General features: G+C 34.9%; 3 protein-coding genes and 3 long non-coding RNA genes across 8 annotated transcripts; 1 reads left to right on the top strand and 5 right to left on the bottom strand.

Annotated features, from left to right (window-relative positions):
• Positions 1-10,768: 10,768 nt before the first annotated feature.
• LOC106369985 lies at positions 10,769-11,806 on the bottom strand. Its single transcript, XM_022708611.1, has 3 exons — positions 11,644-11,806; positions 11,257-11,454; positions 10,769-11,139 (listed from the first exon to the last, which is right to left on the bottom strand). The coding sequence occupies exons 1-3, from the start codon at positions 11,804-11,806 to the stop codon at positions 10,769-10,771; spliced, it is 732 nt and encodes a 243-aa protein (XP_022564332.1).
• Positions 11,807-22,660: 10,854 nt separating this feature from the next.
• LOC125591780 lies at positions 22,661-29,872 on the bottom strand. The gene is made up of 2 exons (XR_007327888.1): positions 23,357-29,872; positions 22,661-22,934 (listed from the first exon to the last, which is right to left on the bottom strand). It is a non-coding gene; the product is annotated as an uncharacterized LOC125591780 (long non-coding RNA).
• Positions 29,873-30,490: 618 nt separating this feature from the next.
• On the top strand, positions 30,491-36,287 carry LOC106372489 (beta-amylase 5-like). 2 transcript variants are annotated; one of them, XM_048765820.1, is made up of 7 exons: positions 30,491-30,640; positions 31,015-31,416; positions 31,499-31,663; positions 31,741-32,004; positions 35,160-35,369; positions 35,456-35,695; positions 35,792-36,287. In XM_048765820.1, the coding sequence occupies exons 1-7, from the start codon at positions 30,578-30,580 to the stop codon at positions 35,942-35,944; spliced, it is 1,497 nt and encodes a 498-aa protein (XP_048621777.1). In that variant the 5' UTR covers positions 30,491-30,577; the 3' UTR covers positions 35,945-36,287. The 2 variants fall into 2 exon arrangements, with proteins under 2 accessions (XP_048621777.1, XP_048621778.1); XM_048765821.1 differs by lacking the exon at positions 30,491-30,640 and adding an exon at positions 30,678-30,696.
• Positions 36,288-43,196: 6,909 nt separating this feature from the next.
• On the bottom strand, positions 43,197-44,305 carry LOC106370685 (36.4 kDa proline-rich protein-like). Its single transcript, XM_013810680.3, has one exon. The coding sequence runs from the start codon at positions 44,165-44,167 to the stop codon at positions 43,397-43,399; it is 771 nt and encodes a 256-aa protein (XP_013666134.2). The 5' UTR covers positions 44,168-44,305; the 3' UTR covers positions 43,197-43,396.
• Positions 44,306-50,179: 5,874 nt separating this feature from the next.
• On the bottom strand, positions 50,180-53,904 carry LOC125591776. Its single transcript, XR_007327885.1, has 2 exons — positions 52,966-53,904; positions 50,180-50,872 (listed from the first exon to the last, which is right to left on the bottom strand). It is a non-coding gene; the product is annotated as an uncharacterized LOC125591776 (long non-coding RNA).
• A 5,238-nt stretch (positions 53,905-59,142) lies between these two features.
• Positions 59,143-61,476, bottom strand: LOC106372488. Of its 2 annotated transcripts, XR_001274749.3 has the most exons (5): positions 61,213-61,472; positions 60,955-61,089; positions 60,143-60,255; positions 59,934-60,044; positions 59,143-59,828 (listed from the first exon to the last, which is right to left on the bottom strand). It is a non-coding gene; the product is annotated as an uncharacterized LOC106372488 (long non-coding RNA). The 2 variants fall into 2 exon arrangements; XR_001274748.3 differs by having other exon boundaries at positions 60,955-61,476.
• Positions 61,477-72,089: the final 10,613 nt, after the last annotated feature.

Genomic DNA, 72,089 nt, shown 5'->3' with positions numbered 1-72,089 from the left:
AGCAAGCTCCACATGTATCTGCAAGACATATACGGATCTGTAAAAGATGTTGGGTGGACAGGGGTAGGAAGAACTTTGTTGATGTTTAATAATCTGAACAAATTTAAAAATGTCGTGTACCTAAGGACACTGACGGCGGGTTGGTATCAACACAAATGATATGAGATTCACCGGTGTTGTTATCTGGAAAAAGGCGGTTAAATCACCGAGCCGTATTGACAGAGGAGAGTCGGAAAGCTTGAAACTGAGATTGCTCCGAGTAACGTCGAAACCACTTACGGCGTACACTGAACTGGTCTTGAAAAGGTGTTGCAATGTGTTCAAACGGTGGAGGTTAATTAATGGTTCCTTGCATAAGGGTTTGCAAGAAACATGGCTAGAAATTCGAAGATGATAACGTGTTTGCTCCCGCCAGCTTTCTTCACATTAGCCTCCCAGAATATGAGGAAACACAGTTCAACGGTGGACCTACAACGACATGCCTTCAAATCGCCCAGTAGTTGAGAGGAGTTAGATATTGTAATCGCAGAAAGATATTGATAGAAAGTAATAAATAGGAATGGAATGATGATTATTTGGGAAGAAAACATACATATTTATAGCAAAGACCCAAAGGAATGAATTTGGGGATTCATTGAATCTGAGATCATGTGAGAAGTGTAGGAATTGGTATTAATGTGAGCACTAAAAAAGATGCATGAATCCAGTCGATTTCCGTAATAGTTACGATATACATACCCAGGTTGAAGAAGTCCAATCGCCAAAGATGTTACTCGGAAGAGGTAATGAAGAATCCAGTCGCCAAAGATGTTGAAAAGGTTCATCACTATTACGCTAGCGACTCGAATGGACTTCCATACGATCTTGATAGTGAAGAGGCATGAACACAGTCGCCAAAGATGTTAGCTTCCAAACCATCTTGATCGTAATTAATGGTTACCAATGAAACAATCGGATCTTCATAAGCCAAAAAACAGTTGGATCTTCCTCGCCGGTAGACTGATCAGGAAGCGTTGTACGACGGCCATTCTTTCTAGGGTTCGTAGACAGAGTTTTGGAGAAGAAACCCACAAGTGGGCTTCAGTTAATATGCCCAATAAATTTATAAAACACAAACGAAAGGAACGATATAGACAAACTTAAATGAAGCGATGCGTTTTGTGAAACAGGACACATGTCACGACCAGAAGATTTGACTTATCTAGGTGGAATCTGATGTGGCTTCATTAGAGTTAAGCAAACACTACTTTATATAAATATATATATATATATATATATATATATTAGGGTCGGCCCGCCCTACGGGCGGAATATTAGTTAATTTGATATTCACTAAATGTTCGAGTTGAAATTTGTTTTAAGATTCAAAAATTTGGTTATCTGTTATGTGTTACTTATTAGTATGCGGTGGTATAGTTGTTTTTCGATTATTCTTGCTTTGGTATTGTATCAAATTAACTAATTGTCCAACTCATAATTATAGATGTACAAATGTGGATTTGTGATAAAGTTTGATGACAATACTGTTTTTTCTTTTTAATTCTTATTCATAGTGGAGTGTGCATGTGTCAGAAAGAGGCATATAACAATTTTTATGTTTTTGCGTATGGATTTTAAATATATATTATTTTGTATAATGCATACTTGCTCTACAACATTTGCTTGTAAACTAAAAAAACTGTTTTCTATATTTTTAAAAGAGAAAATATTTAGTCTATAATATAACATGGACATATGTATTGACTATATATAGAAGTTGGGTGTTATTTTAAAATGACATATGTATAGAGGTTTTTCAACCATTACTTCACTGGCACAAAACATTTATAACTGTAAATATCTTCTTTTAAAAGCAAAACTAATAAAAACGTGTACAACAAATGTATTTTGATATATATTATATGCATCAAGTTATAAAGGTTGAAAACATTGCAAAGCTGTTTAGAGCAAAGTTTTTAACTTCACGATCTTCATCTTGACGTCAGTTCAGTGTCGGCCCTGGCCACAAGCAGAAGAAGCATGTGCTTCCAGCCGACACGATAATAAGTATTTTCGCGGCCACATATTTATAAAAAGTGACTTCAGTCTAGTGGTTCTAAGAGAAATTACCAGTGCTAGAGGTACTGGGTTCTATACCCCTGACTGCATTCATTTATTTTGGCTCCAAATATAAAATGGGACACGTGTCACTCCCATAACGCACGACTTGATAACGTGGCTTCACGGGAGAGAGGCGAACATTTCTTTATATATATAGATAGATATAGATCATGGTTTTTTCAAATCTTCTCGTCACTCCTCTTCTTTGTATTTTTTGAGTGACTTTAGGATTTCCAAGGAAGATAATGGAAATGAAGCCGGAGGTTGTGGGGAGAGAACTGATCAAACCAGCTTCATCCTCACCTCAAGATCTCCTTCAACTCTCCTTGGCTTATGTCTCTGCTGGTCCAGCAGCTTACGTTTCAACCATCTTTTTCTACAAAACCGTCTCCGGAGAGTCCCTGGACATCACCTCTGGGAGGCTTAAAACCTCTCTTTCGGACACTCTCTCACGTTTCTACCCTCTGGCTGGGAGAATGGAAGGCGACAAAATCATCTGCAACGACGAAGGAGCCGTCTTCACCGAAGCTTCGCACAGATTTTCTCCTCTCGGATTTCCTCAAAAACAACCTCGTTAATACCAATTCTCTTCCAGAATTCCTCCCCACAATTGCACCAGGTGAATCTGTCGGGGCATGGCCATACTATACAAAATTATAATATAGTAAAGATTTGAAAACTCGATTTTCATAGTCAAACATGATATAAAAAAAAAAAAAAATATATATATATATATATATATATGCAGTAGAACCTCTGTAAATTAATACTCGATAAATGAATAATCTCTATAAATTAATAAATTTTGCCAGTCTCAATTTGGGCCGGTCAAAATTTGACACAAATCGATAAAATAATAAGATAATAATTTTTTTAAAAAAAACTGTGTAAATATATGGTCCCATTAAAATTATAAATTAATAATTTTTATGTATAGATATTTTATATAAATAAGAACCTATCATTATATTGTTTGTTTTATATTCACAATGAAATTTTCATTATATTTTCTTAACACTTAATATAGTTCTGATGAGATTTAGTGATATTATATCTAAAACTACATTTAAGTTCTATGCAATATATGTTATATACACCAAATAATATAATAAATTAATATAAATGTCAAATTTCAAAAGATAACAGTTAATGTCTATACACTAAAATAAATATTTTTCTTATTTTAAAATAAATATATCTTAAAACAAAAAATCTAAATAAGCAAACTTTTGTAAACTAATATCTCTATAAATTAATAAAATTTCAAAGTCCCAGCATTAGTAATTTATAGATGGTCTACTGTATAGTGTGTGTTTTTTTAAATATTCAAAACATATCATAAAAAATAAAAATATATGTTTTTAATAAGTAATCTGTAAATTTTGAATAATGTTTTTCTAAGAAATTATAAGTAATTAAACTAAAAGAGGGAAACATGTAATAAGAAAATTAAACTGTCTTTTTATATTCCTTTACTAAATTTTAATATTCTTATGGTTATGTGATCAAATTTCTCTATCTTGTAACTCTCTGCAGTTTTATTAAAATTACAAATCTGTGCTTGACCTAATCATTTCTTCTTCTTTTTTGGCTTTTTCTTGTACGCTGTGATTTGATAAAAAAACAATATCAGTTTCCAATATCTTGTAAGGCTATACATTCATTTAATATTTGCATTATCAATTTTTTGCCTTCCCTGATCTAAAGAAATCTAGCGTTTCAATTTTTCACACAAATCAAAAAGATAATTAATATATCAATAAGTAGTGTTTAAAGATAAATAAAATTATTTATAAAATCGATAGATATTTTTGATTAATATCATGAGAAAAGTAAATATAAATTACATTGAATTGTAAAGTGACATTTTTGTATAACAATAAAAAATATAAAAATGATATTTTTTGCAAAATAGAAAGGAAGTATAAACAAATAATATGTATAGAAGTTAAATTTCCTTTGATGATAAGTTAAGGTTATTGCTTAATTATACCGAATCTCTCTCTGTATAAATATATATGTATATTGCTTCAAATTTAATAAGAGAAGAAGTGTTCAATCTTATATATTATAGTTTTTCATTCCTAAAATCTAAAACACTAATTTTGTTTTGCCTTTTATAGAATCTTAAACAGTATCAATAGATGGATTCCTCATTACATGCTCCTGCTGCTGAAGTCGTCAGTTCCGATGAATGGCAACAGCAATTGGTTCATATTACCAACACGGTCATCCACTTGTCCTTCACAGAAGACCATATAAATACCATTGGGATCTCATCGGTGACATGTAGTATTACAGTTGAATTACAGAATAATTTAGTTCGATGTGACTTGCAGTAGAAACTATGTTGTATAAACTGTAAATTTATGTAGTAAGGTTGCAGTAAAAATAAAAATTACTATTTTATTAAAACTTATGATTTGTAACATTTTTGATGTATAAGTTGCAGTATGGATTTTAAATAGATAAAATTAAATATATATAAATGTATAAAAAAATAAATATGTATTAAAGATAAATAAACCATTAAGCTATTTTTGAAAATAAATAAATAAAATAAAAAATATATTTTAAATAAGTATAAAATTTGAAAATTAATTTTCAATATATACTATTTTCTAAATATTATAATCATTAAGAATACTATTTGTTATAATATCAATAAAAATAACTTAAATGAATAATGATAATAGCATGAACTTTAAATTTAAAAATCAAATAATAGCAAAAAAATTGTTAGACATCTTCATCCAAAATCAAATTATATTCCACCGCTGACATCAGCACCACCAGCACCAGCATCATCAACATTTTCATTATTTGACATCTTCATCCAAAAATAAATAAACATAAGACGTTGAGCTTATTTGTTTTTGCAAGTACAAATGAAAATACTTTTTGCAAGCAAAAGAGAAGACTACCGAAGAAACATACCTTAAGGTTTTGTGACGTGATACCACACTCATAATTTTCATTTTTATTTTCTTTTTTAAAAAAATCAATCATATTTGTAACTCAACTTCTAAAACATGAAATTTTGGTTGATGTAGGTTTATGTTTTGAGTTACCAATTTTATAAAGGGTCTAACTCAAATTTGTAACTCAACTATAACACATCTTAAATCAAACCTAAAATAAAAAAAAATTAAATTTAATGCATGATTGGTAACATTTTGAGTTACAAGTCTAACTCAAACTTAATCAAGGGTAACTCATGTCACTAATCAAACTCTTGGAATTAACACTATTAAAACAGAATCATGCTATGTATTAATAAAAAAACACAATTTCTTTTTTTTACAAAAGAATGACTTTTAAATTTTTTTGGTCTTTGCGCTTAAAACTATAACCATTAGTTTAATTCATTGCATCCACGACTCGTTAAGAAAATTTATCGCAACAATTATAAATTAGATTCTGATCCGCGCGGTTGTGCGAGATTATTTGTATTTATAATTTGTGCTTTTAATTAAAATATTATAATTTAACGATATTTTATAAAATTTTGCTTTGCGTCCAGATTTTTTTTTTGTCTTTAAGTTTGGACCTGGTTCAGTTGTAAATTTTGGTTTTCGGTTCAAGAAATATAATTTTTGCTCAGTTATTTATGAATTTGAGTTTAATTTTGATTTAGTTACACAACTTTTTGGTTTGATTCAAATAAAAATGTTAGGAACATGATAAAATTTTGAATTCAATTCAAGTGTGTGAGTTTGATTATTAAAACTTGTAAAATCTACGCTTCTACCTTATTTACCTACATCCCATGTTCGGGACCTCGCTAGGCGCTGTACGTTCGCTCGGGTAGCTCTTAGCGATTTATGAAATAATCGGAGATTAATCGGGAATTAATCAGGGATTAATTTTATGTGGTTTTATTATAGATATAATTAATGTGTAAAGTTTTCAAGAATTTACCATAGTCTAGTGGTTCGGGAGAGTATATTTCACCTAGATCACGCGGGTTCGAGTTGGTTAGGGGGAGTTTTGTTATGTTTTTACATTTTTCTTTAGTAAACGTCAATTTACGAAACTACCCCCGTCTTCTTCCTTTTACCTGTCGAGAACAAACCCTAGTTTTGATGTTCTCTGCTTTTTTTTCACGATTCTTACGCGTTTTCACTGTTATTTCTTATGTTTATGCCTAGTTATGATAGATTTGCAGAGAAAACTATGATTTTGAGCTTCCAATTTAGAAAAAAATCGAACTTTTGCGAAGGATCCGAGTTTTTGGGCGAATTGGGGCAAAACGCCACGGTGGCTCCCCGATTTACGTTTATTCGCCGAGTAATAGGTCCCAGACGGCGAGTTTTAGAACAAGGCCTACATCACACACAACTATAAAAAAAAAAGATTTTTGTAATTTTGATTGAGGATATGAATTTTCGATCTTGATTATGATCTAGATAGTTATATTTTTTGTTACATTTTCTAGTTTTTATTTTGTGTTATTGAATGTCTTTATATTGAGACAATTGGCTGTATATACCTAATGAAAGCAAATATTAAGTAACTACCCTTATACGCTTAAAACCCCCATTTCATGTAGCAATTTGAATGTGATCTTCCCATATTACCCTTTTCTTAGTGACAGTTGTCGAGAAAAAATCTGTGACAATATCCTATGTGTTGTAAAAAAATGGGGAATTCTTCTGTGTATTATTAATGAACCATAAGGTTCCTTTATATAAGAATTACAAAGTTTAAGAAAAAGGAAAGTATCCAAAACCTAATACAACTGGAAATAGGAAAACTACTAAAACAGAGAAAAAGAAACTTGTGCTGGCCGACTCTGAACCTCCTTGGCCGACTGGGCTTTCTTCTGGTCATGGTTATGGGCCATCCACTTAATGATTTATAACACTCCCCCTTGGATGCCATAACCATATGGGTTTGTATCATGCTTAATGTTGCCTCGTTAAAACCTTTCTAGGAAAACCAAAAACCCAATGTGGGAAAAATGGAAACCATAGATAGGAAAAAGAGTACAACGCATGAAACTCCCCCTGATGAATGCATCACTGAAGATCCTTCAGCTGGCGCATTCCTATCTGATATATAAGCTTCTTGAACGTTGAGGTTGGCAAAGACTTGGTGAAAAGATCGGCTGAATTGTCACTGGACCGAACTTGAACCACTTGAACTTCTTTGGCCTTCTGCAGATCGTGGGTGAAGAAGAATTTGGGCAAGATATGCTTTGTCCTATCTCCTTTGATGTATCCATCTTTGAGTTGAGCTATGCAAGCTGCATTGTCCTCATAGATGATTGTTGGCTCTTCCTTTCCCACGGCCAAACCACTCTCTACACAGACGTGGCCGGTCATATTCCTCAACCATACAAGCTCACGGCTTGCTTCATACATTGCTATGATCTCGGCATGATTAGAAGATGTGGCCACTAAGGATTGTTTTGTAGAACGCCTGCATATTGCTGCTCCACCATGTATAAAAACATATCCAGTCTGAGATCTAGCATTATGTGGATCAGATAAGTATCATGCATCAGCATATCCAACCAAACTCTCTCTTGGCCGGTTGGTATAGAACAAACCGAGATCTTTTGTTCCTTGCAGGTATCTGAAAAAATGTTTTATTCCATTCCAATGCCTCTGAGTTGGACAAGAGCTAAATCTAGATAATAGATTCACGGCAAAACAAATGTCTGGTCTAGTGTGGCTAGCCAAGTACATTAAAGCTCCACTGGCACTTAAGTAAGGCATTTCCGGACCGAGCACTTTCTCGTCCGGTTTCTTTGATCCGAACGGATCCTTCTCTAGGTCTAAGGACCTCACGACCATAGGACTCGACAAGGGATGAGCCTGGTCCATATTAAACTTCTTGAGTATCTTTTCTGTATATGCCAACTGATGCACAAGGATTCCATTGTTTACATACTCAAGTTGTAGTCCCAAACAGAACTTAGTTTTTCCTATGTCTTTTATTTCGAATTCTTTCTTTAGACATTCAATTGTTTGGGAAATCTCTCCAGGGGTTCCTATTATATTTAGGTCGTCCACATATACCGACATGATTACAAAGCCCTTGTTGTCGAATTTCTTGATAAAAATACATGGACTTATTGGATCGTTCTTATAACCCTCTTTCACTAGGTACTCTGATAATCTATTGTACCACATTTGACCTGATTGTTTCAAACCGTACAAGGCTTTATTCAGCTTAATACAATGCTGTTCTCGAGAACCTTTCTTATCTTTGAGCTCAATACCCTCTGGAACTTTCATATAGATTTCATTATCCAGTGGACCGTACAGGTATGCAGTCACTACATCCATTAGGCGTAAATCCAAGTTTTCTTTTATGGCCAGACTGATTAGAAATTGTAATGTAGTTGCATCCACCACAGGGGAGTACGTCTCCTCATAATCTATTCCTGGTCTCTGTGAGAATCCTTATGCAACAAGCCGTGCTTTATATCTCACTACTTCTCCTTTCTCATTTCTTTTCCTCACAAAGACCCATTTGTATCCCACTGGTTTGACATCTCTTGGTGACACAATTATAGGGCCAAAAGCGCCTCTTTTCTTTAATGATTCTAACTCCACGTTTATAGCTTCTTTCCATTTGATCCAATCTGATCTTTGCATGCATTCATATATGGACGTGGGTTCTAGATCCTCATCTATATCCATGATCTCAAGTGCTACCTTGTATGCAAATATATCATCGACATCGATATCTTTTCTGTTCCATTGTGTTCCAGACATTATATAATTGATCGAGATCTCTTGATTATCCAGACCTGGTGTACCCTGAAGTTCAGTGTCCCGAACCTCATTAAATGGTACCATTGGTCGGACCGGTTCATTCGGTATGGCCGGCCCACTCGTCTCGACCAGTTTGGTCGGCACGGCCGGTCCATCAATGTCATGGACGGTTTCCTTAATGCTCTCGGATCCAACACCTCTCTTGGACTTCCGAGGCTGTTTATCTTTGGAACCAATAGGTCTACCACGTTTTAAACGTTGGTTAGACTCTGTAGAAACTTGTTCTTGTCCCTTCTGGACTTCTATTCTTATAGGTGCATTACAAGCCGGTATGTATGACTTAGTCACTCTATTCGGGTCAGCAAATGAATCTGGCAACTGATTAGCTAGCTTTTGTAGATGTATAATCTTTTGGACTTCCATATTACATTCTTTAGTCCGAGGATCTTGCCAAGATATTGATGGTCGAGACCATTTTATTTCTTTTATCAACCGGCTGTTCTCTCCCCCTAAGGTCGGATATGTGGACTCATCAAAGTGTGAGTCTGCGTATCTGGCCTTACACAAATCACCCGTGGTTGGCTCAAGATACTTTATAATGGTTGGGGAGTCATATCCAACATATATTCTCATCCTTCTCTGTGGTCCTATTTTAGTTCTCTGTGGTGAATCAATTGGAACGTAAACGGCACATCCAAATGTTTTGATGTGGGACACGTCTGGCTCATGACCCGTGAGTAATTGGGATGGTGAATATCTATGCTCACTAGATGGCCTGATACGAATCAGTTCTGCTACATGTAATATTGCATGTCCCCATGCTGATACCGGGAGTTTAGACCTCATGAGTATTGGTCGGGCAATCAGCTGTATGCGTTTAATAAAAGACTCAGCCAAGCCGTTCTGTGTATGTACATGTGCCACAGAGTGTTCCACACTTACCCCCATGGACATACAGTACTCATTAAACGCCTGGGATGTGAACTCACCAGCATTGTCTAGACGTATAGTCTTTAAAGGAAAATCTGGAAAATGTGCTCTCAGTCTTATGATCTGAGCAAGCAGCCTTGCAAATGCCAAATTTCGTGTTGATAGTAGGAAAACATGCGACCATCTGGTCGATGCATCAATCAGGACCATGAAATATCTAAATGTCCCACAAGGTGGGTGTATTGGTCCACATATATCTCTCTGAATCCTTTCCAGAAAATTTATGATTTCATTATTCACTTTGACTGGTGATGGCCTAGTAATGAGTTTTCCTTGTGTACATGCTACACATGTGAGATTGTTTGGGATAACTCCTTTGAATGTGTGCCCTTGAGAATTCATTATCAATTTTCGCATCATACTAGTACCGGGATGGCCAAGCCGGTCATGCCATAGAGTGAAATTGTCGCAGGCATTTGCCTCGATCATACTGATCTTTGCATAGTATAGACCAGTAGACATTGCAGGTATGGTTTCTAGGATCTTTCTATTGCCTTGGGTGATTGAAAGGATATTAAGGAACTCTTTACTTCCTTCTTCCCATGTTTCAAGGTGGAAACCGTTTATCCTTATGCCCTTGAAACTCAATAAGCTCCTTTTAGAGCTGGGAGAATATAAGGCATTTTTGATCTCTAGATGAGTGCCCTTAGGCATCAATATATATGACTGGTCGTGACCTTCAATCAGGCTGGCTACACCCGCAATGGTATGTATATTGGCATTTTGCATTTTGAGATTTATGAAATATCTTTTGTCTCTAAGAATTGTGTGACTTGATCCACTATCCACCACAAGTATACTCATCTCATCATTCATTTCTATATATAAAAGATTTATAATTTCAGAGACTTTTATAAAACTTGAAAATAAAACTTCATATTATAAATTCAAAACATCAAATAGTAAAGAAACACAAAGCATTCATAAAACAAATCAAACAACATTCGAATTTAGTCTTTAAGACAATCTGATGTCTCATGATCCATAAGATCATCCTTTTCATGGTCGAAATCATCATCAGCATCATACCCATTGTCATAAACCATATGGGCTTCTGGGTTCTTGTTCTTAAGGCTCTCTTGATAGAGTTCACATAAATGCTTAGGAGTTCTACAATTCTTGGCCCAATGGTTACTCATCCCGCACCTGTGACAAACGGATTTGGTCGAGTAAGACGGCTTGGATATGCCGCCTCGACCGCGGCCAAAATTGGCTCTTCCACGGCCATAGCTGGAACCATGACCACGGTTATTGTGGTTTCCATACCCTCGGCCATATGAGTAGTTGTCACGACCACCACGTCCCTTGTACCCACCACGGCCTATGCCGTGTTATCTCCTTTCATTATAGACGTGGTTGCTTTCTTTGGGATCTTTCTTTTCTTGTTCAGCCTTGTGGGCTTCTGGTAATGGTGCTGATCCTGGAAGTCTCATCTCACTGTTCTTCATCAGCAGTTCATTATTAGCCTCGGCCAAAAGTAAGCACGAGATCAGATCAGTGTATGTGGTGAAGCCTCTCTCTCTATACTGCTGTTGCAGCAACACATTTGTGGACGTAGAGAAGGTCTTATCCAGTAACTCTTTCTCGGTTACTTCTTCACCACAGAGTCTCATCATTGAAACTATTTTGAACAATACTGAATTGTATTCAACCACAGACTTATAGTCCATGAATCTGAGATTCTTCCACTCATATCTAGCCTTTGGTAGTAGCACCGTTTTCTGGTGATCTTATCTACGCTGTAAAGCGGTCCAAAGGTCTAGTGGATTTTCCATTGTAAGGTACTGATCTTTTAAACCTTCAATGAGATGGTGGCGTATAATACTTATAGCCCTATACCAATTCTTATCATTCTCATTATTGCCCTCGATGATAGTATCACCGAGTCCCTTTGACCTCAGGTTGATCTTTGTATCTAACGCCCACTGCAAATAGTTATCTCCAGAGAGATTAAGGGCTGCATAGTCTAGGTTTGAGATTTTTGACATCTGATCACATTATCATTTGAAATTAGGGTTTTATGATGTGATCGTGCAAACAAGGATCTCGGCCATAATCAAGCCTTATACGAACACATAATCAAACAATAGTATCGTCCATATGAAAAACTACTTGACCATGGTGCGAACAATCCTAGTTTATGTTTCTATATGTGACAGAGAGATTAGGCCACACGGCCATATGCTTTTGTTAATGAAACCAATTCGAGTTTGTATAATCTATATGCTGGTTGATAAACAAGACGAATGCAATCCATATTCAGATTTAGATGTCATGCAAACAACCTTAGCAAATTCGATTTCTATTGGATTCAATTTATAAATTTAGGGTTTCAATTTGATCAATACAAGCTGCCGGTTTAATCAATATGAAATCAAGGTTTCAAGGCCTTTAGAATTTAAATTCAAGATTAGATTATTCAATCAATCTATCAATCCTAAAACCTCAGATCATTAATCATTCAATCAAGACAAGAATAATTAAAATCGGATTCAATCTTTAGGTTTAGGGTTTCGATTCCTGAATTAGGGTTTCTTAAATTCAGATCAGGAATAATCAATAAAACAATCAACAAGTTCTAAGGAATCGATTTCTATGTCTAGTTATGAGATTATCGATTTAGGTTATATTGATTTTAGGGTTTTGATCAAGAACATGAGATTCCATAATAATGGATTAGGGGTTTTAGGTTCTGATCATTATGTTCTCAGATTTAGTCTTTATACCTTTGTTTTGTAGGTCTGAACCGGACCTCCTAAGATCTGAGACGAGCTGAGACGGATGGACGCAAGACGGCTCCTATCGGGTCGCAGGCCGTGAGCGATCGCGAGCTGTTGCTTGTTGCGGATGGTTGCGTCTGGTCGGGGACTTGAACTGAGCTGGATGCAAGATGTGCTGAGGCTGAGGACGTTGGACACGAACAGGGAACGTCTAGGAGCTGAGCTTGATCGGAGTTGAGACGAGACAGAGCTCGTCTAGGATCGTCGCCACCGGCTTAGGTTTTTAGGGTTTGGGAGTTTCAATTTTGTCTCAGGGTTTTTGGAGTCTATCGTGCTGATAACGTGTTGTAAAAGAATGGGGAATTCTTCTATGTATTATTAATGAATCATAAGGTTCCTTTATATAGGAATTACAAAGTATAAGAAAAAAGAAAGTATCCAAAACCTAATACAATTGGAAATAGGAAAACTAGTAAAACAAATAAAAGGAAACTTGTGCTGGCCGACTCTGAACCTCCTCTTGGCCGACTGGGCTTTCTTCTGGTCTTGGTTATGGGTCATCCACTTAATGATTTATAACACTACGAGATCCTCTATATTGTAGCTCCTTGTTCACCTTTCTCTCTCTTCCTCGATTCTTTACCAGCAGATTTATCTCAGAGACTATTATCTTTATCATCATGTTCAGAATCATGAATTATTGTCATCGTGTGTTTCTCCTACTGTTACTATTATTTTTTCTTTCTTGTTACTCAGATAAGCCATGGACATCCTCTATCACTTTAGAGAGAAAAAGAAATTGATCAACTAGTTCGTTCTTTCATGTAAGTTTTACGATTTATGCATTAATGGCATATAACTTTTGAAGATCTGTACAATTAATTTTCTTTATTAATAAATTCATTTGTGTTCTCGTGATTTTTTGGAGAGAGTGGAATTCGATATTCAAAAGAAGAGGAAAAAAAAGACAAGAAAGGACAATCATGGAGGATATAGAGCACATACTAGTTAAAAATGCGGAAGCACCGTACCCTACTGGTTAAGGTTTAAAGGCTTCTACACCCAAGTCTGAGGTTCGAATCCCAGACTATGCAATTTATTGCAGATTGCAACAAATCCAGGTTTCAAGTCCCGGAGAGAGAGATTTATTAAACAATTATGCAGAATACAGAAGAAAGGCTTACAAGGGATCTTCAATATGGTGCAAGTAAATCTTGCCAGACGTGGATCTTCATGGAACGGCTCAGGTGATGCACTTACGCGTAGGTCTTCATAAGGCAGGTAGTAGTGTCGGTTATCGAATCATCTATGTAATTTTTTTCATATCATAATTGTAAGATCATAATAAATCAGAATTAAAAAAAAAACTAGTTAAAAGTCTTCGCGTAGAAGAAGAAGATAAAATTGGCGATAAGATAAGTTATAAAGTAGCGGTTAATATGTTTTGTTACATATCCAGTATATTTTAACCGTTAATTTTGTAGTTGACTTATGCTGAACATCTTAGATAATATATAACATTATAACTCAGTGGGAACACATTATGTTAGCTGCAACTAGTTTTTGTTCGCTGCGTATACCAGGCTTACTTGGTGGTTAAGTGATATGTTATCCCATAAACTAATAGATGAGAGTAAGTACACAAATTCCTAAGTTTATTAGCCGCTAAATATATGTTATCTGTGTTTTATAATATAGGTGGCCACTCACATCTAAACATAGCCGAATAACATTTTCTCTATAAGAACATATCATATCTCATATATATACATGCTACCATTTTGTTCAGGGATAACATTTATGTTATATGCTAATTTTGAGTATCTTAGACAGTATATAACAGTAGAATATAGTAATAGCACATCATGTTAGCTGAAATTATTTTGTGGTGTTTACATATATGTATGTGAAACTTAGGCATTAAGCATTATGTTAGGGTCACATAACATATTTAATCCCACTTAATGAACATAAAATTGTAAATGGCAGACTGAAGAATATATATATAGGTGAGTAAGCGTTAGGTTAGGTGCTATGCAATATATTAGGGTCTACAAAACAAAATGGCCTCTAAACTATGAATATAAGGTGCGGTCGTAGTTTGGTTGGCACATGGTCTCTGCTGAGATCAGGTTGGCCTTGCATTCTTATTGTTTTGGGTTTTCCAATATTTCCCTTTGTTCTATCGTAAGGTCCTTCACTACAAGAAAACAGCGGTATTCTGACGGACATTCCGACGGAAAATGAAATCCTCGGAATATCCCGAGGAATTTCCGAGGAAACACAAAATTTGGTTTATTCGGAATTTCTTCGGAATATACCGACGGAATTCCGAGGAAATATCAATCCGTCGGAATATTCTTATGGAATACCGAGGAAAAATGTATTCCTCGGAAAAAACCGATGAATTCCGTGGATATATTATAGCCGTTAGAGAGCCGTTAAAGAGCCGTTGGGGAATTTTTAAAATTCCGAGGAAATTCCGACGAACTAGCCGTTGGCGTCGGAATTCCGTAGGAATTTCCTCGGTCTGTCGGCATGATTACAACTATAAATACAAGCACCTCTCTTCCTCTTCATTCACTCCATATCTTCATCCTCCCTCTTACTCTCTTTACACACGAATTTGATTCATAAAAAACATGTCTTCTTCAAATTATTTTCGTTCTTGGATCGATCGACCTCATTTGGATCCGAACACGAGATTGCTTACGGAAGAATACCAACGAGGTATAACCGAATTCATGGGGTTAGTTCACCGAGAACCGGAAGCAAAAACAGGTATGTTAAGATGTTCTTGCTCTAATTGTAAAAATAGAAAGGTTATTAAAGAGTGGGATGTTTGGACTCATCTATATTTGAGTGGGTTTACACGAAGTTACAAAATTTGGTATCATCATGGGGAAACTGATTATGAACATGGTAGTACTATCGAACCTCAGCCAGCAGTTTGATTAGAAGAACCAATTAGAACGGATGTAGATTATGGTGTAGGTACTGAGCAGATGGTAAATGATCATTTTAGAGGGGAAGATTTACCCAATGCACAAGCTAGGAGATTTTATGATATGTTGGATGCTGGAAAGCAACCATTGTACGAAGGTTGCAGAGATGGTCATTCAGCTTTATCATCTGCTACAAGATTGATGGGCATTAAAACAGATTATAATTTGGCTGAAGACTGTGTGGATGCGATTGCTGATTTTGTAAAAGGTATTCTACCCGAGGATAATGTAGCTCCTGGTTCATACTACGAGGTTCAGAAACTCGTAGCTGGTCTTGGTTTATCGTATTAGGTAATAGATGTATGCAGCGACAACTGCATGATTTATTGGAGGGCGGATGAACAGCGGGTTACATGCAAATTTTGTGGAAAGCCTCGTTATAAAGATACGAGTGGAAGAGTTCCAGTGCCATATAAAAGGATGTGGTATTTACCTTTGACGGAAAGGTTGCAGAGGTTGTATCTGTCTGAACGCACAGCGCAACCAATGAGATGGCATGCGGAGCACTCAACAGATGGTGAGATCAGACATCCTTCATATGCAAAAGCGTGGAAGCATTTCCAATCAAAGTATCCCGAATTTGCGTATGAGAGAAGAAATGTCTACCTTGGATTATGTACTGATGGTTTCAGCCCGTTTGGCAAGAGTGGAAGACAGTATTCTCTATGGCCAGTCAATCTTACACCATACAACCTACCCCCAAACTTGTGCTTGCGACGAGAGTTTTTGTTTCTCTCGTTTCTCGTTCCCGGACCAGAGCATCCTAAGAGATCACTTGATGTGTTTCTTCAGCCACTAATATATGAGTTGCAACAACTATGGGCTCAAGGTGCTGAAACATACGATGTTTCGTGTAAAGAAAACTTTCAAATGTGGGCAGTACTAATGTGGACAATAAGTGATTTTCCAGCATATGGTATGTTATCTGGTTGGACAACGCATGGAAGGCTATCATGTCCATATTGTCAAGATAACATTGATGCTTTCAAACTAAAACACAGAAGGAAAACGTGTTGGTTTGACTGTCACAGGAGATTCCTACCACCTGATCATCCATATCGTAGGAGTAGGAATTTGTTTACGAAGAACAAGAGGATGTTTGACAGTCCACCTCCGGAAATTTGTGGGAAAGATTTGAAGACACAACTAAGGGATTTTGGTGCAGAAAGGACGCCAGACGTCGGTGGACATGAGCGTTTTCCGGTAGATGCTGTTGGAGACCTACATAACTGGCACAAAAAAAAGTATTTTCTGGGATCTGCCATACTGGGAGGATCATCTGCTAAGGCATAATTTAGATGTCATGCATATTGAAAAGAACTTTTTTGATAATCTCATGAACACGATCCTTAATGTTCAAGGTAAAACAAAGGATAATTTGAAGTCAAGACTGGATTTAGTCGATATATGTGCTTGTTCAGAACTTCATGTTGATGAGAATGGTAGGGCTCCTTTTCCCATATACCGACTTGATGCAGAGGGAAAAGATGCGTTCTTTGATTGGATTTCAAACGATGTGGAATTTCCCGACGGTTACGCATCTAATTTGCGTAACTGTATCGACAGAAAGGAAGAAAAGTTTACTGGCTTGAAAAGCCACGATTGCCATGTAATGATGCAGCGCCTCCTTCCGTTTGCCTTCAAGGAACTATTACCACGAAATGTTCATGGAGCAATTGCAGGGATAAGTGGTTTCTTCCGCGATTTATACACGAGATCAGTGACTCTTGAAGGTATTGAAAATTTGAAGAGTAACATAGTTGTGATTCAGTGCAACCTTGAGAAGATATTTTCTCCCTCATTTTTTGATGTTATGGAGCATCTTGTTATTCACCAGGCAAGAGAATTGGAACTTGGTGGTCCTGTGCAGTATAGATGGATGTATCTGTGTGAGCGGTATATGTTCCATTTGAAGAAGATGGTGAAAAATTTAAGTAGGGTGGAAGGTTCTATAGTCGCACAGATGATCAATGAAGAAACTTCATACTTTGCCGAGTACTACTTTCCAGCAGAAGTTCAGACCAAAAACAGAAGACCTGCTCGGCATGATGATAGAGGCGAACGGGCAACATATCATGTTACGGTTCCAGACATTTTCACAGACGTTGGACGACTTAGCGGAAAACCAAAGGACCGTCGACTTACTGAGCAGGAGCGCAGTAATTTGCAAACATATTTGCTCACCAACTGCGAAGATGTTCTTCAATATGAGAGGTAAATAAACTAGCTTACAAATTTTTATTTTAACAAGTTGAAATTTAAATCTTAATTAATTACATTATTGTCATCATATGTACAGGATTTTCATGGCAGAAAAGCGGTTCAAATATAGATACGCCATAGATGACGAACTAGAAGAAATGAAGCAGAGAGAATTTGTTGGATGGATGTTTACTTATGTGAGTGCTTTAAACAAATTAAAATATTATTTATCACATATTTATACTAATTCACATTTATTGATATAACATATATATGTGCTATTAATAGGTGTCTGCTGGTTTGGCCAGAGGTGAAACATTTGACGATTGGATACGCGAGATGGTCGTTGGACCAAACTTTGTTGTGAAGTCATATCCGAGATTTTGTACTCGAGGATATGCATTCACAACTCAGAAGAGGAGACGTTTGGGTACGACTTATGATGCTGGCGTTTGTTCTGCATCAGGAGATGATGTATACTACGGACACATACATGAGATTTTGGAAATCAAGTATTTGGGCATGGTTGGATTGCGCTGTACTGTTTTCTATTGTGATTGGCACGACAACACTCTAGATCGAGGTGTGAGAACAGATGCATTTGGTGTTACATCAGTAAATTCGAGGCGAAAGCTGCAATATTATGATCCTTTCATTCTTGCTTCTCAGGCCGATCAGGTAATTAAATGTTAATTATTCAGAATGATTCATCATCATGTGTATTAATTTATAATTTTACTAATAATTTTTTAAATGTTACAGGTTTGTTATATCAAGTACCCCCAGGTAAGGAACAGAGATGATCCATGGGTTACTGTTACAAGACTCAACCCGAGAGGCCGAGTTCAGGGAAGTTCTGAGCTGGAAGACCCACTACAACCAAGCACATCCGGCAACTTAAGTGCAGCAGAAGATTTAGCTGGAGTTGGCCTTGTAGTCGATTTAACCGACTTCGGAGAGGAAGCCGTCGTTCACGTAGAGGATGAACCAGTGATTGGAGAGTTTCACCAAGATCCAGATTCAGATTCATCTGGTGATGATGACTCGGAAATAGACTAGCATCGACTTTTTTTTTTTTAATAGAAATACCGAGAAAATTCCGAGGGAAGATAGGTTTTCCTCGGAATTTCCTCGGAATAAACATTGTCGATTTAGGGATTTGATTATAGAGTCTTTTTCCTCAGAATTTTCTCGGAATATTCCGACGGAATTCCGAGGAAGATAAGGGTTTCCTCGGAATTTCCTTGGAATATTCCGAGGAAATTCCGAGGAACTAGGGATTTTTAACCGAAAACAATGTTTTGCGGATTGAATAACAAGTATATAACCTTCATTAAGTGTCTTAACCAGATTATGAAGTCAAACTTTGGTGTTTTACCCAATAACAAACACTTTTACGATTTCATGAACGAAAACCACACAACATAAGAGAAACACTTATACACTTTAATAAACGGTAAAGGGAATACTTACAATTATTTTTGAAATTTTGTTATTTCATGGTTTATGATCATCTATACAAAGAATCCTCAATGATATGCAATACAATTGTATAAGAAATAAAATACGGCAAAAAAATCGATGTTTTGAAACCCCAAACCCTGTTTCCTCGGAATATTTTCATTTAACCGGGTAAACCAAGCCGCCAAATATTTCGCGAAAATTGAATTAATGATTTCCGAGGAAATTCCGACGGAAATATTTAATCATTCCGAGGAAATTCCGACGGACATTTTCCGTCGGACGCCTCATTTTATTAGGTCGAACCAGATCTTCTTCCCCATTTCTCTCTTCCTCTCCGCCGAAGCTCTCCTTCTCTCTCGCGATTTCCGCCGAACTCTTTCTTCTCTCTCGCGATTTCCGCCCTAATCCTCCTCAATTTCAGTCACTGATCATGTATGAACCCTATCCCACTCTCTTAGGTTAGATTTGTTAGGTTTTTAAGTAGATTTGATGATTTTGGAATGATATTTATACATTTTTGTTAGGGTGAATGGTAGGATTGTGTAAAATCGAGTTTGATTATGGTATTCACTTGATTTGGAATTTTTTTTTTAGTTTTTATTAATTTTGTGGTTATAAAAATCTAATTGATAATTATGTATATATAATATGAAAACGTTTTTTGTATATAAAATCTATTTTTGCATTATAAAATCATTTATATATTTATTAAACATTTTTAATATCTATAAAACTTTTTTTGTGATTAAAAACTATTATTTGAGATTTTTTTTTTAAATATATATACATATATATATATATAATATAAATTTCTATATTTATTAAACATTTTTAATATTATTAAAACTATTTTTTGTAATTATTAAACTATTTTTTATTTATTAAAACTATTTTTTGTAATTATTAAACCATTTATATTTTTGTGATTAAAAACTATTTTTTAAATATATTTTTTTTATTTATTAAAATTATTAGAACTAATTTTTAAATATGTTTTTTTTTTAATTTAAAGGTGTAATGATGATGAGACCCGGCCTCGACAGCGTCGTGGTCGTGGTGGTACGGGGAGCCAGTCTCGGGATTCCAGCCAGATTCAGGATTCCGCTTCGCCCCACAGCTCCTACCATACATCTCCCTCTCCATTTCCCGCTCCTGCTCCTCCCGCTGCTGCACCTGCTTCTGCTCCTCCGGGTCCTCCAGGAGTGATGAGTGTTGCGGAGTTGGTTCGACAGCCCGGTCGTGACCATCTTCCCTATCTCACTCCGTATCCTCATGGACGGGGTCAAACATGGTAATTAAACGTTTTTTTTTTCATTAAAATTTGATTTATTATTAATAATTTGTTCTTTTTATTAGGTTCAACCAATCCGGGAACGGGATCAGCGCATGGATCAAACGTATGATGTACTCGGCCCTCGACATGGGAAATCCGACTTTCACTGATTTCCCTACCGACAAGCAGCATCTGTGGTTTCGTCAGTTTGCGGTAAGTATTCTAATTTTTTACTTATATTTTTAATCTTTAATATAAATTTTCTACTAATTGTGTTTTTTTTTTCAGCAAGAATTCAACTGGAATTCCGATGATACGCTCTTTATCTATCACCACTTCGTCCATAAAGTTATGGACAACTATGAGAAGCAGATGTACGAGTGGAAGAAGAAGTGAGAAATAAACAAGGTTGTTTTTAATTTATTAAACAATTTTTTTAATTTATTAAACAATTTTTTTAATTTATTAAACAATTTTTTTAATTTATTAAACAATTTTTTATTTATTTAACTATTTTTTTTTTTTATTAAAAGGTCCCAAAGTCGATGAACAACACGGTCTGGAATGAGTTGTGTGTGCATTGGAATAAGGAAGAGACGAAAGAAACTTCTTCCACCAACTCCACCAACCGTAGGAGCGACCGTAAAGGGAAGGGCGTCTTCAAGCGTAACTTGGGTGCTCAATCTATTGCCACTCTGGGGGATCGTATGGTAAGTTCAGCCGCTTTTTCTTCAATTATTTAAGTTTTGAAATTTTATTTTTTGTGCATTTCTTCTAATTTCTAATGTTTGTTTAATTTATTTTTTTTTCAAGGCGAAGAAAATGATGGCGAGCCGGTTGATGATCTCGCCCTAATGAAGAGGGCGTATACCAACAAGAAGACCAGCCAGATTGATGGTGGTCTTGTGAGGGAAGTGGTCACCCTGGTCCAAACTCAGGTGCAAGACGAAGTGTCTCAGCTTCAAACCGAGGATGACGATTTGACGGCTTCGACCAACTTGTCCCGGTTTCGAATCAACGAAATCGTTGAATCGGTAAGTTTTTTTTTTTAAAGTTCAATTCATTTATTTCTTGATTTTTATTTTATCATCTTTTTATATTATTTAAATTTGGCTATTTTCTATTTCAGTCAGTTCCAAAAAAGAAGGGACGTTTGGTCGGTTTGGGTCGTCGCCTCCGGTCGCTTACTCTTTCTGCATCACCGCCCTTTGTTGATCCAGAAGTACTTACGGCTCAGTTGAAGGACAAGGATGATCGCATATCTTTGTTGGAGACCCAGATGGCGGCTCAACAGGCGGGCTATGAGGCGCAGAAGAGGCTGAACCAGCAAATGATGGAGATGATGCAGAGGATGTACCCGAACGAGGTGTTCCCGAACGTGCAAGACCCGTATTTTTTTTCTTTCAAAAACTCGAAATGTTTTATTTTTATTTGTACAACTTTGAATATTATCTAATATGTTTTCAATTTTAATTTTAATTTTATATTTTCGAATTTAAATTTCAAAATTTTTATTTTTAAAAAAAATATTAATTTTTTTTGAAATTCCGAGGAAATGAACCCTCGAAAATTTCCGACGAACATTTCCTCGGAATAAGTCGTCGGAATATACCGAGAGACTCCTTCCTCGGAATTTTTCGAGGGCTCCGTTCCTCAGAAATTTCCGATGAAAATTCCGAGGAACATTTCGTCGGAACTTCCGAGGATTGGACCTTCGGAAAGTCCGTCGAAATATCCCGAGGAAGTTCTCCCTCGGTATATTCCGAGGACCTTTCCGACGAACTGGTGGTCCTCAGAGTTTCTGAGGACTTGTTTCGTCGGTATGTCGTCGGAATAACGTTATTTCGACGACATACCGACGATTTTTTTCCTCGGTATACCGATGTTTTCTTGTAGTGCTTCTATCTGTAGAGGATAACTTTTAAACTCTATTGTTCTTCCTTTATTTTGATAATAGTACTACCTAGAGTTAAAAAAAATATAAATATACAGTTATATATCTAACTGCCTTGAGCATGCTGATAGCATCTGATTGTTCGGTGAGGTTATCCCTCTATTTATTTTCATAAGAGAAGGTCACAAAAGTATGTTATAGTCTCATGTTGTAAGATGAGAGAGAGGTAATAAATTCATGACTAGTATATGCTAGGTTGTAAGTATTAACTTAGTATCTAATTATAAAATGTGAAAGTAATTATAATACTTGACACCATAATTGTTCGAATGTAAGAATAATATTTAGTTCACTATGATTGTCTCCCTCTTTCCTTTTCTTTCTGTTTTTACTCATTCCGCAAGGTCAAATCGATGGCCATTTGGCCCTCACTTTCTTGAAAACATGGCATTCACACAAGTTGAACCATGTTGTCCGAAAGTTCATCATCTACCAATCAGAGTCAGTTTTTACCGCCGTTGACATAGACTCATCGCCTATGATGTACTTTACCCCAACCTAATGTTCATGTAAAAATATGAAGTGAATATACCTCTGAAATAAAAGGTAGTAGTTAACAATAACAGTTACACAATGACATAATAACAATAACATATTACACAATAACAGTCCATGAAAATAACATGTCAGTAAGCATTACTCAGAGATACTAAGATATAAATTAACACTTGCGATGAATCTTACAAGTTAATATATATTATTATCATGTAAGTTAAATAATAACATAGTCAATTTAACTATAAAAACGTAAAGCAAGAGCAACAAATCATATGCCATCCAGTTAGACTAATTTTAATATTAGCGTACAACAATAACTATTAACAAGTAACTTTTTACTTATCATGTATTGGTTCTAACTTCTAAGAGACAAATATAGGTGAAAAAGCTATCACGAATCAGTTCCTCTAAAAACTCAATACCTTAACACCTTGTCAGATTCTTTTGAGAAAAAAGATTGTAATCCTGTTTTCTTACATAAATCCAAAATAACAATTAGCTTTTAAGTGAAAAAATATTGTAATATTGATAAAAATGCTGTTTTTTTTCTACCCTCTGAGACGCATTAAACATGATGGATACGAGAAACAAATCTGGTCAAGTGACAGCGAATACGTGTTAGTAGGTGAGATTTATGTTTTCGGAGACGGTGGTGGTGAACACGATGTGAATGGTTGGGATTTCTGTTACCGGAGACGGTGGTGAACACGATGTGAATAGTTGGGATTTCTGTTACCGGAGGCGGTGGTGGTGAGGAAGAAAAGGATTTGGTGGGGGATTCGTCGTTGGAAGTGTATTGTTCCACCGTTTATGGTGTCTACCTCTTCTTTGTTGTGCTGCTGAATCGAAAGATTAAAAGAAGAAATGTTTAGAGATCTCTGCACGACGAAATTTTGGTGAATCAAGGCCTAAAATAATAATTAGGTGTGTAGAATGGATATGTTCAAAGGCTTTCGTTGTGAAGTATGGATATGATAGACAAGAACTGACAACAAATCTATCTTAGCTGAGATATATAGGTGTGTAGCGTAGTAGGGGTAACTTTGGGTTATTGAAAGTGTAACAGTGTTTGTAATAGTGGAATGGTATCTACCTAATATTGACTTTTTCAGGTATATGAAACTTAAATTCTCCTTTATATTTTAAATATGTTTAAGAAATCGGTATATCTCAAAAAAATATTCTCAAAGTTGTTATATTGTTCATAACTTTCTATAATGTAAATTTAAATGGTTGTACCCCAACCTTGTTTAAAGATCTCAATTAATATCATATATTTGATGTACATTAAAAAGTGTATACATTGGTTTGAATTATAAACTTTTAAATATAATTTAGTTTGAATCTCTAAAATAATCTTAATACACTTAAGTGTTATTTTCAAAATTAGTTAGTTAGGATTTCGAACCAATTGATAGGAATGAACTTAACTCTGCAATCCTCCTAAACCCACTTTCTCCATGTTATACCAATGAAAATCAGAAACAAAAATCATCTCCATTTACTTAATAGTTATTCACTTCTGTCGCCGTGAGATTTTGAATCGTCAAATGAACTGGAATCATTTTACTCAGACACTGACTGAGTCTTTAGTTTCTTGATGCACATAATGCCTACAAAGAATTTAAAAAATAGCATGAGAAGAATCATCACATGAGCGATGGCGTGTTGCCCATGTCTATTTCTCCTACTCTTACCATGAGAACTTATATTTGAAAAGTATCTGTTGAAGAAAATATTAATCAGTCTCTCACCCTCAAAACTGCAATAAATAAATACTCAAAAGAGAGTCCCTCAGAACAGACGTCCAAACCAGTAACTAATCCCCCGAAAACTATTTCAGACCACATGATTTGACTAAAAACCAAATTTAAGAAACGAAGGAATATATGAAAAACTATCGAATCAATAAACAACATACATAGAAGAGAAATCAAAGTGCAGGTTGGTTTAATTTAAGTATATTGGTTATCATATATAAAATTATATAAGAAGCATATTTAGACACAACATGTTTAATATGTCCAAATTTAAAACATGTCAAGGTAAAGTTCAAATAGAACTCTATAATCCGGTTTTTATTTAATAAACCAAAAGCACATGCCAAGGTGACGGTATATAATCATTCAACACGCCATCGACCGCGGATCCATACCGGTTATGAAAACACTGCTTATATCTTAATTCGTCAATAAACCATATATGTACCTCACTAAAAGAAGTTAACTAATTTGTAAAAATATAATGCTTTCTTCGCACTATTTGAAATGTAAATGTACTATTTGTCCTCAGCATTCAGTTTCAGTTCAGGTAACTGTCAATCCTCCATTCCTGTAAGAGTTTTGGTTTTTGAAGGCTTATATTGCTCATTTTTTTCTATAAAACGGAACAAATCGTTTTTAAATATAATTTTTTGGTGTTTTATTTCTAGAAATTTAGGAACTTTTTAGGTATTTACAAAGTTTGGTTCTTGACTGGTCTACATACTTTACAAAGAAAAATATTACGTGGGAGAAATTACCCAACACAAAGTCGAGTACAGTGAAGAAATATGATTGTGATTATAGAAGAATTTTTTGAAGATGCAGAGACAAGTTGTATTATCCAACTTCTGATGGGATTGAATGATAATTTCATTAATTTTTGTGGTCAGATACTAAACATGAAGCATGGACCGGGATCGACTGATTTTTACAATATGTTTGATTAAGATGAGAGTCAAAAAGGGATAGGAGGTCATCCAGTGATGAAACCTCATCCTAAAACACTTCAGAATCAAACTCAGTTCGCTGATCAGAATCAAAATCTTGTATTATTGGCACATGATGTGGTTTTCAGAAACCAAAAATGCTCACATTGGTTGCGCATTGGACATACATTTGATAAATTCTAGAAAGTTCATGGCTATCCACCTGTACATCCCATGCTATGAAGAGTAACATGATTGGTAATGAAAACTAGGCTGCAACAACATGATTGTCTCAAAATCATAATGATCAAGGTTTTGATAGTTGAGCAGCAGTATGTCTAAGGAACAACTCCGCAAATGATTGCGGTCTTTAGTTCCAAGCTTCATTCCTCTAATGTTACTCCATGTCCTGTGAAAAATATAGCTTAAACTTCAATATGGACCCGTTATATCTCAAATATCTTGTACTTTCCTGACTCTTTATAATTAGTCTTACTGGGATATGCTGACTTTTTATGTATATCAAGAAACTGAGTTGTTTCTTAAAGCTTGAATTATAGACTCAGGGGCTAGTAATCATGTTACGCATAAGAGAGAGTTATATAGAAACTGTCTAAAGATGATGGAGTTGCTATTGAAAAATATGAAGCAATATCGCAGATTAGTTGGGAAGCTTCAGTATCTTACTATAATTAGACAAGATATCGTTTTTGCTGTCTCCAAGCTAGCTCAATATTCTTCGGCTCTTCATGATGTTCATCTGAAGGATGTTCATAAAGTCTTGATGTACTTAAAGGGTACTATAGGATAAGGTTTTTTTATGGAGTCGGTGATGTTTTTGACTTGCGAGGATTTTCTGGTTCTGATTGGGGAGGTTGTCCGGATTATAGAAGATCAGTCACATGATACACAATGTTTCCTCCTAATTATTTGATCTCTTGGAAATCAAAGAAACATGATATGGTGTCTTTGTGTTATGATGAAGTTGAATATCTTGCTATGTGTATGGCTACTGAAGAGATTATTTGGATCAATGGGATTCTTAAATCTCTATGGGTTCCTTTTTTTTCTCCATATTTCCTCTATTGTGCGATAACACTGCAGCTCTCCACATTGCTAGTAACTCTGTTTTTCATGAAAGAACCAAACATGTGGAGTTTGATTGCCATAAGGTGAGAGATGCTATAGAACTTAGCACGTTGAAAACAATGTATGTGCGTACGGATCATCAACTAGCTGACGTTTTGACTAAGATATCATACCAAGCTCTATTTCAGGATAACATAAGCGAGATGGGTGTTATCAATATTTACACACATTCATCTTGAGAGGAAATGTCAATGTATAGAGTCTTGTTTAGTTAATTTAGTTTATTGGTACTATGATTGTAAGGACCGCGTCCCCCAAGATCATACTTATTCCTCCACCACATTCCAATGAGTCCAAAACTTTCTTTATTCCATTAAAACTATTATCTTACATTAATGTAATCTTAAACGAAAACCAGAAACGCGAAGAAATAGTGTTTGAATTCATGAATAACTTAAAAATAAACCATAAACTCAAAATATGGCACCACCGAACTCCTACTCCTCGACTTCCTCGTTTGTACCTACAAAAGAGAGGGGGTGAGTATTGAGATTACTCAGCGAGGGTAAGTTCTAGGAACCAAAAAACTCATATCAGGACAAGCATACATTCATCACAGTCACAAGCTAATAAAGACTAGCATGCCACAAACAACCTATACCTCTAGGACCTATTCCACACCCCCGGGGGAGCCATCATGTACCCCCTTCGTTGCATTTCTTATGGGGGCCCAAACTGGGCTACGATCCATAGCTCCTATGTGACTACCCGGTCACAAACTCTTTGGAACAGTAAGGCACGGTCCGTTCTCCAGTCCCATAGTTACTTATGCCTAGGCTCGGCATGACTCGATCATGTCGGCGCCACATTCCACATTTCTCCATATCCACATATGACCACACCCGTGTCTTGGTGTTACATAAACACACATCAATCATTCTCTGTTACCCATTCACATGGTCTCATTCATTCACACGCCACATGCATCTCATCATCGCATCTCACACAACCAGTTTATCATTTATCAACCTAACAGATCTATATGTTTTTATCACATCACTACAAGTCAACAAGTATATCTAACAGTTTAATCAAGCAAATAAACATATACAAATAGATCCTAACTACACCTAGACTTTATTTAACAAGGGACTGTCCTTGAAGGCTTGCATGACATGAGAAGAGTTAACGGTCGGGTCATCACCTTAGTTTGACTTGACGGTACAGATATGGATCTAGAAAGGAAGAACAGGCGGTCAGAAAATCAGATCTGGCATACCCAATGATAAGAGAAAGATGGAATAAGAAGATATGAACCTTACCTTAGGGCTGAGATCTGATCTGGTTACACGCAGCTGATGAAAAAACGACGACTAGGGTTACAAGATCGGCGGCTCAGACTCCGGTGATGGCGGCCGGCGGCTTAGGGCGTCGGAGGTAGCTGGTCGGCAATGGTGAGGCGACGACAGGGCTTTGCTCGGGCAGGGCTTCGCTTGTTGTGTCTCTTGTGATTCTAATCTAAGGGGACTCTTTCTTTTATAAGGAATGGGAGGGGAACTAACTATATTTTTCTCCTTTTGCACCTCGAACAAATGGATTTCCTTTTGGACCGGGCCCAAGATCTCACAATGATTTTATTTGGTTTACATGATTAGTCAATTGTATATATATATCTGAAAAAATTACCTTTAGAGACACATTTTCAGTTTCCAATTACACAAAAGAACACTTGTTGCTAGAGACACACTTTTAGTGTATGCGATGTCTCTTTTGCCCTTAAACTAAGTCAAAACCTCTTTTTTCTTTGTTTTTTGGTTTTTTTTTTTTAAATTATATTTTTTTTTTTTTGTATCATCGTTAAAACCCAGAATTTTAAATGTAAAACAAAAACTCTTTCTCAGTTTTATCTTTCTAATCCCTAACCCCACTTGAATCACATTCTAAATTTCTTCTAAATTTTACAATTAATAATCACACTCGAATATGGTTCTGTTATGAACAAAAACGTGTTGGATAATTTGATTACACAGAGATTATGGGCAAAGCCGATGATGAGGAAGTGGATGCTGATACTAAAGACGAATCCGAAATTGAAGACCAATCTGAAAGCGACGATGTTGGAAAGGAAAACCACGACTCTAGCTCTGATGAATGTTTGTTTCTTCTTCTGGAATCATCATCATCATCAGTTCTTGTTTCCAGATTATCTAATCTGGTTTAACATATGCTGAAGAATCAAGCAAGCAAAGAAAAGAACCGGTTCAATCAAGTTTTGTGAGAACATGGAGGATGCCATCGCCGCTGCTTCTGCCACCGTAGAAGCCGCCACAGCAAGTAGTTCTTAAGACTTCTGAGTTATTAGTCACTTCAATCTCTTTGATGATAAAGAAGATAGATCCAGTGGAGGCTGTGGTGGTTATGGAGGAGGAGGTGGTTACGGAGATGGAAAACGTGAGGGTAGATACAAGAGACTCGTGGATACAATGGTGGTGGATGTGGTTATTCGAAAGGTGGAGTTGGTGGTGGTTCGGTGGAGGAAGCTGTGGTTGTGGATACCAGAGTGGAGGTTGTGGTGGTTATGGATACGAAGGTGGTAGTGGATACATAGGTTGATACGTTTGGAAACTTTGTTGATGAAACTTCGGTCACAAACCTCATTCACACAGTCAAATCCGTGAAACTCTTTTAAAAAAACTTTAGTTACAATTTTTTGGTCCATTTGAAATTAGTTATTGTCATTTTGATGATGAATTTACTATATATGAAAGAAAAGCTTGATCATCTTTTCATGAAAATGATGAACTTAACCCACTAAAACCATCCACAAGACTCCGTCCACGAAATCTCGTCTACGAAACCTCTTGTAAGATTAAAAATCATGTCCACGAGATTTCGTCCACGAAACTTCGTCCACAAGTCCACATATCTCTCATCCACGACTGCACCATCCATAAATATATATATACATATTTATTATAAATTTTACAAGAAACATATACATTATGGATATCAAAATATACAAGAGAAAAAATCATAATTTGTTGTACGCATAAATATAAAATTTTATACATTATAATTTGCAGTAGTGACCAATAAAATATGTTGGCGAATACAAAACCAACTAATATGTCAACTAAATTAATAAAACAACTAATAAACTCCATTTATGCTTTCGTTACCGCAGCCAATCTTGTTTCTTCAGCAGAAGGATATTATGATCTCAATATTGCATTGGAACCATCAATTGTGTCTTACAAACATAAAGTGTCTAATTGAGCAAGAAGAAAGACAAATTTGTCTAAATATGTACCTTACTCTATATATCTCGTACCAAGATCATTTGATCGATTATGAAATAAAAGACCATTTTACATTCTTTACTTCTATGCTCATGAGTCATGATCTCTAATACACACCCCTAGCTAAATGTTTCAGATAGAGCTGAGAGCATAGAAATCGAGTCTGGCTATTAATCATAAGTTGAACGGTGACGAGTGACGATACAACATCCACTCACTCATTTGTATTTCCTCCACGTGCTTAATAAACACAAGGAGAGCAAAAAAAGGCCGGCAACAAGACAATTTATGTCGGAAAATCAAAATCGTTAAACCCCAATTATTGCAAAGGTTTCGGAAAATGACGAAAGAAGACAAGGAAGAAGCCAAATAACAGAGGGTAATAAAGTCATTACAACCCTCAGTGAACGGTGGAAACAAGAGCACCAATCTTTTCACAACTACTCTCGCAAATTGCAATAACACTCTTATTTCTATATAAAGAGCACAGCTTTGTTTATGAGACGCAAGGGAGCTTCAGCTACTAGTATTACTTATTGCTTATTCATTCCTAAAAAGCTTTAAAAATGGCTGCAAATTACAACGAAAAGCTTCTTCTCAACTATGTTCCCGTCTACGTTATGCTTCCTGTAACTCATCATTGATCACAACTTGGTTTTACATTGTTTCACTAATGTTTCTATAGGTTAGTTCAAGTAAGGCCATATGTAATTAGCTTCTTAAAACGTAGCAAACAAAAATTATACATGTTAAAATATAACTCAGATCTTGTATTTTATATAAATCTTGGCGTCTAAAGCTGAGAGTTCTTGAATTTTAGTATATGGTTAATCCCGGTTCAGTTACTACCACTTGTCACACTGTTATTTTTATAACTATTTTTATTTCACAATAAAATTTTAATGTAATATTCCTTCTGCTCTATCTTTTATAGTTTATAAATGTGTTTCTCCCCTGTTTTCATTTTGTTATTATTAGAAGACTAAAATAATGTTGAATGCAGTTGGGAGTGGTGAATGTGGAAAACGTGTTCGCGGACCCCGAAACGGTTGAAACGCAACTCAAACGTCTCAAAGAAGAAGCTGGAATCGACGGCGTTATGGTCGATGTTTGGTGGGGAATCATAGAGTCCAAAGGCCCTAAACAATATGACTGGACCGCTTACAAAACGCTGTTCCAGCTAATCGCCCGTTTAGGACTCAAAATCCAAGCAATCATGTCGTTTCACCAATGCGGTGGAAACGTTGGCGACGTCGTCACGATCCCCATCCCGAAATGGGTTCGTGAGGTTGGTGAGAGCGATCCAGATATCTACTACACTAACCGTAGAGGAACAAGAGACATCGAGTATCTCTCACTCGGTGTCGACAATCTTCCTCTCTTCGCTGGAAGAACCCCTGTTCAGGTGCGTAGAATCCTAGCGTTTGCGTTCTAGAGAAAACCCCGATCGGCGTTTTATTGAATATATTTTCATTTTCATCATTCAGATGTATAGTGACTACATGAGTAGCTTCAAAGAAAAAATGTTGGAGTTGATAGAAGCTGGAGCCATTGTGGACATCGAGGTCGGACTTGGTCCTGCCGGTGAACTTCGTTACCCTGCTTACCCACAAAGCCAAGGATGGGTGTTTCCAGGCATTGGAGAATTTCAGGTTAATTTTGTATATAACATACATGTTTGTTATTAGTACGATTTATCCATTGAAACGCTGCGTTTTGGTGGTTCCAGTGTTATGACAAGTACTTGAAGAGCGAGTTCAAGGAAGCAGCGGCCAAAGCAGGTCATCCGGAGTGGGATCTACCGGACAACGCCGGAGAATACAATGACAAGGCGGAGGAAACTGGGTTTTTCAAGACTAATGGAACCTATGTCTCGGAGGAGGGGAAGTTTTTCTTGACATGGTACTCGAACAAGCTTATCTTTCATGGAGATCAGATCATAGGAGAAGCCAACAAGATCTTCGCTGGACTTAAAGTTAACTTGGCTGCCAAGGTATTATTATTACTACTATAAACAAGTGACATATACATGCATCACTACAAGAAAATAGCGGCATACTGAGGGAAAAAATCGTCGGTATGTCGTCCGAATAACGCTATTCCGACGATATACCGACGAAAAAAGTCCTCGGAAATAACTCCTCGGAAATTCATCTTTCCTCGGAAATCCCTCGGAAATTTCCGACGGAATTCCGAGGAAACCCTATTTCCTCGGAAATTTCCGATGGAATTCCGAGGAAACCCTATTTCTTCAGAAATTTCCGACGGAATTCCGAGGAAACCCTGTTTCTTCGGAATTTCCGAGGACCACAAGTTCGTCGGAAATTCCTCGGAATATTCCGAGGAAGATGTCGTCGGAATATTCCGAGGGATAAACTTCCTCGGAATATTTCCAAAATTAAAAAAAAAATTATAAATTTATTTTTTTAAATTGAAATTCGAAAATATAAAATTAAAATTGAAATAGAAAACATATTTAAAATACAAAAAATAATAAAATAGTTTTTATAAATAAAAAAAATGTTTTATAAATACAAAATCAGTTTTAATAAATATGAAATCATCTTTTTATAAATACAAAATAGTTTTTATAAATACAAAAAATAATAAAATAGTGTTTATAAATCAAAAAATGTTTTATAAGTACAAAATTAGTTTTATAAATATAAATATTTTTATAGATATGAAATCATCTTTTTATAAATACAAAATAGTTTTTATAAATACAAAAAGTAATAAAATAGTGTTTATAAATCAAAAAAAATATTTTATAAATACAAAATTAATTTCAAAATATGAAATCATCTTTTATAAATCCAAAAAACGAATTTATATACAAAGAACGGTTTGTATATTTAAAAATAGTTTTTATAAATAAAAAAATAGTGTTTATATATTTAAAAATGTTTTATAAATACAAAAATAAAAAATAGTGTTTATATACAAAGAATGGTTTGTATATTTAAAAATGTTTTATAAATACAAAATTAGTTTTAATAAATATAAATATTTTTATAAATGTGAAATCATCTTTTATAAATCCAAAAATCGAATTTATATACAAAAAACGTTTTGTAAAATCGAATTTATATAGAAAAAACGTTTTGTAAATACAAAAATAATGAACAATTTATAAAAAAAAAGTTCTAAATCAATTCAACACAACCAAATTACAATTCTAAACCTATTACACAAAAAATCACAATCCTACCCAATCACCCTAACAAAAATCTATCAAAAACCTTCTAAAATCATCAAATCTACTTAAAAACCTAACAAATAGGACCTAAGAGAGTGGGATAGGGTCCTTACATGATTTGTAAGAGAATGGAAAGGATTCGCCGGAGAGATCATCGCGAGAGAAGGTGGAGAACGCCGGAAGGAGAGAGAGATCGCCGGAGAGGAAGAAGAGAGAAATGGGGAAGAAGATGCGTTTAGAGTTTATAAAACCTTGGTCCGACGGATATTTTCCGTCGGAATTCCCTCAGTATTTTCAATTTCAATTTTTGCGAAATATTTGGCGGCTTGTTTGCCCGGTTAAATGAAAATATTCCGAGGAAATTCCGACGGCCACTTAAATATCCGTCGGAATTTCCTCGGAATATTTTCATTAATTCGAGGAAAAATAATATCCTGTGCATGTATTTCTATTAATTTATATTGTTCCTCGGAATTTCCTCGGAATATTCCGAGGAAATACCGAGGAACTAGTGTTTGGTGTTTCAAAACATCAATTTTTTTTGCCGTATTTCATTTCTTATACAATTGTAATGCATACCATTGAGGATTCTTTGTATAGATGAGCATAAACCTTGAAATAACAAATTTCAAAACGAATTGTAAGTATTCCCTTTACCGTTCATTAAAGTGTATAAGTGTTTTTCTTATGTTGTGGGGATTTCGTTCATACAATCGGAAAAGTGTTTATTATAGGGTAATGAACAAATTTTTGACTTCATAATGAACGTAAGACACTTAATAAGGGTTATATAGGTGTTATTCAAACCGCAAAACGTTGTTTTCGGTTTAAAAACCCTATTTCCTCGGAATTTCCTCGGAATATTCCGAGGGAATTCCGAGGAAACCCTTTTCTTACTCGGAATTCCGTCGAAATATTCCGAGGAAATTCCGAGGAACTAGTGTTTGGGGTTTCAAAACGTCAATTTTTTTTTAAACGGATCGATCGATGGATATATGTCCAAAAACGCATCGATCGATCACTAAGATGGACCAAAGCGTAACAATGTGATCGATCGATGAGATTATCCCATTGATCGATCGAGGATATCAAGTGTTCCTCGGAATTTCCTCGGAATATTCCGAGGAAATTCCGAGGAACTAGTGTTTGGGGTTTCAAAATCTCGAATGTTTTTTTATAAACGGATCGATCGATGGATTTATGTCCAAAAACGCATCGATCGATCACTAAGATGGACCAAAGCGTAACAATGTGATCGATGAGATTATCCCATCGATCGATCGAGGATATCAAGTGTTCCTCGGAATTTCCTCGGAATATTCCGAGAAAATTCCGAGGAACTAGTGTTTGGGGTTTCAAAATCTCGAATGTTTTTTTATTAACGGATCGATCGATGGATTTATGTCCAAAAACGCATCGATCGATCACTAAGATGGACCAAAGCGTAACAATGTTATCGATCGATGGGTATATGTCCAAAAACGCATCGGTCGATCACTAGTTCGTCGGAATTTCCTCGGAATTTTGTAAAATCCCAATAATATTTCCTCGGAATTCATCGGTTTTTTTCCGAGGAACACATTTTTCCTCGGAATTTCCTCGAAATATTCCGACGGATTGATATTTCCTCGGAATTCCGTCGGTATATTCCGAGGAAATTCCGAGGATTTCATTTTCCGTCGGAATGTCCGTCAGAATACCGCTGTTTTCTTGTAGTGGATCAGGTCACATTGATAAACTAAAACAAAACAAATTCAAATTGCATCAAACGGAACTGACAAAAAGCTATATCAGTATTAACAGAAAACCAGCTCAATCACTAATGGTTTCATTTGGCTTTCAATGTTAATAACAAAAAACAAATCAACACTTTTTCAGCATTTTTCAAGTTAACTTGTCTAGCAAGGTAACTAGTTTATGAATCTAAATTGTTTACGTGAACGAGATAGGTTTCTGGAATTCACTGGTTGTACAACCACCACAGCCACGCGGCGGAGCTTACTGCGGGATATTATAACCTTTACGAGAGAGATGGTTATCGCCCGATCGCTCGGATGCTCTCAAAACACTACGGCACTCTCAACTTCACTTGCCTTGAGATGAAAGATACCGACAATAGTGCTGAAGCCCTAAGTGCTCCACAAGAACTTGTTCAAATGGTACACCAAGAGAATAGATTTCAAGATTTGTGCGTTCACATTCAACGGTCTGTATCATGATTTATTTTGGTAAATCATTTATTTAGGTATTGAGCAAAGCATGGAAAGAAGGCATAGAAGTTGCTGGTGAGAATGCATTAGAGACCTATGGAACCAAAGGTTACAATCAGATTCTACTTAATGCGAGGCCTAACGGGGTTAACCATAACGGTAAGCCGAAGCTGAGAATGTACGGCTTTACTTACCTACGGTTGTCCGATACTGTCTTTCAAGAAAACAACTTTGAACTGTTCAAGAAGTTTGTGAGGAAAATGCACGCTGACCAAGTAAGTATAGTTAGACTTTAAAGTTATACCATGAAATTGGTCTTTTTCTCTTATGTAATAAAACATAATATGTATTTAAAATGGGAACAATACAAGGATTACTGTGGAGATGCGGAGAAGTACGGGCATGAGATTGTACCGTTGAAGACACCTAACTCGCACCTGACGGTGGAGGATATCGCGGACGCGGCTCAGCCAAGTGGAGCATTCAAGTGGGATACTGAAACCGACATGAAGGTTGATGGTTGATCATCTTATCGTCAAACAAAATAAGAGAAGGAAGTGGTAATAAAAGGTTTTTGCAACGTCTACTGCAAAAATGATGGTGGCTACAAACTTTTTATATTCGTCGTACGTTTCGGTTACGGGAATAAATAAACCGTTTTGGTTTGTATTGTGTGGAGTGAAGAGTGCTTGATCTGATTGAATAAAGTTTGTGTAGTTATGCTTGAATAAAGTTATATGTAATCTTGTGTAATTATCGTTTGATGAAGTATTTAATAAATTAAATTAATAAGCATTATGCTGAAAATCTCTTTACCTTGTATTAAATCTATACTATTATTATTTGAGAAGTAAATTTGCTTACTTATCATATTTTCCATGATTTTAGTTAATTTGATTACTTGTCATATTTTCCATGATTTTAGGATAAGTCATTAGTTTAATTAATATTATTTTTTTATTTTTAATTTGATATATATATATATATATATATATACATATATATTTATTTATTTATTTATCATGATCTCTAAGATAATTAATAAACATAAAACTATTCTATTGATATATATATATATATATACTATTATTTAAAAAAAACAGTTTTTAATATATAATTATCATGATATTTATGACGTTTATTTAATAAATTGATAATAACCATATCTACCGATAATATCGTCATTAATTTTATCTTATATTTAGTTTATATTTTATTGACTAAAATCATAGCCAGTTTCTCTGATTTTTATTTGAAATATTGATCAAGTACATATTATTATAAAATATCTATATGAGTATACTAATTTATCTGAATAAATCGGGTTTTTTTTGTTTATTCGATTTGATCGCTTAATATACATAACCATATTCATATACTGTGGGTTTTTTTAAATAACAGTCATTTGGTTTATTTTGTACTACCAAATCCAGATTATTTTCTCTATTTCGGTTTGGTTCGGTTTTAAATGGTTCGGTTTTACTGGACTGAACATCCTAGACTATCGTTATTTTGTTAATGTTTTATATTTGTGATTTTTATAATCCTTTCACTGCCACATGATTTCTTTTCAGTCGAAATACGATGTGTGTTTAATTTCAAATACAAATTTCCTAATTTAATTATTACTATTAGAAAAGATTTTGATTCAAAATCTACATCACATAAATAAAAATAAAACTATGAAACAAAAGAACATAATTTAATACATTGATTACCAATATGAATATTGAAGTTTTATAATTTATAATAATTTGAAATTTGTATCTAATTTAATTATTATATTTTTATAAAAAGAAACATTAGAATTAAAAAGGTTAGGTATATAGATATATTAATCCGCACATTGTGCAAGACATCAACTAGTTAATAAATTAAAGTAATAAGCATTTTGGCCGTTTTTGAAGTGGGTGTGCTAGGCCTCGGGTGTGCTAGACCTCGGGTGTGGCTGTCTGTCTGTATTTGGGTGCTGGCTTACTAGGTCGTCTATGAGCTGTTTTTGGTGGTACCAAATCATAAAGAGCAACGCACCGAGTACGCCAATTTCTACCGGGCTTGTTTCTCGTATCACTGTGGTATCTCCGTTTGCGGCAAGTGAGTCGTGCTTAAGAGTTGAGTCCTCCGGTTAGCAGTTGTGTTTATTGAGCATGTCCCTATCTAGACTAGGTTGAGCTTTCTGTTTAAATGTCTTTTAAATTCCTCTGCTTCTCAGTTTCCTTTGTATTCTATCACAAATATAAAACTTTGGTAATGATGATCTTTACATTTTTACCAAATAAAATGTTTGAAAATCTCTTTTGAAGCGTTTTTCGATGAATCTGTATAAATTACTTTTTCTGGGACTCGAAAATAAATATTTTGGTGAAAATTAATAAACTCTCAGTCAAACCACTCGACTAAAACCGCTTACATATACAGTTGAGATTTCGATAAACAAAAGAACTTATAAGAAACAAGTAAACATTTAAAAATGAATATATATAGACCTTTGCGTTTCTTTCGTATCTCCATTCTCATAATATATCCATTCTCATAATATAATAGGGAGGCGCTGATCTTACAATTGTAAGAGTTAAATGACCGACTGACTTGAATATATATATAAGATTAGAAAAAGATAAAAACGGAAATAACCTTTAAATAAACTTTAGAAACTTAATTATTAAAGTAAATGTATACAATATATTATAATAACATAAAATTTAAAAAAATGTGTATGTTAGAAAAATTTATATCCTGAAAATTATTAGGACTTCAAGAAAATGTTTTTATTAAAAAACAAAACAAATTATATTACGAATAAAATTCAAAATATGATGAAAAATTATATTACAGTATATCAATAATATACGTTGATATATATTTCAAAATCTTACTTGATGGAAATCTCTTTTAACTTTTGCTTTCTTACAAACTAAAAATGTTGCGTTGAAAAACTCAAAATAAGACACAAAAATCACTATGTATTTTGTTGATATATATCATGATAATATCTATTCTCATTATGTTCTTTCTCAAATCTGTGAAAAAGATATAAATTTGTTAAAAAGATAATATATTATTTTTATTAACGCTTGTAAATATTTTATCTATTAAAGCAGAAGTGATAACTTTTTTCATTGTGATTTTTTATAGTTTCCATACAATAAAATTTAAATATGATTCAATTGAAAATCAAAGGTGGACAAAATCCGACATTGTGAAATTCACATGTAGCAGTTTGAGCTTGGTAGGTAGACTAAGCTCTATTTACGAAAACTATAATTTACTAATAGAGAATACAAGTATCATCGTAGAACTCATACACGACCTTTCATATTTAAAATAAACCTAGAATCATATATTATGAATGATGATATAATTCATTCAGAAAAGTTACTTATTTTATAAGTAAATTGATATGTAAATATAATTTAAATCCCATGTCGTATCTGTTTATTAAATTTATAAACATATGTTGTTATGATTTAACAATCCTGGTTATGAAGATTTATGATTTTTTGGTATCTCTGCAGAAACATCATAAGACCCAAACTAAGTTATGATTCTAGTTAGTTACAAAAGAATGTAGAAGAGAGACAATAAAAGAAGTTACCTTCAGCAAGACGCAAAGATTCTGGAATTGAAGTTACAAATAAAGTTCCTACTCCTACAAAAACTAATCTCAACTTCAACTCCTTTAATTTCCTGTGGAAGAGTTGAATGTGGACGAAGGTCCATGCGAGAGTGATGCAGGAATGTAGAGGACAATAAAAATGAAAAATCATGTAGAGACAAATAGAACTAAATAGCTTATTTTAAAAGGGAGATGAGAAGTTAAACAAAGAATCGATGACAACTAAATTCTCTCTTTCTCGAATTTTCCTAATCAATTACTCTCTCTGTTCCCGAAAATAAGATGTTTTAGATTTTTTTTTGTTCCACAAAGATAAATTTTCTATATTGTTAAGGTACTTTATTATAGTTTTGAGAAACATTAATTGAGAATATTTAAATTGACTAAATTTCATTGGTGAAAAATTGTTGAAAAGTGTATAATAAAGTAAAAAATAAATTAAATTATAAACATTTATTAAATTTTTAATAAGCGTGCATACTCTAGAAAATCGCACTTTCGGGAACGGAGGGAGTATTTTGTTATCTCTGCGAATTAACTTCTGCAGAAGTTGTGGAATTTTTATCATGATGATCGATCCTCGGGTTTTTCAGACTATAAATGGCGACTCAATTTATTACTCGAAAGATTAATCAAATCAGAGAGTGGAGACCTCGAGATTGAACAAAAGCTCGACGGCTGAATCATCAATTAAGTTCTGGCGAATTAACATAAAGCTTTTTGATGCAAGAGATGTGAGCGATCCTCGAGTCCAATCCCGACAGACGTTCGTCGTAAGGTCAAGCTTAGTTATCGTCAGCAACAACTCGACGGTGGAGACTACAAATAATATTAGCCGATTATTGATGGTGTTATATTAGTGTTAAATAATGTATACTAAATTATTATTAAGTAGATAAAAGTATACATTTATAAACATTGTATATAAATTGTGGTTTTATATTTTCTCACGAAGACATTTTTAATAGGTCCGAATTTAAAACATGACACTTTAAATTTCAAATAGGATTCTAACTAGCTAGAATCATAACTTAGTTTGGATCTTATGATGTTTCTGCAGAGATACCAAAAAATCATAACTAGCTAAATTTTATTAAACTGTTTGTTTGTTCACTGATATATTTAGGCATGGATGTTTGGTTTTCTGTTCGATTCCAGTTTTTTTTGTTCCGGTTCAGTTGTGGTTTTCATTTTTTAGTCCAAAAATATAAGGACTGTTTGATTATTTATGAATTTGGGTTTAATCTCGGGTTGGCTATTTTAATTTTTTGGCTTGGTTCGAATAATTATATTAGGAACCTGGTAAAATTTTGAGTTCAATTTGTTTAGGTTCTATTTCAATTTTTGGATAATTTGAATAATTTAGATAAAAATCACATTTTTATAATTTAAAAAGATTAGAATATTAAAGATAAATTTAAACAAAATTAAATATAATGATGGAATTATGATTAATAAAATATTAGGTTTGCAATAATATGTTGATATTTCACGTGCATTATCATATTATATTAAAGAAGAATCAAATATATTTTTATGACAAGGTTGTTTAATATTGTATAGGGATTCATAAAATATGATATAAATATTTAGGAGATTAAATGTAAGAGTAAGAAGAATTAAAATTTTTATATTATATAAAACCATGTAGTAAACAAAAATAAGCTATTTTATAGAATGGTTCAACGTAATTATTGTATTTGTATGTAGTAAACAATAGAGTTTTTACTTTATTTTCAAATAAGCTAGAATTAGATGATAATCCGCGCGCATGCGCGGAGTGAGTTTTTATACTAATGTTTGTTCATTAAATGATTTTAATATTTTGCAACACTATAATCTTTATTGGTTGTAAAATGACGAATACAAATGTTAGTATCATAAATGTATTATCATTGTTTAAGAGTTAACGTATTACAATTCATTTTAATTATTTTTAAGAATTCATATGCACAAAAAGAAATTAAGTTTTGTGGCTGAAAAAAATCATCAAAACCAGATAGGCAACGTCAGTTGTAAAATGACGAAATAGAATTAGGTTTTCTGTTCTCAATTTGTTTATTATTGACTCTCCATAAATAATTTTATTTTCTACCTCTATAAAATTGTGCTTTCGTTCTCGTTTTTGTTTCATTGATATAAGTTTAGTTTTTTTTTGTTTTAACTTTTTTCTATGAATTTGTGAATTACTGAAGTGTCTATATTAAAAAAGATGGACGTCTATAAAAGTTAATCCCACTCCAGATACATATCTTAAAATCAAAAATTTCAAGAAAATCACCGGTAAATTATATTCATAGGTTAGTGTTCAAATCTAATATATCAAATTGTTATAGAATATAAGTACATACTCGAAATATAAATGTTTGTGTAGTATATATTCATCAGTTCGGTCTAAAAATCATCTAATTCTAGAACAACAAAACAAATTACTTATTTTATTAACTTACGCTTTTGAGGTTTAGTTTTTTTTTTTTCGTCAAACGGCTAAGCTTTAATACAATTTTTATTACAAAGATGTTTAATACAATTTTTAATTATCATACATACAAATTACAAAACTACTTAAAACTTATAAACAACCAAAACAATACTATCGATATTACAATTTACTTATTTTGTAAATATGCACCGGAGAATCGAACTAGTCTAAAAATTTTAGTCCGACACTAGGTCGAACACTAGTTGAAAATATTGGGAGTGCCTCGTTGCTAGTACTGAATAACGTCGAGTGGTTCACCCTCAATTCTGAGTTTCGTCTCCATCATAATTTCGTCAAAACCGCTCAAATTAGAAGAATAGCATTGAACTTAGAGTAGCCTTACTTAAATCCCACTTATCTTAGATTTTTTAGTTTGTCAATTATGCAAACCTCAATAGAATTGCATCCGTCGGAAACTTCTTATAGGGTTGTAAAAAAAAAAACGAACCGAACCGAACCGAACCAAATCAAATCAAACCAACTTAAACAAACCTAACCAACCCAAACCAAAGTATTTGTCTAAACAGTTTGGTTAAAAAAATTATCAATCCAAATAGTTCGGTTTAAAACCAAACCAAACCAAAAACCCGTATTATATTTTTAATTAGATTAATTAAATATACTAATAATATTAAAAATTAAGATATTTAACCATTTAACCTAAAAACTAAACATAATTTTATATATTTACTTATAAATTAATAGAAGAAACATAAATAAAATAAAATAAAAATATGAATCTCATATATTAATATCAAACCCCCAGAAATTTACTTGTAATATTATATTAGGTTTGAAGATAGTAGTAGAAAATTATTGGTGACATTAGGATGTTTGGCTTTACGTTTGATTACGAAAAAAATAATGATATAGTGTCAAATGATGATTTTTTTTTTATAATTTATATTTCTGTAACCGAACTAAAACAAAACTAAAAATCAACTCAAGTGAACAAAACATAAAACAAACAAAACCAAATTAAACCAAACCGAACACAAATCAAACCAACTCAAACCGAATCGACACAAACCAAACCGAACTAAAATCAAACTAATTAGGGTAGACTTTGGTTAAAGTTTTTTAGACCCAAATAAACCAATCTGAACTGAATTTGAAATTAAACCAAAATGTCCACCCTTAGTTTCTTATGCTGGTTATAGTAATCGAGTTTTGGCTTATTATAATGAATTTTAAGAGTGCAAAAATTCATACACACTGATTATTATAAAAATAAAATCTACTTGGGTATTTGCTTTTCATTTTTGTTTCTAAAGTTTGGATTTTTTCTTCTTTTCTCCTGATTCCACAACATCCATTGTTTTTCGACCAACCAAATCATAGCATTCTGATTAGACAGTAGTTGTTTAGTTTTAAACATTACTGTAGACATAGATCAGTAGTAGTACTGGTCGACGTAGGTACGACCAACGGGTAACGGTCATATGTCCCCGGCGAAATTTGATTTTCTTTAAATAACCAGTTCAATTTTGAAGTTTAAAAAAAAAGATATTTATTTCAAATTCTATGAAAACGCTTCCTATTATTTCAAAGGTATGATAATATTTTGGTTAAAAGTTCTTCTAGATCTATCAGTAGTCTTAACCAAAATTTGTAAACATAATACAAATTAATATAGATACGCTGATAGTTGAATTTTTTATATATTAGATTTTGTAAATCAAATTTAAAATACTCTTTAAAATAACATTATTTCAACGTACAATCACCTTACACTTACATAAAAGTTGCTTTTTGATTTAGAGAAGTAATAAATTTTAGATCCTTTGTAGGTACTGTTTCAGCAACTGAAAAACAGGAAAAAGAACCTAGATCTTGATATCTCAAATACTTGTACTGTATCAAATGAAACACAAGAGATCAACCCAAGAGAGGACTCTTTCTTTGTGGAGCGGGACACTTGAAGTCACGAGGTGGAGTCTTACCACAGTCGACAAGAAGCTCAAGAGCAATGGGAATAATGAGGTCAATGTTGAGAAGCTTGGCTCTAATTGTGGTGCAGAGACAAACCGCTGCGTCAAGACCCACTAAACCGCCAAGAACCGGGCAACAAGTAGCCTTTGCGTAGCTTTTACCTAGTCCGATGTGAATCAAACCGCCTAGCACGTCCACACACGCGCCTAGCTTATGCGCATCGATTGAGCAAGTCTCCGGTTCAGGGGTTGGCGCTGGAGGTGTAGGAGGACATGGGGTTGGTGGTGGTGACGGTGGCGGTGGTGGCGGGCATGGCGTCTCTGGGGTTGGCACTGGTGGTGGCTTGACGTACGGTGGTGGAGGCGATGGGGTTGGAGTTGGCTGTGGCTGTGGCTTGACAGTGGGAGGTTTTGGAGTGTGCGGTGGAGGGGATGGCGTGTAGGGAGGAGGAGGCGTAACGGTGGGCGGTTTTGGAGTGTACGGTGGAAAAGAATGTGGAGGGAATGGAGTGTGCGGAGGCTTGACGGTTGGCGGTCTCGGAGTGTGTGGAGGTGGTTTAACGGTGGGTGGTTTAGGCGGTTTAACGGGATGTTTAGGCGGTTTAACGGGGTGTGGAGATGGCTTTGGAGGGTCACCACAGTCACAAGCGTAAGAGACGACGAGGAAACCAAGGAGAAGTATCACAAAGGAAAGGTTTTGTTTGTGAAGAAGCCCCATCTTGAGTTTTATGGTTTAGTTTAGTGCGGAATTGATGAAGTACGTTAAAGCTATTGAGTGTCTTCCTCTTTATATAGACCAAAGGAATCTTTAAGATATTTTTATCCTTTTATGCTCATTATCATCATCCGTGAATCCGTGATGATATGAACATGCCAAATTGCGATTTATATAAGAGCATGGTTAACCCCAATCTCTTATTTGGAGTTTTTAATTCATGTTTTGACATTTTTTTTTTTACGCTTTTACATTTTTTCACTAAGAAAAATCTTTTATGTCTATTATTTAAAAGACGGTTCTTAGTTTTTTTTAATTAAAACCTAAGAACCGTTTCTTAGCGCTAAAAACTTTAATTAAGAGAACATGGTTAATCATGCCCTAACCTGACCAATGTTGGACTGTATTTACTGTAATATAATTAGTACAATATTAATGACGCCACTTTAGTAGTAACAAGTAGGGAGGGGTTACGAAGAGAGAACATAATAAGTACGTAAAAAGGTCACGTCAAACTTTCCGGAATTTCGGTATGTTCTTTAGCTCTACAACTTTTTTTTTTGAAAAAACTTATGTGCACAACTTTATTTGCCTTTGACAATAGTTGTTCTTGTTAGGAAAGTAAAAAAAAAAAGGAGCCGTAATGTTTGAAAATATAAAAAAATATGGAGCCCATTACACTATTTGCACAATGATTTTCTTTATATATATACGAATGTTTCGTTCGTTGTATAATACACGCCTCAATCTCTTCTCTCTCTATAATAAGAAACTCTCTCTTCATATATCAGTGTTAAAATTTCTACGGGTATAAAATTTTGCCCTTATCTAAATTCCTGCGATACAATAAAATACAAGTTCTTTTTATAACACGTTATCAGCACGATCACTCTGCGATTCGAAATGGATAAGAAAGCAAATGGAACAACAACTAAACAAATTGGTAGAGAAGTTTGCATACCAGATAGTGGCACAACGCACACTATACTGAAGGATAAGAGATATATATTTCTCTACTTTAAAGTCAGTAAAAATGACTGTAAACACAATATCAGGTCCTACAGACCTGATCGAAGGAATTGGCAAGGCAAACTTTATGTTGCCTAATGGAACAAAGTTTTCCATAGATAATGCCTTATATTCTCCAAATTCTAAGAGAAATTTGTTGAGTTTCAAAGATATATACCGTCAAGGGTATAACACTCAGTCTGCAACTGAGAATGGAAAGAAGTATTTGTATATAACTTCTGAAAAATCAAGCAAAGGCCTTGTACTGGAAAAATTTCCAGAACTTCCTTCTGGATTGCATCACACTTATATTGATGCTATAGAATCACATCTTGTGATAAAAAAAAATCCAGAAGATGTTACATTATGGCATGATCGTCTTGGTCACCCAGGCACTACAATGATGTGAAAAATCATTGAAAGCTCACATGGTCATTCAATAAAAACCCAAGATATATACCAAAGTAATAAAATGACATGTGATGCGTGTGCTCTTGGGAAATTAATCATAAGACCATCACCAACCAAAATTGACAAAGAATCACCAAAGTTTTTGGAAAGAATCCAAGGTTATATTTGTGGACCAATACATCCACCGTGTGGACCATTCTACTACTTTATGGTATTAATCGATGCATCGAGTAGATGGTCACATGTTTGTTTGTTATCATTTCGAAATATGGCATTTGCGAGATCTCTAACTCAGATAATCAAATTAAGAGCACAGTTCTCAGATTATCCAATTAAAAGAGTTAGATTAGATAACGCTGGTGAATTCACATCCCAAGCTTTTAATGATTATTGTATGGTATCAGGGATTGAAGTAGAGCATTCTGTCGCTCATGTTCATACACAAAATGGTTTGGCAGAATCATTAATTAAATGGCTGCAACTAATTGCAAGGCCATTGATCATGAGATCAAAACTCCCAACATCTGTATGGGGACATGCTATTTTGCATGCAGAAGCACTAATTCGGATAAGACCAAGTGCATACCATAGATATTCCCCATTACAGTTAGCATTTGGAAAAGAACCAAATATCTCTCATCTAAAAATCTTTGGTTGTGCGGTTTATATTCCAATAGCACCACCGCAACGTACAAAGATGGGACCGCAAAGACGGTTGGGAATATATATTGGCTATGATTCTCCATCAATAATAAGATACCTAGAACCAAAAACTGGTGATGTGTTTACGGCACGATTTGCCGATTGTCATTTCAATGAGAAAGAATTCCCAACTATAGGGGGAGACAATAAACAAGTAGGAAAAGAGATCAAATGGAGTGTACCATCGTTATTACACCTTGATCCTCCTACGAAACAGTCAGAACTAGAAGTTCGACGTATCATGCATTTACAAAATATAGCAAATCAGTTACCTGATGCATTTGCTGATACCAAAATGGTAACTAAATCACATATACCCGCTGCAAATACTCCTGCTCGTATTGAAATACCACAAAATGGTGGAACGGCAGTTGATACACGTGAATCAGGAACACGTTTAAAGCGCGGTAGACCTATTGGTTCAAAGGATAAACTTCCTAGAAAACGTAAGGAATGTGAAAAGCATGATACTCCCAAAATAACAGAAAATATTTTGGACGAAGAAAATTGTGAATCTAACGACAATATAAAGCATCTTGAATCTGAAGGAAATCATGAGATTTCTATCAATTACATCCATAATGGAAAGATATGGAAACGAAATGAGATGGATGATTCTCATACCTTTTAACAAAGGAAATAAATGAAGAAAACGAAGATCCAGAACCAAAGTCTGTATATGAATGTCAAAAGAGACATGACTGGATAAAATGGAAAGATGCAATTCAAGTCGAACTAGATTCACTTAACAAACGAAATGTATTCGGACCTATTGTGCTCACACCCAAAAATGTAAAACATGTTGGGTACAAATGGGTGTTTGTCCGAAAAAGAAATGAGAAAAACGAGATTACAAGATACAAAGCTCGTCTTGTAGCCCAAGGTTTCTCTCAAAGGCCAGGAATTGATTATGAGGAAACTTATTCTCCTGTTATGGACGCAATCACATTTAGATTCCTGATGAGCCTAGAGGCCAATGAAAATTTAGAAATGCGTCTCATGGATGTCGTTACGGCATATTTATATGGATCATTAGATACTGATATCTATATGAGAATCTCAGATGGATTTAAAATGCCAGAAACGTTAAGTTCCAAACCTAAAGAGTTATGTGCAATAAAATTGCAAAGATCATTATATGGGTTAAAACAATCTGGACGAATGTGGTATAATCGTCTAAGTGAACACTTAACAAAAGAAGGATACACGAATGATCCTATATGTCCTTGTGTTTTCATAAAGAAAACAACATCCGGATTTGTGATAATCGCGGTGTACGTTGATGATCTTAATATTATTGGAACTCAAAACGAAATCCAAAAGGCATCAAACTATCTGAAAGGAGAATTTGAGATGAAAGATCTCGGGCAGACAAAATATTATCTAGGATTACAAATTGAGCATTCTCGAAAGGGTATATTTGTACACCAGTCTACATATACCAAACGAGTATTGAAACGCTTTAACATGGATAAAACTACTCCTCTTAGCACCCCGATGGTCGTTAGATCACTTAATGTTGAAAATGATCCGTTTCGACCATCTGAGGAAAATGAAGAAATACTTGGTCCTGAAACTCCATACTTAAGTGCAATTGGAGCTCTTATGTATCTTGCAAATTGTACTCGACCTGACATATCTTTTGCCGTTAATCTTTTAGCGAGATTCAGTTCGTCTCCTACGCGAAGACATTGGAATGGAATTAAACATGTTTTTCGTTACCTCCAAGGGACCATTGATTTAGGCTTGTTTTATCCTAAAAGTTCAAAAGGTCAAATGGTTGGTTTTGCAGATGCAGGATATCTTTCAGATCCACACAAAGCCCGATCACAAACAGGATACGTTTTCACGATCGGAGGCACTGCTATATCTTGGCGTTCTCAGAAACAAACGCTCGTGGCTACTTCTTCAAATCATGCTGAGATCATTGCACTCCATGAAGCAAGTAGAGAATGTATATGGCTAAGATCAATAAGCCGACACATCTGTTCAAGCAGCGGGATTGACGAAAATACGGAGCCAACTATTCTATATGAAGATAACGCGGCATGTGTTGCTCAAACGAAGGAAGGATATATCAAAAGTGATAGAACCAAACATATACCTCCGAAGTTCTTCTCATACACTCAAGAGCTCGAGAAGAATAAAGAGATTGAAGTAAGATATGTTCGATCATGCGACAATGCAGCCGACCTCTTCACAAAATCACTCCCTACCTCGGTATTCAGGAAACACATCCATAACATTGGGATGCGCCATCAGAAGGATCTATGTCTGTTCATTCGAGGGGGAGCTTACGTAGTTGTACTCTTTTTACCTTACTATGGTTTTTCCCATTGGGTTTTCCTCGAAAGGTTTTTAACGAGGCAACAAAGACGTTAAGCGAGAGCGGATAGTGACACCGGCCCCCAAGGGGGAGTGTTACGAAAGTCAAAAAAGGAGGAGCCGTAATGTTTGAAAATATAAAAAGATGTGGGGCCCGCTGCACTATTTGCACAGTGATTTTCTTTATATATATACGAACGTTTCGTTCGTTGTATAATACACGCCTCAATCTCTTCTCTCTCTATAATAAGAAACTCTCTCTTCATATATCAGTGTTAAAATTTCTACGGGTATACAATTTTGCTCTTATCTAAATTCCTGCGATACAATAAAATACAAGTTCTTTTTATAACAGTTCTTAACTTTTTGTTATATCGGATACTAGAAAATAATGAAAAACGATAGTAAACGAAAAAATAATGACACAAATATTTAGTATAGTTCAATTCATTCAATCAGAAAGGCTGGAAATGTTCGTTGTATTACTGCAACTATATCCATGAGTAGCAGCTATACGATGTGACCTAAACAAAAGCTACAACTACTTTATTTCTTTTAGTCTAAGAATTTAGATACAGCCCTCATTAGAGCATCATTAGTGATGAACTCTAACATAGTCTCTCAACAAAAAAAAAATTTAAAAAAAAGTTGGAGAGAAATTGTAGAAAGTGTCACTGTCATCCCTCTGCAAAGAAACGTTGAAATATTTTGTAGAGACTACATCTACACATGTCCATTTTATATTGGTCCAATTATATTTACAAAAATAAAAATTAATTATGTCAGTTAATGCTATTAAAATATTAATAAAAGTTAGTCTAGAGACTATGTGTTAGAGACTAAGACCATGATTATCAGGGAGTTCTTATATGAGTTTAAAAAAAAAAAATTATAAATAGAAAAAGTTAGAGAAAAACATAACAATCGGTCCTTAATTAATGTCCATAAGACCATGATTATCAATGAGACTTAATTGGTAGTCCTTAGAGTTTTTTATTGTTATTTCTAGATTAGGACATTGTTAAGGACTTTTAATGAAAATGGTGATTATTGGTGAGATTTTTTGTTGGTCCTTAGGTTAAATTTTTTTTAAAAAAAATAACTAGCAACATATATAAGATAAAACATATTACCATTTTAAGTTGAATAACTAATAAGAAAAATAAATTTATTCATTTAATAGAAAATTACAAACATTTTACTACATTTTATTACATTTCATTAAAAAAAATACAAACTTCAGAAATAAAAGCAAACACACAACTTATTCAAATCATAGAAACTTATAAATTATATGTTATTTGAAAAAGTCCAAATTTAGCCTATATATTTTCAATCAGATCATTTTTTAATTGTTCATGGGCTTGTCTATTCCGAAGGCTCGTTCGACGATCCATTGTACTGCCGAGATTCGAAGGCATGTTGACGGAAAATGTATCCACTTCTTCTCTTTCTTGAAACTCAAATTTGTTATACTGAGTGAATGATGACCTTTCATCTTCGACAATCATATTATGGAGTATGATACATGCTCTCAAAATGTGTGTTGGAGATTAACAATTACAAGACTTATACGAAATCACATGATCAATTAGTAATAACAAAACATAGTACTTATAAAAATTTATAAGTCTCCTTGTTCATTGGAAAAAATACACCCCTTAACCGTCTCCTTGTACAGCTTCATAATGAGTTTCATACATAACATATTACAATACACACACCAGTCGTATGCGTTCATACTACAAAACACCAAGCTACTTAGTTCACTCTCCTCTTAGTTCAAACCTACTTTAACATTACGAACATGGATATTACCATTACTAAAAGAACCAGACCACCTAGTACGAGTTCAAACCCATTACGAAACGGAGATTTTTTTTTAGATAACTCAGAGACAGTCTTCTCAAGCAGGGCATATTGTGTACCTATGGCTTTGATCTCCTCTGTAGCCGCCACATCCCACCACTTGTGTACATGGAAGTCTCCGTCGTCGATGTTCTCACAGGTGTAGAACCTTCTCCTCGGGTCAGTTCTTGTGTAAGATGTCCTAATAAGCGGTTCGCCACCACAGTAGCATTCCTTGGGGAAGCCGAACTCAACCTCCGGCTGCGGAGGGTACTGAACCCGTGCGGCTTCTATCTCTGCTTGGTCCAGCAGTATATTCATTTCTGTGGAGCTGTTTCCACTGTCTGCTGAGTTCCCTAAACCATAATCCTCCGAATCAGACGGCTGCGTGTAGCTATAATCCAATCCCATGACCTGAGAATAATAAAAACGGCACACGTAAGTTTTGTATGTCAAATAACAAGCAGAGTTATCATTATATCAAACATAACATCACATAACATCAAGATATACAAGAACATAGAACACAAGACAAAAACTGAAACATAGAACACAAGACACAAACTTAGACCAACACAAAAGCAACATTTTAGTAGATATTACACAAGACAGAAACTTAGAATTGAAAAACTAGAAGAGTTCGGCCAACAGCTTGTTCTTGACAGTTTCTTCACTCTCACTTAGTGGATCCTTCTTAGCAAGGAGAGTGTCTAATATCGCCAGCTTCGATAGTTTCTCCTTCCTCGCCAAATCTTCCATCTTGAGCTCCAAAATGCTCTTATAGTCCTCAATAGCCTTTCCTTTACTACCATTCCTGCTTGCTTTCGCAGCCTTGATACCTTCAGGACGCATTGAAGATTGGGAACTGACCTCACCGACATGTGCGCTTGAAGGTTGGGAACTGACCTCACCACTCTTTCTCTTTGAACCGGCCGTCTTAGGTGTGTTCAGGCTTATCCACTTTTGTTCATATCACAGGACACACCACGCGTGCTCGAGGGTAAACTTGTGTCCCTAATCAGAGTAGAAGATTTCATGAGCCACCTTTAGAACGTCATTGTCACTTTGACCGCTGGTTATTTGTCTCTCTGCAGCTGCAAATGCGGCACAGAACTTGTTCGTCTGATCATTGATTATGTGCCACCTCTGCTTACAATGAATATTCTCTATGTTCTCATGAAGAGTTGTTGCAAAGTATTCATCTACGCATTTCCAGAAGGTCCTTAACTTATGTTCATTTCCGACAACAGCGTCCTTTGATGTGTTTAGCCACACACTAATCAAAACCTCGTCATCACCCGGCGTCCATTTCCTTCTCACCATACGCTCCACAGGTGTGTCCTGAGGTTGGGATGGAGCCTCAGACTGTTGGGAACTGAAGGAGGCATTTCTGAGGCTCCAATGTCGACGCTGGAAGGAAAACTTTCATAAGTAAAGTTTTCCTGAACATTATTATTTTGTACGTTGTGAAGAAGCCCCACATAACCAGAATTCTGGCTATATGGATTCCCTGGATCCATAAGAAGAAGAACAGAAGAGATTATAGAGAATGGAAACGTTTTCTTGTTCGCAAAGAGAAGAGAAAGACGATTTGGAGATAACAAAGCTGAAGTGTTTTCTATGGGATTTACTAGGAGAAACTTTAACAAGTAATAACTCCATAACCACCTAACCATTATCTACCTATGTCTAATCAGATGTTATTACTAAACTACAACTACAAAGCTATCAGCTCTAGTTTAATGGATCATTAAATTTTAGTACGAAAGCTATCAGCTATAGTTATTACTAAACTACAACTACAAAAGCTATAAGCTACAAAGGGAACTACAATACAAGCAGAGAACACAATTTCGTTTAAGTAACTTCAAATCCGAACTACAAACATGGCAATCTCGTTCATAAGACTCACAGTCTTATCACTAATTTTTTTTTTTTACTTCAATAAAGTTTTTAGAAGCTCTCAGGTTTCCTTCAAAACGTTTAAAGTGTGATCAGAAGCTAGAAGACTAGGCAATAAGTTTAGTTACTTCAATACAGAACTAAAAGCTATCAACTTTCGTTCAAAAAAATCAAAAACAACAAGCATTCGAGGCAATAATTTATACTGAACTTCAATACAAATCTAAAACCTATCAAGTTTCCTAACAAGAAATTACAGAAACCATATCAACTACAAAGCTATCGACGAAACAATATCAAAGAAACCATCAACGATCATCATCAATAAAAGAAACTGAATTTAATCTACCCAACATATCATCACAACAAAGAATCACACGAAACTAACATGCGGAGGAACTAGATCGAGAAACTGAACTTAATCAACCGAACATATCATCACAAAAAAAGAATCTACGAAACCCGACTCAGAGGAACTAGATCGAGAAACTGAATCTAATCTACCGAACAAATCATCACAACAAAGAATCTACGAAACCAACATGCGGAGGAACTAGATAGACAACGACATCCTAAGGATTTGAAAACGAAAGAGGAACACATACCTTTTAGATTGAAATCGGCGGAGAATGAGGTTGGAGACAGACTCGGGATAGACTCGTGAGGGATCCGGAGAGATTCGGGATGAAATCGTCGGTGTACTTTATCGCCACATGCGTCGCCGTCGAGAGAGAATCGGAAGACGGTGAGATCGATTTGGGAAGAGAAAGTCGAGTTTCCCCTACACGACTTCTCCGCTTCATCTCCACTCGACAGGTGGCAAGGAAGGACGAGCAAAAATCGACCTTGGTTAATGCCCGTCCCGGAACATTATCACCATTTTGTATTTATTTTTGGGCCGATAATGGGTTAGGACCCAACTTTAGGACCCCGATAATCATGGTCTAAGAACCTGGTTTTTAGAGCTCTTCACACCTGTCAATACATTAATAGTTTTAGACATTTCATTTTTATGATTTAAATAAAACAAATTAAAATAGTATTATTTTACCTTTAAGAACCTGTTTTTAAGAGTTTGACGCTAATGATGCTCTTAAGTGTTGCTGGTGCTCTTACCTTCTTGGACTGGGCTTATGGTATTACTAAGGCTATAATGTTGTCCATTTACAGTAACAAAAAAAAAAAAAACTGCGAGATTCACACGATATCCTAATGTAATGGCTAGTGGCGAGACAATTGATGAAGGAATTTGTCTTTATTATTTGACTAAAGAGGCACCTCTAAATTTTCTAAAACCAAAGGCTGTAGAGATCTTCCTTTTTTCCTGCTCCTTCGATTATTGGATCCACTTGTTTATCAGGATTTTTGGGAATTTTTGGAATTTAGTTTGTTTTGTCCCTACCTATAAATATTGTAGCCTAGATGTAGTCCATAACAAACACACAAATATAGAAAGAGAATCAACTCTAGCTAGGTCCAAAGCTATGGTATGATTTAAGTATAATCAAAGTCAAAATAATGACAATAGTTAATCTATATTATTAAAACAGAATTCATAACTTCTTTCATCTGTAATGTTTTAGTTTGAACCATTCCTAGAAAATATCAAATTTTATTTAAGTTCATCACTATATCTTTTAATATCTTTATATTTTTATTTGAAATACAAATAGATATATTTAAAATGTTCTAACAAAATCTTTTAAAAATATTTTTAGAATCTTTTTAAATTTACTTTTGAAAATTAGTTAGTTTTAATTTAAACTATCATAAAATATAATTTGAAATTAAAAAGGAATTTTGTTTTGATTTATAAACGAAAATTAAAAATTAAATTTTTTTTAATTATATTCAATCATAATTAAAAAATGAAATTGATTAATTTGAAAATATACTTTACTGATATTTTTAAAAGATTTTTGTTTTTTTACAACAAACATTCACAGACTCATGTAGAAAAGATTTTGTTAGAAATAAATATTTATTTCTATTTTAAAAATATATATTATATTAAAATAAAAGTCATGACTTCTTTTTTGTGTGATATTTTTATTTAGACCATCATTTAATTTTTTATTAAATGTATATCCTTAATGCTAATAATATATAATTTTTTAACTACTTTAATCATAATTTCTTTTGATATTTTTAAATTTTTATATATATATATATATAAATTCTAACAAATCTGTTGAAAAAGGTTATAACAAGATCAAATTGTTAAAAATTGAATATAAATATTTTCACTAATTTCGTAATTAGAAATGAAATGTTATTATACATTAATATATATTCAGCTATATTTTATAAAATGAAAAGAATAAAATTATATCCTATTTTATCTATTTTATAATAATATCTATCATTTTAAAATAAAACCATTATATTGAAGTAAATATGATAAAATTATTTAAATTGAAAAATTAATATATTTATTTTAATAAATAGAAAATATTTATGCTAAAAAATAATATGTTGGTAGAACGGGTTAACATTAGTAAACTATATAATACATGAATAAAAAGTTAACTTATCTAAACATTTTTTATATATAGTAAATTATTATATAAAATGAATAAATTGCTAAATAAATCTAACGCTTTGAATCACGGGTTACGATCATAATAAATTATATATAAAATAATTTTTAAATATGTTATTTTATGCATAAAAATTAGTTTAATAATCAAACGCAAATTTAATAGGACAAATATATAATAAAAAGCAATATATATATATGTGATGATTTGAATTTTTAACATGAAAACTATAAAATTATTGTATTTTACATAATTATAAAAATATTTAAATATGTGAGTAACATTCAAAATGTACATTAATTGTGTAAAACGGTTGACAAAAAAAAATGTGTAAAACAAATATCTGTATATAAACATGAGAATATATACACACACGGTTGTGCGGGTCAAAATCTAGTTAGTATATAAAGGGCATGACTGGTTTCTCCGCTACTACTCGCAAATACAGCTTTTGCGGTTTGTAGCAGTTGTTGGCGTTTTGCAAAAAACACGTAAAGCGCTCTAAACCGTTTCAAACCGCTCTTAACCTCTTAAATTCAAAAGCTGGTTCCAGCTAGCATTTGCGGCTGCGGGCGGTTGTGGGAGGGTAAATTTTTTTTTCTTCTTTTTTTGAAAACAATATAAATACAAAAATAAAAATAAAAATAAAAATTTGAAACTGAAATAATAGAAATATTAAAATATATCTATTATTATATTTCATATTGTAAATTTTAAAATAAAAATATTTTCAATAATTTTTAAAAAATTAAAAATATAATTTTATAAATATAATTTTTATATTTATCATAATATTATGATGTTTGATATTTTAATAATTATATAAAATGTAAATATTGTTAATTTATTATTTAACCGCTATTGTATTTGGTGGTTAACCAGTAATAAGTATCCCGCAAACGCACCATTTCTGACCGTAGTACCAGTCATACAAATCTCTTAAAACCGCTTAAAACCGCAACCGCAGCCGCTGCGGTTACACCGTCATGGTATAACAGATTACAGTTACAGTTACAGTTACAGAAGTGTGCAAGTGCAATGCAGCATCGAGTGCTAAACTGCTAATATAGTGTTAGACTGCTATCACATGTTTTCCACAAGCCACTGATTTAAGACAAAAAGAATTACGACATGATTAATTGTCGGTAAACCTAAATTAGCATGGAATTTTTTTTACGTCAGTATTATGTGGTTCCCAATATTTTCCTTCCTATATTTTCAAAACTTAAAACAAGAAACCTACCGAAACATATAGACAATCATAAACTATCTACTGTCCAATAAGCAAAACATGCCATATTAGTATACCTTACGTATTTTAGAACTTTTTCCACGCAACTACGAAGAACACAGCTTTTTCACTAGAAGTAATTGACTGGAGTCCGTGATTGATGATGATCTAGGGAAATGGTTAAATCCGGGTCTATTAAAGATACATACCTAATCTCCAGGTGGGAGGTGTAGCCCACGGTCCCTCTCCCGGGTATTCAAATGGGCCGAAATGCAATAGCTCATATCTGTGTAGGGTGACCAAGAAAATGTGACTTAGTTTCGCATAACAGGTGGATCGAACCTGAAATGTAGTGAAATCCCAAGCCTTACCATTCGACCACAAGCTCTCGATCGATTGATGATGATCTATGTATGAAAGTATTTCATATTTGTCTGGTTATGCCAAATTGAGTCGCTTACATGCACTCCAATACCTATATTTGGATACTTGATAAATAAAATAGAATTAAGGATAAGATGTTGTCACTCTCCGGCTTGTGGATGAGTTTCGAACGCTTTATTTTTTTTTTTCTAATTCAAGTATGCTTTTGCCAAAAAAAAAAAAAGAACCACAGTTCACATGCATGGATCTCTGCATGTGACAATACCATTATTAATTTGTGCTGAACCCAAGGGCCAAATTATCGGGATTAATTTTGTTCCTAACTCAGTATCAACTATCCAATATTCTTCAATCAAGATAGAAAGGCAAATTAAAAAAATCTTTCAGTGTTGGTGAAAATGTCTGCCAGTTATAAATAAGCGTGGCGACAAGCACCACAATACTACACAAAGTATGATAAAAGAAGCTCAAATAATTACCAATGTTGATCGCTAATTCTGTATCAGTAGGTCGTGGATGTCAGCCCATTTTTTTGTAAATGGTATCCATAACAAAACCTGGAGAGTGACAACATGAAGCTTTTTTTGGTGTCTGTGATAAAGAGGTTTTAGACTTTTAGTGGCACTATACTAGTTTCTTTTTGCTCAATAACTGCCAAAATTGAACATTAATTCACAAATATCTTCCAACTAAAGACGATTTGAAACTAAATCCATCTTGGCACAGATTGAAGTTTGCGTGCACACGGAATTGGCTTATACTTAGTCAAATGGAACACAAGAACAAATTACTTTAGTCATTTCATCACTTCCGAGATTTGAATGATAAGATTTAACGTACATTGCTCCCTAAATATATTTTCCAATGGCTGCAAATGAAGCAAGCCATGTGAATGAGTCACATGGGTTCAAAGGCTTTGCATCGATGTTTAGAACTGTGTGTGGATGATGAGCGAGCCGGTGTGTTTCATGTAGTCATCAGTTCACTATATATTACATTAAATCAAATATCCATATAAGGAAAATTGCGAACTTCCGTAGAGGAGAAGTCAAACAGCTCTAAGTTTGAGACGACTTAACAATTTTTCATAGCTCGATGAGCCTTAAATCTCTGTATCTGAAAAAAAAAATCACTACTCTAACAATTTAGTCAGAATGATCTGTGCTCAATCAATAATCTTATAGAAAATTATGTTTTATCTAACTATTTTTGCTTTTCTAATTTTAGACATGGGCATATCCAGCTTGTTAAATGTGTGGCAAGTGCCCCCACATATATAAAATATACTAGGGCCGGCCCATCCTACGGGCGGGATGATAATTTGAAAATAATGTAAATAGTTAGAGTAGATATTTAATATATTTTTTTTATTATTTGAAAATATACATATTAGTTAAATTATGTACGTGTTATTGTACTGGAAGACTAAATAAATCATGCTATCTTGATAGGTAGTTTTGATTCTTTTTTTTTCTTGGGTGCCATCACATTATTTTTGGTAATTGTTTGGAGGTGGATGAATCTAAAGATTCTAGTGAAGAAAGAAACAAACTTGTAATTATATATTAAGTAAATATACATGAGTAAATTTTTTTATTAAGTCGGTTAATTATTAGTCATGTAAACCGAAAATAATAATATTAAAGTATCGTATCTCGACATGTTGGGTAGCTTAAATCTGATATAAACCAATCAACGATGCACTGATGGTTGCATGGCAATGCGTTGACATTTTCTTCGTTTACAATATTGAAATTTTCTTTTAACATCTGTTTTTAGTTTAAATGATTATATTTGAAATTTTCCAGATTTATAATTTTTTTCATTGATTGCTTTTTATAGTGAAAGACTCGACCTCAGTTTCATTGGGGTTAACCAAATTTTCAAATACGAATATTAATGAAGCTTTGTTCTATTTTTATTATGTAGATATAGATATTTTAATATATTTATTTTAGTATAAGTTATGTAGTTTCATTCTTGTTATTTTCTTTTTGTTTTTTTATCTGGTTGTCTTACATTTTTTTGTTGAACTATGCAAGTATATATTTTTTTCATATCAGTATCAAAATTATGGTTCAACCTTTTATTTTAGTATTTTTTTTAAAAAAATTACATCAAATAAAATATTATAACCTTACTCTGTTCACAATACTTACAAAATATACTTATTCTACCATTAAAAACAATTTTGTTATAATTTTTTTTAAAAATGCTTAATTTATTCTTAATTATATGTAGCAATAATTTTAACTATTTTATAACGGCTTTCACTATTTATTTTATTATTTTTTCTGTAAATTATATATGATATTGATGAATTTTCTAAAACAATACTGATTAATTTTTAGAGAATAATTTTTAACATTGACCTCATAAAACATATTTACCACAAACATAATGATAACGATCTTATATCAATTTAAAAAACATATTCAAGTATTAGTAAACAGAAAGAACATTTTGTAAATCACGTTTGGAACATGTTTGTACTTGATTTTTGGTGATAAAAAACTCTAACCACAATCTTGAATGTTAAGCGAGTTAAGCTACAGATGGAGATGGAATTATTCCCATCTTCCTCGCAATGCCGTCCCATAATTTGGGGTGGCCTAAAGCACAAAAAAAATTGTGTGGCCTATTATATAAATACCAACAATATATAGCAATACACTAACATCAAACCAGTACAAAAGTGTAAAAAAGAATCAAATGGTTAAAATAAAAAATATATTGGACAAAAGGAGGATTGAACTATGGTATCCTAACTCAATTCAAACTTGTTAAACCTAGCTAATATTTGGTGATATGTGGCCTTAATTTTTCTTCTATATATTGTGGCCTAAAGCATATGCTTTACTTGCCTTCTGGCAGGGACGGGCCTGCTTCCTCGCATAATAAAATAGCCTTCACATATCGTACATTTGTTGCACTCTAAATTCTAACTCAGCAGAAACACTCTCATGTAGCCACTGAATTATGAAAAAGATCACTGCAAATCTGAACAACAAAAGCTTTAGCTCCGACTGCTCCTAGAAAGATAGGAGCGTGTTCACCTGATAATCCACAACTGTAACAATCTTTCAGCTATTGTTGTCTACATGTTCTTCCTAATACCATGTTAGAACTTTTTCCATTTTTCAATCCCACTTTTAGGCACAATTTCTGGGCCACCTTTATTCCCTTTGCCACCACCAGCTTGGCCTCTGCCTTAACCACCTCTCACAAAACCTCCATGTTGGTTTTGGCAGCCAATAAGCTTCAACTAGCTACTCTCTCACTCTCCATACTTTTCGGGATGGACCAGCATCATCTAACAAAGCTTACAAACTCAATATAAGTTTTTCTTGCTTATGAGTATCCAGCCACTAATAAGGTTGAGAGACATTCACTTCGATGAAATAATAAAACACATTACCTTTTCCTATATTCTCGGCTGAGATAAGCCATGTAAGCCCACAAATGAGTAGTGGTGACTAAGATTCAATAACCGAGCAACATCATTTGACATAACTCCATGCACTATAGACTGCATAAAATGTGATGATAAGTAGTGAATATTTAGTGGTAAATGCTGCAACAGTCTGAACCTTTAGGTTGTGAAACAAACAAAAGAAGCGTTTTTACCTTTTATAAAAAGTTATTTCTTTGATTTCTCCATGTCTTCTTTCTATCTTCCTCATCCTTTCTTTTTATGGTCTCTTCGGTTTCACAGCATCATATTTGTGCTTCTTCTGGACCTGCTAAAAGACAAACTGGTTAAGATTTCCGGGAACTTGCCCATGTTTCACTGCCAATACATTCAGCTCACCATAGCACCGATTATCTATAAATAATAAAATATATCGTCAAACTGCAGGTGAAAAGAGTATTGTGAATACGCTATTTACGTAGTGGATGGTACGAAATTCTGAGACCGTTTCCTAAACGAAATTTAAGCGTTGACCATAAGTTTGATTAAGTTGGTGCCTTTACAAATTACAGAGTTACAAACACTAAGACACCACAACCACCATGCCTCTCGGACACGTTGAAAAAACATCACAGCCCCAAAAGATATAAACATTTTTATGACATGGCAAAGCAGAAAGGTATGAAGCAAATCTATTGCCGTAACGTACATCATTGGCTTTAGAAGCAAAATTTGTTTAGTTGTAATCACATAGCATAAATTTACAAACAGAAACCACTAACATAAAATAAAATAAAAAAAATAGAAAAAGAAACCACTAAATATCAGTGAAACTTACAAATTTCGATCAAAAACCAAAACTTCACAATTACCCACAAAATTAAAACTGTAGTTACCTTGATCTAGATTAAAAACTAATCTCAAATCAATTTGACGCGGGGGGGGGGGGGGGGGGGGGGGGGGCTTAAAGTAGAAACAGACAGAGATGCAAAGAAAAATACGGGAAAGTAAATCAATGAGAGGATACCTTCTTGAACTTCTTCGCCAGCACTGCCTTCACCAAATACCTGAGAGAATTTCCAATCTAAAACGATGAAGCTCCAACCTCACCACCACCATTCATTCTCTCCTCTCTCAATATCTAATGCGCTCACACACTCTCCTGCCCCTCATATACAATATAAAAACAAATCCACGAAACAATAGTTTATCATGATCAATCAAAAAGAATCAATTGAAGAAATTTGCAAGGTCAAAGATGGAGTCCAAGAAGAGAAATACTCACATATATTTATACAGAAAAAACACTGCCTTGTAGATCGAAACAAAGCATTGAAAAAAGACATCGTGGGGGGAGTGAATCAATGGATTAAACACGACGCCATTACTCGGACAGTTTCAGATGGCGAGAGGAAGATAAGACGTCATGGAGTCGTCGCCGTACGAAGGAGAGAGACTAAGCTCGTTTCTTCGGTACAGAAGAATTAGGGTTAGAGTGCGAGATCCTTCTACCGGGCCGGACACAGCGTAAAAACTAAAAGCCCAACACACATCAAACAATCAAAGCCCATCTCACTCGGGATTAAATGAAACGCGAAGTATCATCCGCACGGGACACGTGTCAATACGACATAGATGTGGCTGCCGACGTGGCGTAAGGAGAAGAAAATAAACAATACTTTATAATAATAGATAGATAAATAGGTTTTATTTTCTAGAACAAATATTAGTTGTTTTATATTGTTATATAAATGTGTAATTTTATAAAATAAATTATACACAATGTTGAAAGAGGAATTACATTAAGTATTTAATGAGTTATTTAGAGACAAATAAGGTCGGAAATTTTGTTTATTATAAGTAAATCGAACTGGGGATTACATAAATGAAAGATGGTTGAGAGCGAAATGGACTCACTAACATGACGAACTTGTCACACAAAGTCTATAAAGAGAAAAATGAGTTCGGATGTTATCTCTATAAAATTTCTCTCTAGGTCCATGCCGATGAGGTCATATAAAATCCCTCTATAAGCGTAATGGCTCTACAATGATAAGACAGCTCGTCGTTCTTCGTCCCAAGAATATTTAATATAAAACCCAAGACAATCATATTTTGTTGGTTTCTGTAGGAAGGAAACACTCGTTAGACTAAAACAAGTTATATTCTGATAACTTTTTTTTTTTTTTTGGTGTAAATGTTAAGATTTATACCATTTTCTGAGTTTTTCAATGTTGCGGAGCACAACTTATTACAAAGAGAGTAAAGAAAGAGAGAGAGACATACGAAAAGGAGATACATTAACTAAAGGGGGAAACAAACCAAAAGTAGAGCTCAAGCAAGGAAGGAGAAGCATCGGAGACTTGAGTAAGAGACAACAACCTGTCGCGCATACTGCGATCTACCACCCTGAAGAATGCCTCCTGAGACAGCTGAGAACTCGTGAAGATCCTTGCATTACGTTCGCGCCATAAGTGGTAAATGATGACCTGGCTGACTAGCTTCATCACCAAGACCGTTGGGGCTGCGTGAGGTCCATGCATTTGCAAGCAAAGAGAGTTGATCGAGTGAAGAGATGTTGGGGGAGACGCCAAGAACCTGCCACATAAGCGACTCCAGATCCCAGCAGCAAACAAGCACTCAAAAAATAGATGGTTATGCGTTTCATGAGCATTAGCACAAACAACACAGGTTTGCTGGACTGGAAGGCCCCAAGATAGTAACCGATCCCTTGTTGGAAGTCTTGCGAGAAGAGCGGTCCAAGCAATGAAAGAACACCTAGGAATATTACCTCGGAACCAAACAACGGAATGCCACGGAACAGTTGGGGACGGAGTTCTATTCAGTTCCCAAGTTACACTTGAACGAAAAGAACTACCAAAACCTCCTGATTGATTTCTCCACAAGTAAACATCATTGCCATTATCCTCACACGGAGTAGGAGTAGACAACAATACTACCTGAAGTGTTTCTGCATGATCTGACCTCGCAGGAGGAAGATTCCAGTAACCATTGCTCACAGCTTGTGAGACTGTGGCAGTAAGAGGTATTCGAAGGTCTCTGGGGCCACGGGGTCCGAAGAGAAGATATAGAGGACCCAACTCAGTCCAATAATCATACCAAAACAAAGCTGTTTTCCCATCTCCAATGCTGCACCGGAGAAAGGAGTGAAGCTCTTGACGCAGTTGAAGCATGCTCCTAACTGTCCTACAGAACCTTTGAGAGTCATTTACCAGCCATATACTTTGACCCTGGAACCTATTGTTGATCAGCCATGGGACCCATAAGGATCCTGAAGCAGAGAAAAATAACCAGAGTCTCTTTAGTCTGAAAACCATCTCGAACTCATCAAGCTTCCTTAAACCCAAACCACCCTCCTTCTTTGGTTTACAAATATCTTTCCAGGACACACGAGCTCCAGCTGCTGATGTAGTTCTATTTTTCCACAAGAAAGCAGAACAAAGAGAGTCTACTTTCTCATAGAACCGTTTGGGTAAGACAAAGACTGAGCTCCAAAAATTAACCATTCCATAAATGACAGACGATATCATCTGAACCTTACCAGCGAAAGAGAGATATTTTACAGTCCATGAATGCATTTTTGATGTGATGCGGTCAAGAAATGGCTAAAGGGTAGCCCAAGAAATCTTCTTAGGACTGAGAGGTAAGCCTAGGTACCTTGTAGGAAACACACCTCGTTTGAAACCCGATAGATCACTTAACACTGAAACTTGCACATCTGAGTAACCTCCATTAAAGATCTCTGATTTCGACTGGTTTGTGTCAAGACCTGACCAGTTCTTGAAGAGGCTCATAACATCTTTAATCCCGTCAGTAGAAACTCTTGAGCCATCAGAAAAAACCAGCAGATCATCGGCGAACAACAAGTGAGTAATCTTAGGTGACGCACACAGAGGGTGGAGTCTAACAGCGCCTGTCAACTCAGCTCTGTCAAGCAAACGGGAAAGGACTTCCATAAGCATAATAAATAAGTAGGGCGAGATTCAATCGCCTTGTCGCAGCCCTTTTTTCCCTTCGAAGAACCCAGCTAGTTCACCATTGATGGCCACAGAAAACCTTGGAGAGGAGATACACTCTGTTATCCATGATATGAAAGCACGAGGAAAGTGTTGTGCCTCCAGAATCTTGATCACAAACTCCCAACAAACCGTATCAAATGCCTTGCGTATATCAATTTTGATCATCGCGCTCTTGTGGCAGGAGGCGTTGTTAGTCTTTAATGAGCTCAGAAGCAAGGAGGACATTTTCTCCCAGGCTACGCCCCTTCAGAACAGCCGCTTGATTAGGACTAACACACTTTGTCAGTATCGGTTTAAGCCGGTTCGCAATGATCTTCGAGATTATCTTGTAAACGACATTGCAGCAGCTGATCGGTCTATAATCCCCTAAAGAACATGCTTATGGTTTCATAGGGATCAAAGCAATAACTGTAGTGTTCATATCTTTTAGGAGCTTCACATTTCGAAAAAACTCACGGACAGCTTTGATAATGTCAGGTCCTACTGTATTTCAAGATGCCCTAATGAACTCCACAGAGTAGCCATCCGGGCCTGGACTCTTATCAAGAGGCATGGCAAATATTGTAGCTTTTATCTCTGCCTCGGTTACCTCACGCTTCAGACAGTTCTGTTGCAACTCAGAGCACCGGAATGGCAAGAGATTTTGCAAGTCCTCAACTGTGGCAGGAGAATGAGGAAGGTCTGTTGAGCCAAGAATACCCTGAAAATACGCAGCAGCGTGAGCTTTGATGTCGTCTGTCGCAAAAAACATATGATCCTCTGCATCCTTTAAGAAATGAATGTGATTTGTAGAGGCGTGTTGGGTCACCATCCGATGATAAAACGGTGTATTGCGGTCTCCCACATCAGCCCATCTAACCCGAGACTTCTGTCTATAAAATTTCTCCTCGGCCTTAAGAAGCACATTCAACTTGTTCCTCTCAGCATGTTCCTCCCTAGCAGTAGCCACATTTGGCAGAGTAAGCAAATCTCTCTGCAAACCGTCTACAAGAAGCTTCTGATCCTTAACTCTCTGAGAAATGCCACTGTAGTGACGCTTGTTGAGACGACGTAGGTCCTTCTTTAAGAGCTTCAAGGATCGGACAAGCTTGAACTGGTCGGTTCTTGTAATCTGGTCACAGTTCCAAACCGCATTCACTGTATCAGCATACTCTGGATGATCAACAACGTGCTGGAAAAATTTAAAGGGCTTGATAACCCTTCTCCTTGAAGAAGGCATCCTAATGAGACAAGGTGCATGATCAGATTGCGAAGGATCCATAAACTCTGCATATGAATCCGGAAACGCCGAAACCCAAGATTGGTTGATGAAGGCATGGTCGATCTTAGTAGATATTTGATTATCATCTTGACTATTCCGCCAGGTATATGGTACTCCCTTAGCTTGAGCTTCAAACAGTTGGGCATCTTGGAGACCAAGATTTGCATCCTCCATTCCTGATTCATCAACTCGACAATTTATGTGGTTCGAGTGATGAGATGTCCTCAACATTTGATTAAAGTCCCCCACCACAGACCACGGACAAGTAGATACTGGAGTAGATTCGTGAGTCTGAACCAAAGAATCCCATAAACATATGTGCTCCTCTTCCAAGTTAAAGCCATAAACAAAAGTAACGGTAAAGGTAATATTTTTCGAAAGGATAGTTACCCCGCATGAGACAGACTGAGCAGTAGCGTTGTAGATAAACGTAGAAACTCTTGGATCCCAAACAACTACAATCCTTCCTGCTTCGTGCTCCAAAAAGTTCCCAAAATACTTCCAACCCCTTGGAATTGCTTCTAAAATCCTCTCTTTATTGCTCTCTAAGATATGAGTCTCCAAAAAAGCTCCAAAAAGTGGCCTATGGATATTAATCCAATCTTTGGTCATCATATGCCATCTATTTCCGTTCAGTCCACGTACATTCCACACAAAAAATATAATCACAGATTTAATGGCGTTTTGCGGCCTTGCGGCCACTCTTCCTGTTTTTAACCAGGAAAAAAGGATTGTCTTGATCCTGCTCCTCAGCCAAATCAAAACAGTCATGTTGAACGTCACTGCTAATATACTGGGAGCTCCCCTCTGGCGCCACATAGTGATCAGAAGGTTCCTTCGCAGAGCTAGCAGCAGCTTGCAACCCAGAGTCAACCTCATCAGCCTTGCCACTTCCTTCATTCACTGTTATTACTGCACAGGATACAGAAATTTCAATAACTTCAGCATCTTTGGGACCTTCAGAATCTTCAGTAGGTTCACTAGTCTCAGTAGGCATGTCCATATCTTTTCCTTTCAGAGCATCGTCAACTTCCAGTAGAGAGACATTGGAATCCACTGAAACTTCAGCCACCGTAGAAGACTGACCAGGAACATCTACAACAACCTCTACAATTTCACCTTCTTCCAAAGCGCCCTCATCCGAAGCCGCATTGCTAGAGAGATTCCCAACGTTGGCTTCACCAGCAGGAGGAAGCTGTTGAATTTCCACTTCACCGTCAGGAACCTGTAGGGCCTTATTAGACTCTGCACTCATATCATCCAAAGACTCACTGTTCGCATCTTCAGACCCGGTGACAATAGGAACATAACGACCCACCACTCTCTTTTCTTTTTTAGGACGGGTGCGGCCTGGTCTGGACTGAGACCTTCTGCGAGGAGCTTCAAATGTTGAATTTCCAGGAACCATTTGCACAATAGATCTCGCCTTAGTGCCAATAGGACATATATCTGGTTTGTGGCCAAACTTCATACACTTATCGCACTTTATTGGGAGCCAAGGGTAAGAGACAGCAATCTGAACTTCTCTGCCGTTAGAGAAGCCTGAGACTATGGTATCTGGAAGAGGAGCTGTAAGATCAACTTTCACATACAGTTTTGCTACTTCGAAATTCTCCTTACGTTCTGTTTCTGGAGCCAAAGAGTCATGCTTACCTATCGCCGTTGCAAGACGGCTCAGACTCTCTTGATTAAACAACAAGTAAGGAACATTTCGCAGTTCAACGGGGACCACAGCACTGGATAGGGGAGCCTCATCAGGAGAGAAATCAGGAGCCCAAGGAGCTACAAACATGGGAAGACCTCCGATATTCCAGCAAGTACGAGACAACAAGACCTCTCGTGTCCTTGGATTAGTGACACGAAGAAGGTACATGCCATGACTTATGTTGTGAACATAAATTCTTGGTCCTGACTTTGCCCAGACAGCATTAACCACTCCAATGATCTTCCCCATCGACGGATATTCACCATGGAAGCGAGCATAGATAAAATCCTTGAATTCTAGTTTCGCAGCTTCAATATTTTCATCTGGAATGAGAACAAAAGGGGCACCAGTGATATGTTCCGAAGGGGTACCCAATTTCTGAAGTTGAGCTGAGCTTTTAAGCATAGCGGCGTAGTTCATACCCTGGTCGACTGCAACCCCATGAGACTTAAAATTATGTACTTTCAATTCCTGATTGCAGGGCACAGATCCAGCAACACCAGTAGATTTTCCATCCTCACCCGAAGGAAGAAGAGGAGATAATGTCTTAGGAGCAGCAGCCCCTTCGACCAGAAGACCATTACCAACCGGAGCACCGGAAGGAGAAGCTAGGTTGATTGGGCCCAAAACCGCTGAACCCGAGCCTAAAGCTAGAGATGAACTTGTCGAAGGAACCGTGGCCCCAATTGCTGCTACGCCGACATCGGAGAGATTGGTGAGAGAGAAGGACTTGTTCTTCCTCATGGCTAAGGCCAGCTTAAAAGATCGAGCAAAAGGCGGACGATGTTTATTTTTCTTGGGAAGCATGGCAACATGAAACGAGAGAGATAACCAGAAGAGGGGGGGGGGGGGGCGAAGAGTTCTCGGCGGTGAGGCGTGATGCCCACCGACGGCGGATCTAGGGTTTGGGAAAACCTTATCTCCTAAACGGTCGCACAAGAAGAGAGGAAATATAAAAAAAAACATTCTTCACACTAAAAATCTTCTGATAACTTCATTAGACTTATTAACTCAATGTTTAGAGGTTAAGATGTCTAAACTTGCCACAAATGTTTATGCAATATAACAAGTTCTTAGATACCTTGTGACAAATTTATTAGACTACCCAAATATATACTTTTGTTCAGATATAAAATGAAAACATATAAAGTGAAAATATTGTTCTGTATATAAAAATTATAATATAAAAATAGAAAAAGTTTTAATCTAAATTTAAAGTAAGATATAGATTTTTATTTTTGGAGTAGGATATAGAGCACCCCTGGAGAAGATTTGTCTCTAAAGGTGTGTTTGTAGGTGAAAATAGAGTAATATTAGAGATGTTCTAAAAGTGAGATAGTGCATGAGAATGAAAAAAATCATCGTTTAAGGATGCAATCATATAATTATTGTCTCGAATTGAAAGAAATATTTTTGCATGGAGCACAAACATGTAATATGTGTTGGCTATGGTATTTGTACTCTGATTAATACCCGAACTAAATTGAAGAGATGCATGTTTCATCCAAAGGTCCGAAGCGATGACCAAGACCCGCCTCGTTAAAACAGAAAACCCAAAAATTATACAAACAATACCTCAGATTCATACTTTAACGAGTGTTTCCTTCCTACAGAAACCAACAAAATATGATTGTCTTGGGTTTTATAAATAATTTATTAATTGACCCAAACCATAATTTAATAGTTAGAATATGTACATTGGTTACATGTTTACGACATCATATTTTTACTCCACATCATATTCTCTCTTACACTATGTAGATTGAACCAGTTAAAAAAATAATTCAACTGTTTAAAGCTTACAGTGATGGTATTGAAAGAAGAAAAAAAAAGAACGTGGATTATACTTAGTTGAAAAGATTCAACTACTTAAAACAAAAAAGTAGGATCCACATTAAAAATATTGACCAATCAAACTCTATGGTATGTTCCACACTCGCCTGAAGGTCTGAGACTTAAAAAAAATAAAATAATAAATATAGAATAATATAACTGTTAAATTCTAATTGGTTGTTGGAGTTATTTATATTCACCCTCACTGTTTCAAATGAATTATCGTGTAATAAGTTTTTTACAAATTATTTTTATATCAAAATTTATCATTTTTGTACTATATAAATAGAAACTTGGTTTATTTGATTTGGATACATAAATAATTTTACTATAATATTGATACTATTTACAAATTGACTCCTATTTATATAAATAAAAACAAAATAGATCAAAACAAAATTTTATAACTCAAAACTGAAAATGAGAAATATTTGTATTTATAAGAAAAACTAATTTTTATTCAGATTAATTTGTTGTTGATATGTATTTATAAAACAAAAACATAAAAATGGAAAAAAATTTAGGGTGTTGAATTTTCAAAAACAAAAACAATGTGTGGTATAAAAGATAATGAGTGTTGAATGATGATGTGGAAGAAGAATAAAGTGATGTGTAATGAAAACAAAAAGTAAAAGATGAGTGTAGAATAATAGAACAATTGTAGATATACACATTTTTTTCTCTTTTTTCCACATTACAATTCAACACCCACTCAATTTTTATTTTCTACAATGGTTTTGTTTTAAAAAAATTTACAACACCCTATCTCACTAATTTTATTCATACTTTTATTTTATTTTATATTTTTGTGATTACATATTATTAATAAAAAATATCATTTGAAATTAAATCAAATAATTAAAAACTAATTAAATTTATAAAATTATTTTTGTTTTTGTTTTTGTTATTATTTTATATATTAATATTTCACTAAAAGGATGTTTAATGCTAAATCAAAATTTTAGTAAGAGCTAAAGCAAATATATAGTTAATAATGAGTTTTTTGTGTCTAAATGAAATGAAACAAGTCTCAATTTATAGAGTATGAAAAATGATGAATTTTGATAAAAAAAAATAACTTATATATATATATATAATTATATACAATAATTGATGTTTAATAATTGAGATAAAAAAAGTTAGAAAATATGAGCGTCCAATCAGTTTCTTACACTTGTCTTCATCCATCTATTTGCGTTGCAATTAAAATTTGAGAGACAAACTTAATATTTTGGTCCAATCATCATTTTTCACGTCATATAAGAAGGACCCATGTTTTGTTTTCAACTATCTTTATAAGTTTCAACACTTTGGCACATAATGTATTTTACTTTTACAACAAACCATTGTAAGCTTATCAACAGTTGTTAATATTTATCAACAGTTGATAAATCTTCCATTGTAAATAGTTTTATATAAATTAATTGAATAAAAACAGGAATTAAACGGATTAAACTCGGCTGACGATTCTTCTCGGAACCCTCCCCTGTCAAAGAAGGTAACTTGGACGACAACTTCATACAACCCCGGGAAACACATCTTAAAAATACATCTGGCAACCTACCAAAAGCTGTTGAGAAATGACGAGAGAAGCATTCACAACTAACCCACCTTGACCAACCATACAAACCCGCCAAAACATACTGCGGCAGCACAACAGAGCGTCTTCTCCCTTCCTCAAAAAGCAAATCTATATGAGACACATCTCCCTTGTTGTCCCTATACGGGATCTTCGCTAGAGATCACACATATCCAAGATCTCACATCTATGAGACCATCAAGACCATCCATTACTCCGCCGCTACGTGTCGGTTCATCCACTCCTCAATCCGCCCAAAGAAAAACAAACAGTCAAATTGTTGTGAATGCAAGAAAGTCCCGCATTGAAAGTGTAAACAAATAATGTCTAGTATATAATAGGATATCCAACTCTTATTACTATGAGACTTTTTGAGAAAGAAGCCAAAACCAAATCCATGTGGACTTGTCTCTTAGGTCCAAAGTGAACATTATCGTACTAATCGTTGGCGAGTGAGTTGGATATAGGCTTGAAAAAGTCCAACAATTAGTATCAGAGCCGAGATGACAAAAAACTGCATGAAGACCAAAATACCCTTTAAATTCGAGGATGACGATCATTGTATGTGGCAGAGACCAATCAAAAAATACCGGACGCTTCAGTTGTGGAAGGAGAATCCTCAAGGAAACTTTGCGATTAGGGATGCCAAACACTTATGTTGAAAGTCTTTCCCTAACGACAATACAAAGATTAGGTGGATATTCCTAACAGTGCTGCAAGGATTAGGTGGTGAATTTCCTAATGGTGCTCTGCAAGGGTTAGGTGAATAAATCCTAATGGTATAACAAGAGTTAGGTGAAAATTAATTTTGGTGATTACGCCGGTAGGTTTCACTGGAGGTTGGAGGAAAAGGGTTTGTGTGGTGTGGTACTTGGTTTAAGAGGAAGTTTGATGTGAATGCAAACAAAGTCTCACATTAGAAGTTTAGACAAATAATATCTAATATATAATAGGATGTCCAACTCTAATTAGTACGAAATATTTTAGGAAGGAAACCAAAACCAACACTACAAGAAAACACGCTACATTTTGACGGACATTCCGATGGACAATATTTTCGTCGGTTTTCTTTGACGAAATTCCGACGAAATACTGACGAAACATATAATTTCATGTTCGTCGATTTTTCGTCGGTAATTTCCAACGAAATACCGACGAAAGTAAGGTCGTCGGAAATATCCGACAAAATTCCGACATAATATTATAATTTTGGGGTTTCGATAGGGATTTGAAGTTCGAATTTGAGGTTCGTCGGAATCCCATCGAAATATTCCGACGGAATTCCGACAAGTTTTGACTTTCATCGGAATGTCGTCGGAATATTCCAACGAATTTCCGACGAAACAGATTTTAGATTTACAAAGTTATTATAAATGTATAATTGGATACTTAAAATATCCAAATAACACTTATATAAATTTATAATATGAAAATAGTTCACACCGTTAAAGTTTTTCAACGTATTATACATATCAACGTATTTGTAACATCCTCCAATAACACTTATATACTTATACAAATATATTACGGTAATATAAGACTAGATTTTGATTTTGTATAATATCGAGTGAAACAAGTAATTATTTTAGTTAAACCTCTTATAAATCATTTACATACTATCAAAGATTTGCATGTGATCATTAGATTGTTGTTTTGAAACCCCAAATTCTTATTTCTCGGAATTCCATCTGAAATCCGCCGAAAATTCCGATGAAATTCCGACGGAAAATACCGACGAAATTCC

The sequence above is a fragment of the Brassica napus genome, chromosome C8 (assembly GCF_020379485.1).
Source record: "Brassica napus cultivar Da-Ae chromosome C8, Da-Ae, whole genome shotgun sequence".
NCBI lineage: Eukaryota > Viridiplantae > Streptophyta > Magnoliopsida > Brassicales > Brassicaceae > Brassica > Brassica napus.
This window is presented reverse-complemented; position numbering and strand designations above follow the sequence as displayed.

What these genes read in the sequence shown, in the direction of transcription:
- LOC106370685 (XM_013810680.3), bottom strand. Translation starts at nt 44,167, where the DNA reads ATGGGGCTTCTTCACAAACAAAACCTTTCCTTTGTGATACTTCTCCTT.
- LOC106369985 (XM_022708611.1), bottom strand. Translation starts at nt 11,806, where the DNA reads ATGTCAAAAATCTCAAACCTAGACTATGCAGCCCTTAATCTCTCTGGA. An exon ending in GAATTGGTATAGGGCTATAA is followed by an intron (nt 11,455 to 11,643) that starts GTATTATACGCC and finishes AATACAATTCAG; the next exon opens with TATTGTTCAAAATAGTTTCA. An exon ending in TGAACTGCTGATGAAGAACA is followed by an intron (nt 11,140 to 11,256) that starts GTGAGATGAGAC and finishes AACACGGCATAG; the next exon opens with GCCGTGGTGGGTACAAGGGA.
- LOC106372489 (XM_048765820.1), top strand. Translation starts at nt 30,578, where the DNA reads ATGGCTGCAAATTACAACGAAAAGCTTCTTCTCAACTATGTTCCCGTC. An exon ending in CTGGAAGAACCCCTGTTCAG is followed by an intron (nt 31,417 to 31,498) that starts GTGCGTAGAATC and finishes TTCATCATTCAG; the next exon opens with ATGTATAGTGACTACATGAG. An exon ending in GGAAAATGCACGCTGACCAA is followed by an intron (nt 35,696 to 35,791) that starts GTAAGTATAGTT and finishes GAACAATACAAG; the next exon opens with GATTACTGTGGAGATGCGGA.